A 72089-nucleotide genomic window follows, 5' to 3' on the forward strand; every position below is an offset into this window, starting at 1 on the left:
CTGCTTAAGTTTTAAGTACAGTTCCTGGGCAACGCTTCTCTATACACTAAGTTGGGACCCCAATTTTTAATGAATGCATGTAAAAAATAATCAGGTGGATATGGGTGTGTAGTTTAGTGGTGCAACAGTACTTACCTGGCATTTGCCAAGCTCTGGTTAGATGTCCCAGCAGAAAAACATACACCAATAAACAAAACCAAATATATATATATATATCCTCAATTTGAGGAAACAGAGCAGAAACCATTCAACTATGGAGCTGAGGTTCTAGAAGGTCACCCCACAACAATCCTCTGAACACAGGTATTCTCAGTGCTAGTCAGAAAAACCATTTCCATTCTGTCAGTCCCAAGTCCCCAGGAAATGCTGGAATGGGTAGGTTACCAACCCTAAGAACAACAACAATTATGTCTCCATTCCTGCCAAGCCCTCACATGTGCGACGGCTTGCTATCCCACACTCGAGCTGTCTTAGTTATTCAATCCTAGTTAAAAATAGGAAGGGTAGCAGGAAGAAAAACTAACCCAACACCTCCACCTTCTCTTAAAGACAACTCAGACCATGAGGGTTATAAAGCAGCATTGGACTAAGCGGGGGTGGGTTGAGGTGCACAGAAAGGGGACTGAATGTTTAGCTTGAATGAAATATACAATTTACAAAACGGCAGAAGCTTAAGATATCAAGCTCCAGAACAGTAATAAGCTGCCCAATGTAAATTTCTTATGTTAACTTCTAAGCAAGTAGTATTAATGAACCGAAACCTTGATTAAGCAACAATCTGGAAAAGGAAATTAAAGCCCTGGGATATTAAAGATAACTGCTTTAAAATGGCTTGAAAGATAGCGCAAAAAAAAAAAAAAAAACCACCAAAACATCAGAACAAGTAAAATAAAATGAAGACATGATGCAAAGAACTCAACAGTTGGGGAGCCAACAGAAGATCCAAACAGAACAGAAGTTTCGGGAAGAACTAAGAACATAATCATCACTCCTGGAACACCCTCTCCCAAAAGGACATTTTAAACACACACAGTAGGTAGCTCCTGGAATTAAAAGGCCTACTCATCACTATAAATTAGAAAAATTGTTTGGGAAAATTAGAGCCTCCTAGGCAAACTATGATTTAAAAAGGATAATACATTGTAAACAATTGCTCAAATTATTATCCATATTTAGGGCAAGTTTGTTTTTGGAATAGTTTTGAAAATTTTCCATTTGGCCCCAAGAATTATAATCTTTCTCACCTCAGATACAGATAGAAGTCATAAAACTGGGGGGAAAGTGAAGGTTACCAAGATTGTTAATTGGCCCACCTTGTGGACATTTTCATAGGTACAACATAAATACTGGCTACTGTTTTAATTTTAGAATCAACCAACAGATTCAAGGGAGATCATGGTTATGGAACAGAGTGCAAACATCTAGAAATGTAAATATCCAGCTAGCCTGCTATGTAAAAAAGACAGGCAAGAGGAGAGGGTGCCTTTAATATTACCCCACAAAATAAACTATCAGGATGAGTTAAAGAGAAATGGATTATATTCTACTTCCAAAATTAGCAGATGTCTAAACATTTATCACTATATAAAGGCAGCAGCTAGAAAAGGTTAAAGGCAGTTGAACATGGAATGGAGGAGGGGATTTGAGAAAGGAAGAATGCTGCTATTATAAACACTTCTTATAGAAGTTTCTTTCCCAATTATAGAAAAATTAAGGAAATTATTCAACCTATACCTAGAGATGAGAGAGTTAACTGAACATAGGAAGATTCACAGTTTGTGATGTTTGTAGATTATGTATGCTTTTCAGCTTTATTTTGACTCAAAGAAGCCATTTATACTAATTTTACAAATAAAGCAAAATCAGAAACTTTGGAAGCAATCACAACAGCTATGACTGAGTAAATGAAAAATAAACTGAGGCAAGCATTTACTATAAATGCTCTTTGCAAATACATGTTACAAAATTAAAAAAAAAGATGTTAAAAATAATGCAAGCATCTTCATTCATTTAGTCTTTCCCAGAAGTGAGATTATAAAGTAAACGTTTTCCAGATTTTAGTTTAAGTGCCCTACTTGAGCTGCCCATGTATGGTATTGTGTTTCTATATATCCACACATAACGACCCAGTCACTGATAATCAAGTGGTCACAGTTAATAGAATTCCCTGTCTACTTTTCATTCTTTTTCTATAGGCTCAACATATTTTTAGCCAATCTATTCCTTCTTTGTAATTTCTGTCATTGGAGTTTCAAGCCAACTTTAATTCTCAATCAAAAGATTTTTTGAAATTCTGTATTTTGTAGTCTGAGCTATTTTAAATTAGCATACAGGTACTAGATATCTTCATGGTATTTTTGAAAGTGTATGTGGAATTATTTTTTAATATGACATGGGGTAGGTAAATTCAAGATACATAATGACTGAACATGACAGGGTTCTGTCTGTTACCAACTTTAAAACATGAATAAAAAAATTACGATGAAACTAAAGCACTGTATTTGTTCATAAGTGGGTTAGATTCCAAGACTGATTTTCATTACAACATCTTGGTATTAATGGATGTTACACATTAATATTTATTTAAAACTTCTTGCTCACTGCATTGCTTCAAGAAACAGATTTTCCAATCATGAGAGCTAGAAACTGTAATATGCCACAAGAACAATTAAAAACACTGTTGGAAGACTTAGGGGGAAATGTGTTTCATCTTTTATTTCCAAGGAAAATCTGTATATTATAAAAGCAAACATTTGTCATACCACCAAGTACAGAGCTCACATTGCAAACTGAACCATTTTCATTACATGTCTGATATAAAAATCAAATAACTCTGAAAGGCTTCAGTCTCTGTTTCATGAAAATCATATTATCACATTGAACCAACACACTGTTCTTTTAAAGGATCAAGTAGAAATTAAGACCCAATAATTAACCAAAAGTACCTCAGATCCTACTGCTCGTTTTATAGGATCATAAACACTATACTAAGACTTGGCACTTAGACATGAAACATGTCTTAACTTTCTGAAGAATATACTAGAAATAAGAAACATTTAGAATGCTTTAATATTTCCAGGTAATACCATTTGTATCAGTAACAGCAATGTTGTAACTTCCAGTTTCTCACATACCTAGCCAATGTAGTTGGTATTTTTTAAGGGTTGGGAGTAAGAACAGAAGAACAGGAGATATAAGAATATCAGGTTTCACACTTCTGTTAAAATTTCAAAAATAAAAACTGTTTTCTTCTCTGCATCAAAACTATCAGACTTGAAGTATGTTTGTTTGCTTTAATCCCATGACTCATCATCGACTGGATTGGGAGCTTGTGAAGAAGAAATTCCTGCTGTATTCAAAGTATTCTTGCCCTGGAAATTCTTTAAAAGAAAGAAAAATGAAAGACACAAGTTATGACACCTTAATGTTACGTTATTTTGTCTGGACTGATAGCAGAGATTCACACTTTCTATCTTGACTATCCCAAGCATGCAATGACTTTCCTGTATAATGGTTCTCTTGAAAAAAGGTCCACACAAACCTGTAAAGTTTAAACTGCACAAAATAACTAGAAAGAATGATTTTTCTCAAATCACTAAGTTTTAGAGAACAGAAAAATTGACATTAAACTTAACATTAAACTTCAAGAAAGCACAAATGTTTATTAAGAACTCTCTGCTAAGCTGAGCAGCAGTGGTGCACTCAAGAGGTAGAGGCAGGGAGATCTCTTCTCTGAGTTCAAGGCCAGCCTGCTTTACAGAGCAAGTTCCAGGACAGCCAAGACGACACAAGAAGCCCCGTCTTGAAAAAACAAATAAAGAAACAGAAACACTCCTCTATTCCAAGATTTACTGCAAAAAATCAAACCAAAACAAAACAAAAAACCCAAAAACCCAACCTGGAATGTCATTAACACTTGTACTCCATAACTCTAGCATTTTGTTTTAATAATGTGGTCAAAATGAAAGAATTATCTAGAAAGGTCAGAAAATCCCACCAAATACCAGCAAAAAGGAACTGGGTGTTCAACTATAAACCTCAAATACATCCATACATACATTTGTAATATGTAATATATATTTATAAAATGTAATTAAAATGATAGCTTTAAATAATTGCTGAATAGTAATTACCTCATGAATCAAGCATATTTTCAAACAGCAATTAGAAATCCATTTCTTAATGTTTCTCAACTAACCTTCCTAGTGTCAACAGATGCAAACACAGTTCCTCTTGTGCTACTATTGAAGCCAGGAGGTACATATGTACTAAAGGCAATTTCTTCTAGCCATGCAGGAACATCCTGTTGAGCCTTGAGAAAATAAAAACTTCTTATGTAACATGAAGTCTCAAAAATTGTAGAAGATGTCTCAACAACAAAGAATTATTCTATTTTAAATATTTAAAGTTAAAAAAAAACTTGTTTAACTTACGTCTGACAGTACTTTAACTAGAGGTTGTGCTAAATGATTATCAGATTCAGTATCAAAAAAAGAAATTGCTCTGCCAGTATTTCCACAACGCCCAGTACGCCCAATTCGATGGACATATTCATCAATGGTAGAAGGAAGGTCGAAGTTGATAACATGTTGAACATTTTCAATGTCAAGCCCTCTGGCAGCCACTGAAGTAGCAACAAGAACTGGGCACTTTCCACAGCGGAAGTCTCCAAGAGCCTGCTCTCTCTCCCTCTGTTCCCGGTCACTTTACAAAGAGAAGCTTGTGTCAGAGCCACTTTTGAGAAGTTATTAAAATCCATAAGGCGGTATATTTCAAAAGTAAGAATGGCAACACATAATACTCAAGCCCCCTATGTGCACATGGACTATAATAACCCATCCTCAGCCACCAATTTATGCTCATTCTTTAGTTGGAACCACCACCCCTATTAGGAGATGGAATGCAACACAGCTACAGGACCAGAATACAAATCCCAGTAACAGAAGAGTAATTTCTAGTCTAAGCAAAAGAATATAGCTCTACTTGATTACAATTACTGCTCAAAAAATGTTCTTAAAGTACAATTCCAGAATTCTACATATTCAAAAATTATTTTAGCTCTTCTAATAAAGTACCAATAAAGTGATATTATAGTGCCTTTTTTGGGGGGCATTCTAACTTCAAAAAAAATGCAGGCATCAGAAAGATTAGATTCAGGTAGGAAGCATTTACATCTAAGAGCCAGAGACCTTGGACTACTCTTGACAGGTCCCCATTAATGAAGAGTTTAAGGCAGACTTTTAGCTTGCCTGTCCCTGCTTAGTTCCTATAAAAACAAAGAATGAAGGGCTAGGGAATCAGCCAGTAAAGATGCTTGTCTCCAAGCCTAACCAATTGAATTCTATCTCTGAAACTCATACAAAAGAGAGAACCAATTCCAAAAAGTTGTCCTCTGACCTGCACATGTACACAGTGCTGAACACACACACACAAGAACCAATACTAAAATAATACAATTTAAAAAAAGAATGAAGAATATGTACCCACCCATGAATACTTGTAGTTGATATTTTTTCTTGACAAAGAAAAGTTGCAATGAAATCTGCTTTTTTCTTGGTTTCAACAAAAACCATAGTTCTTTCGTCACCTATAAAACAACAAAATTATTAATATCCCAACTACAACAACAAAATTATTAATATCCCAACTACAAATGAGGCAAAAGAGAAGGAGGCAAGCACAACTGTCCTGTTAGTAGCCGGTATGGAGAGAATTAGTGTTTCCTCAGTGAATGGATGTTAAGGAAAGAGACAACTGTTTTCCTGTTAAAGGGATTTAAAAAAAAAAAAAAAAAGATAACTGTGCCTTCTTTTCTTAAGCAAATATAATTGCCTGCCACCTCTTAATAATTTCAAATTTGTCTCAGTCTCTTTGGCCTCTCCATTTCCTACTCTATAAATGCCTGTTATTTCCAAAAATAATCCAAAAATAACCTTTCATTCTGCCCAGACGAGTGAAGGCATTTACACTAATGACATCTAACCCTGGACTGCTAAGAGATGATGCCAGCATCACCTCTTAATTCAAACCCTTTCATTCTCAGAACATGATATAAAGTTAAATGCTGGCTTTATCCGAAAGCTTAACTCATTAATCACTATCTGCTTGTAAGATTACAGTAAGTAACTGGCATAGATTATTCTACACAGGAGATAACTATAAAATACTGATAAAGAAAAGATGGCAAGATTATCTATACCCATAATAGAAGAATTTTTGCTGTTCGTGATTACTATACCTACATTCCTTGTCAGCTAACTTCATCAGTGACAAATATTTAGTGGCTGCCGGTCACTATTCTAGATAACGAAAATAAAAACTAAAGCCCCTGGTCTCATTGTGGGGAAGCTTGTACTACATAGTAAGTGCTAAATCCAACAGCAAAAATAATAAGATCTAGAGTTTACTTCTGCTTTTATCTCTGTTCTATTGTGGCCAAGGCAACACCTAGAGAAGATCTGGTTCGAGGCTTGCTTACACGTTTCTGAGGTTAGTGCATGGCCCACCTCCACCCTGCAGCAGGAGCTGAGAGCTACGTCATGATTGGCAGGCAGAGAGAGGCTGGGCCTGGCATGGGCATTTGAAACACAGTAACACACTTCTTCCAACAAGGCCACACCTCCTACTTCTTCTCCAATAGTGCCCCTCCCTGGTGAGCAACAGTTCAAATATATGAGTCTGTGGCATCCAATCTTACTTAAGCCACCACAGAACAGATGGTATCTGAGCAAGGATAGTACTAATAGTGAACTATACAGATGCTTGGAGAAAGATTATAAAACAGAGGGGAAAGTAAGTATCAAGGCTCTGAAACACTGTTGTTCTCATGGTACAAAAAAAAAAAATAAAACTATAACAAAATCAAAGAAGGGCTGCAGAGATGCTTCAGTGGGTAAAAGCACATGCTGGTTTGTTCCCAGCACCCAAAGTAGATCACAACCATCCCAAACTCCAGTTCCAGGGCATCAACAAACATCAAGGCATACACATAATAGTACACATAATACATGCAGGCAAAGCACTCACAAGCATATAATTAATCCTAGGGAGAAAAACAGGCAACCGGCCCCACTGTGTCCCGGACATTCAGAGCAGAGGTAACAGCAAGTACAAAGCAGTGAGGCAAACTGTGCCTGTAAAAACGAGCAAAGCACGGCGGGAGGACAGCAGACAAGGAAAACAGATGTCAGAGAAGCGACGGAAGCCATCAGGCTTTGAGCAAATATATGCTGTGACCTCGAATTCGGTAGTTAAAGGAATACTTGCATGCATGCAGACACATTTGTGTTTGGTCATTAATACAGGACCTTCCTAGGTACCCCAGGCTAGCCTCAGCCCCTCAATCCTGTCTCAGGCACCTGAGTGCTGACATTACAAGCATATACACTACACCCAGATATGTATGATGGTAAAACCAAGAGGGTTCTGCTATAATATCACAAGTGTAATTAGGGAAGGAAATGAGAAAGAACTTTTGTGTCTAAGCAACTTGGAGAATAAAGTTACCATTAACTGATAAAACAAGACTAATTTTTAAATGTTTAAGGGGTTGGAAAGAGGTCTCAGTTGTTAAGTGCCAGCCATGCAAGCATGACATTTAAGAAAGCTGAGTTCAGATTCCCAGGATCCATGTAAAACACTAGCACAATAGTGCATACCTGTAACCCAACGCAGGGGAGATGAAGATAATGGCATGATTGCTTGGGATCCCTGGCCAGCCAGTCTAGCCAAAGGAGAGGCTCCAGGTTAAGTGAGGCCATCTCAAAAAATACATGTGGGATGGACAAGGGCATTTTACCAAATGAGCCATGTACTCAGATCACTAAAATGTATATTCTATGCTCTTAGCCTGTAGCTAAAGTAGCAAGACTGAAGACATAAGCTCTGTGTGCATTTCTAATTCAGAAAGGGCTTTATCATTGTGACATCACTATGTTAATACCCAATGGGAGTAGTAATACAAGTCTCCTAAAGAAGCTCTAGTTTGTTTATAAAGGTGAACAGAGTAGGAAAATGTCATTAAAAATAAATATTCCTAAAATTCCAAGGAAGTAAGAAATTAAGTTTCTAACACTTTTTTAAACTTAAGAAAAACCCATCCCAGGTAAGTTGTTAATATTTTGAGCTGAGCTCACAAAATCATGAGACTGATTTATTCATTTTGGTTTCTCAAAGAACTGCACTTTTCCTCTTAGCAAGATTAAATATTATATAAACATGTATCAAATAAGTTAAAACCATTCCTTCATGTTTTAGAGTTAATGACATATAACTTCATTAATCTACACCGAGTCATTATTCAACAGTATTTGTAAGTACACCATTTTGAAAATAATTCTAAAAAACTTTGAGCTAACCTAAAACAGTAGACAATGCTTGGGAGTACAGCATCCCTCAGGGACTACATGGTAGTCCAGCAGGTTAGCTATTTGCCACTGAGCCTGAGAGCTTGGGTTTCATCTGGAACACTGTGGAAGAAGGGAGCCAATTGCCGAAAGAAGTCCTCATACATTTGCCATGGCATATTATGCATACACACACGCACGCATGCACAAGCACATGTGCACATGTGAATAACTTTTAAAAATATTGCTAATTATTACAACCAATTTCTCATTCCTCTGTCTCAACACTGACATTCAAACTGAAATGGAATTACTAAACTAGAAGAATAAAGGTGGAGAGAAAGTATAGCACATAAGTAGACATCAAGATGATCATACCAATTATTTCTAGTCTCATATTAAAGCTACTTCAGGAAAACAAAACAAAAATACATTAAGAACAAAAATAATTTGGAGAATGGAAGAGAAAACATTTTCTCATGGGTATTATAAAGGACAGAATTTGATTCTCAAGCTCCCTCCAGCCTGAAACACTTTAAATGTTATGACTATGGGAAGAATCTTCAGTAGATAAGAAGTGAGAAACCAGAAATACGAAGTCAGCAAGAGTTCACGTTGTTTTCTATTTCAAGACTTGGGTCTGCTACTCGGCCAGGGTGGCCTCAAACTCACAAGCCACCTTCCCGAGCTTCACAAAAGCTGTCCTCTCATGCAGAGTGAAGAACTAGCTTTCAACACAGTTACAGTGATAAAAACATGGGTTACCTCTAAGCCTTTCTAGTTTTCTAAGAAAACAAAAATATATACACTTCTGCTGAAATACATTTTAGCCAAGTAGTATTAAACTAAGTCTCAAATACCTTCTATATTCAACTTTTATAAAGTATATAGAAATATTTTATACTAAGACTAAGTAATAGTCATCTATAAATTTACATAAAAAATCTATTAAAAGTTATACAAAATAATGGTAATTTTTTAAAAATTAGTGATATTTTCAAACTCAAAATTACAAAATGATTGTAATAAAATAAGTTACCTATGTTTCGTAGAATCTCAACAAGTTTTTCTCTTTTTGAATACTGGCCAACTTGAAGAATGGCCTGCTGAACATCTCTGCAAGCTCCTCCCACTTGTCCAACAGCAACAAACAAATAATTTGACTTTAAAAACTCTCCAGCCAACCTTAAAAAAGAAAATATTGCTTCTTAGCTTACCCTTGTCCACTTGTGCTCATGGTATTTCAGTTCTGTGAATGTAATTTCATATTAGCTAGACAGCAACACAAACAGTGGTAAGACTTATGCCACCCAAGTATTATTTTCAAAGATCAGGGTAAAACGGTAAGACTTAAAATATACAATTAGTAACAAAAACATTTGTGTCAAACTATGGACACAGGAAGTTCCAGTAACTTTCTGTTGATGCAAAATTATAAAAACAGGTACATAACAAAAAATGTGAACTACAATGCTGACTACTAACGAGAAGCTTTTAAAATTAAAACGGAACTGAAAAGGGACCTGGGGATATGGCTCAATTGGCAGAGTGCTCCTTTAGCGTTGCAAAGCCCTGGGTTTTGTTACCAGCACCACATATAAACCAGGTAGTGGTGGCTCATGCCTGTAATCTCAGCACTCTAGAGGTAGAGGCAGGGCAATATCTGGAAATTCAAGATTGCCCTGAGCTACACATCAAGCTTGAGGCCAGTGTGGGCTATACGAGACCCGGTCTCATGAGATGGAAAATAGGTACCATTTAGTGCACAGATATCAAACTCCAGGAAATGCACAATGCTTTCTCCAGTGTCTTCCACAACAGACACTGTAGAACACTGAAACTAGACACACATCTCTCACCTGAATGGAAATCAATTCAACACAAAGACCTAAATTCCACAACTACCAGAAGAAAGGCAAACAATTCAAGATACTGGTACAAGCAATAAAACAACTTCCAAAATATGACTCCAATATCCCAGGGAACACCACCAAGAGTTAGTGGATGATTGTAATTGCATTAAAGAGCTGCCGCACAGCAAAGGAGAATCAGCAGAACAAAGAGAGAACACACAGAGAGAAAAGTCTGCAGATATTCATTGGACAGAACCAATACTCAGAATTTAAAAGAACTCAAAATCTTAATACCTAACAACCTTAATGCCAAACAACATATGGGCAAGTCAGCAGGTTCTTCTGAGAGATAAAAACAGCTTTCTTTACAAGCTGCCTTGGCTAGTGTTTCATCACACCTATAGATGGCAACCAAGATAGAAGTGGGTACCAGAGAGTGCTCACTGCTTGTTGAGCAGAAAACAAGAGCACTTCCAGCAGTGTAGGTAGTGCAGGCCCAGTTCAAGAGATGTCAGACAACAGCAACTGTCCTAGACACAATTCCTGTGATACTTGGGCGAACAAAAAAAAAAGTGTTTGCTTTTTGCTCTTCTTCAAAATAATTGCTGGAGGCTTAACTGAAGAAACCTGGACTAATGTCATTGGTTGGCAGAGGAAATTTCAAGACAGCCATCCTGTGAAGGGTGTATTATCCTAATCTCTCAATTCATAAGACCACAGAGTATACAGGATGATTCTCAAGTATCTGTCAAGACCTGGTGTATATGAACTTTCTACCAAAGCCCAATTCTCCTCCTATGCAGTAGGGTTAAAATAAGGCACAGTGAGGGTAATTACATTCAGTAAACAATCATTGACTCCCGGTGACACACAAGGCCGGGGTTGTGATAATGCGGTCAGGAAAGGATTAAGAGTGGAAAAGATGAGAAAGTGGCAAGCTTTAAAGCACACACCTACTTTTGTAGTACGCAACTCAAGTAAAAAGCAACTCAAGTATCTGAAGCCAGAGTGTCTACATTGCTTCCATTTGGTATATAGCAATGTTACTCTGCATATGTGTACCCGCATGTGTGCTCACATGCATACTTATGTGTGTGCAATTGTGCATGCAGAGTCCAGAGGTCAACCTTCTTTTCTGAGACATGGTTTCTACTGAAATTTTGGGTCTGGCCAGTGAGCCCTAGGGATGTGCCTGTCTGCCTGCTCAGCACTGGAACAACACGCTTGCCACCATGCCCAGGTCTTCATACTTGTACCTACTCCTAAATTAAGTAATGTGGACACAGTCTCACTATGTTAACTGTGGCTGGTTTCCCGAGTGTTAGGACTAAAGGCATATACCACCCTGTGCACCTTTTAAGAAGGAACATTTACCTCTGGATTTCTTCTGGAAAAGTTGCACTGAATAAAAGGGTTTGGCGTTGTTCCTTTGATGGCATTCCCGGGCAAGAAATTAACTTCTTCATTTCTGGTCCAAAACCCATATCCAACATTCTATCAGCTTCATCCAAAACTAAGTACTTGACTTGTTTGAGACCAATCTTTAAGGATATTTTCAAAGACAAGAACAGAAAATGCATACTAACTTATTAAGTTAAAATACACTCCACAATTTCAAGTATTCTTAGGGGCTATGCAGGCTAGTTTTATATCAACTTGACACAAGCTAAAATCATTTGTGGTGGGAGCCTCAGTTTTAAGAAAACCAATGATCTGTGTGGGAAAGCCCAGCTCACAGTGTATGGTACGCCTCTGCTCTGGTGTCCTGGATTGCTATAAGGAAGCAGGGTGAGTAAGTCAAGAGGACAAGACAGCTCTGGTAAGCAGCATTACTCCACAGCCTCTGCTGTTTCCTGCCCCCTTGTTCCTGCAATGCCTTGAGTTCCTGCCCTGATTTCCTTCGATAGTAACTGTGATGTTGAACCTCTTAGTTGGTTTGATCATGGTGTTTTATCACAGCAACAGAAATATTATCTGGTACAGGGAAAATCAAGGCATGCAATGATAATTGTTAGTTTCATCACAGATAATAGATAATATGAATATATCGGATCTAAACTGCTTTTATTGTTTGTGTTTTTTTTTGAGCTCTGCCTCTGCCTCTCAAGTGCTAAAATTAAAGGCATGCACCACCTGCCCAGCCTGATCTAAACATTTATTAATCTGTAAAATATTTCACAAATTAAGTTTAAAAAACTAAAATATCTACACCAATATTTTACCCTACAACTTTCTGCAATTAACTGAATATTCTATTTTCTTCAATGTCTAACCTATTAGGCACAAGCCATATATATAGTTTGAAACATGACTAATTGTGAAATTATTTTTTTATTATTTTAAAACCTAAGTAGCAACATACAACTAGTAGTTATTTATACTGGACAACATGGATCCATACTGTATTATATAATGAAATCAAACTATTTAATGTAAGAAAATAAAATCTAACATGAAATAATGAAAATATATTAACATGAGATGGGGTCTCACTATGTAGCTCTGGCTGTCCTGGAACTACAAGTGACTTTGGTATTACCACAAAATGGTTAGTTAAGAATCTGTCATGGGTTTCCCTAATTACTTTTAATAAATACCCCTTTTAAAGGTATCTTTATTTAAAAAAAAAAAAGAATATGCTTTAGTTACCTCCTTTAGAGAATGCAAAATAATCAGTTCAGTAACATGAGCTTAAAGTACTAAGCAGATACAATAACTGTGTATGAGATTCCTAAATGAGTATCTAGCCATAAACATGTCTTCTTAAAACACCTGAAAATTAACGACTCACATTATTACCATTCACATGCTTTAACAGAAGACAAAATTATTGATGTCCCAAGGAACATGGCTTAGGAAAAAACTACTTCACAAAACACATATGAAACTATATACAAGTATTCAATGTATTTTCTTCCATATAACAAAGTATTACTGAATCAGACCCAGATTCTAAGCCTACCTCTATCATTTACTAGCACTAAAGGATTTTAAAATCAATTATTAACCTCACTGAGTTTGTTTTCCCAGGTATAAAATGGAAAATAATCCTGTTGGGATTATCTTGACAATTATGAAAATGACTTCATAGCCTCTATATAACAGAAACAAGCAGTGCTCTAGAAAATACATCTTTCCTATTCCCTTCCTTCCCTATAGAACACCCATCCGTCTACCACACTATTACCTTTCTGAAGCTTACCTTCTCTTTACCTATAATATCCATCAGCCTCCCTGGAGTAGCACACAGTATATTACAGCCTTGTACTATCTGTCGGATCGAATGCCCAAACTGGGTTCCTCCGTATATGACAACAGCTCTTACACAAGTCCTATAGATTAGACAAACATCATTTCCCAGTTACTTTTGGAAGTTACACACTTGTTTCTAACACTTTATGAAATAAGACCCACAAAGGAAAAAAAAAAAAAAACTCAACTATCTAAAACGTTAAATTCCACTGACAAAGGGAACTTTATGATGTAAAAAAAGCAAACAAAACATAAACAGTGGGAAATAACACGGTTGTCCTTTCTCTTCAATCACAAAAGAGCACAAGTGACTCGTGAGTTCTCTCTCAGTGCCTGTACAGCTGGCCAGCAGGGAGGAAGCTTCTCGTCAGTACCTACTTGGTTCCTCTACGGCCTGAAACCAAAGTGTGCAGCAATGATCGCACATTTTACTCTATGTAACTAGACCTCTACTGTAGGACATTTAGGTATTGTTCAGCCTTTTACCATAGCAATATGCCAATAAACATCCAAATACAAATATTCACTTTGGATCAGATATTATATAAATTTACCAAGCTCACTTTTGTTTTTGAAAAAATGTTTCTTTTTACTACATTAAAAATCAGATACCAAAAAAATACACTAAGGATTAGCAAGAAAGAAACCCTAATATAAGCAATTTACACCTAATTTTTGCAAAGGGCTAGAAAGTTTGACATAAAAGAAATTTAATCATTTTTAAATTTTATAAAAATAAAAGGCTAGGTTCATGCACAGGAAGCACTAAAAACCACTAAAATTCCAGTGGATAAATTGTATATTTAACAGATATTTCATGAAAAAACAAGCACTCAAAAAGTTCTACTTGATGATGATACCTATGATAGTCTTAAGCAATGACATCTTTTTTCCCCAACATAGTATTTTTATTAATTATTTGGGAATTTCATATAAGGCACCCATCACACTTGCTTCCCATTTCTCCCAGGTCCATCCTTCTATCTTTGCACCCTAACCGCCACCCACTGAAACAAAAAGCAAACAAATGAACAAAACCCACACCAAGTCCAATTTGTGTTGCCCATATACTCATTGGAGCGTGGTCAAACTCCCAGTGGCTGGCCCCTGAAAGATCGGAGTCCTTCCTCCCACAGCCCTGATCAGAAGCCATTAACTGTGGAGAGCTACAGTTATTAGGAGCGTGCTTCTACAGCTTCCTGTCTGGGCTGTTCCCTTGGGAAGGGAGTGTGTGTCTCCCCCTCTCAGTCATGACTCTACAGTCATCGTTGTCCATAGGGCAAGGCAGTGTGGCCCGTAGATTTCCACATGGTTTCAGGTGGCAGCACAGGCCGTGGTCTCCAGCATGGTCTCTGCAGCAGCACAAACCACAGACGTGGAGCACAGAGGTCTTCCAAGGAGACTTGATGCCATATCTTCCTGTTGTGTGAAGTCGGTGCGGTTGGGCAGCGTGTTCAGGGCAGGGCATTCTCAAGTGCAGGGTGCTGTACATCACCCACCCTCGCTACCAGCTTTGCTTGCAGCCAGACTGCATAGCCCGTCCTGACAGGAGACACTTCCTACACCGTAGCAGACTACAGTGTGCGCTTTCTGAAACTCTAATTTTGTAACTCCTGCAGCCTCCTATTAGAACTTAATCTAAAGCCACCTGCCATTCCCTAAGGAGAGCTAAGTATCTTTACGGGCAGTCCAATCTATCCACCAGACTACTGCAGACTTGGCTGATACCTCATAAGGGACAACATACCAGAAACACACAACAGAGCTGCTCCCCAATTCTTACCCATTACAATGTGACATGATACTGTTTTAACTATCTAGATCTTACAGTAATTTGTTAGGCATCAACACACCCATAACAGAATAAATACCAAATGTTCATAAGGGTAAAGTGAAACTCAATTTCTCATATGTAACTGATAAAAATGTACATTAGTGTGAGCTTTAAGATAAATTCTGGTCAAAATTAAAATCTATAACAAAAGTTACTCCACAGATACTTAAAAGAGAAAAAAACCTGGATAAAGTGGCACACATACATAGTCCCAGTTACTCAGAAGGCTGAGGGCTGAGGTAGCAAAATCACTTCAGCTAGGAGTTCAAATCCAGCTTGAACAAAAAGCAAAACTTCACTTCATAAAAATTAAAAAGCAAAAAAAAAAACTAAAAAGCATAAAAATCACACACATGGCGTGTGTGTGTGTGTATGTGTGTCCGTGTGCGCGTGCGCGTGTCCGTGTCCCTGTGTGTATATGTATGTGCGCGCGTGCATGTGTCCGTGTCCGTGTGGTGTGTGCGCATGCGTGCAGTGTCAGGGGAAGTCAGAAGACCCCCCCCTAGAACTGGTGTTACAGGTAGTTGTGAGCCACCATGTGGGTGCTGAGAACCAAAGATTTCTGCAAGAACAATAAGTAATCTTATAGTCTGAGTCATCTTTCCAGCTCATCCAAATTTTTTTTTAAATTTATTTATTTGTTTTTGGTTTTTTGAAACAGGATTTCTCTGTAGCTTTGGAGTCTGTCCTGGAACTCACTCTGCAGACCAGGCTGGCCTTGAACTCACAGAGATCCACCTGCCTCTGCCTCCCGAGTGCTGGAATTAAAGGTGCGTGGCACCACCAAAGACACCAAATTTTAAACATGTATTACAAACTACCAGAAGGGCCAGTGAGACAGCTCGGCAGAAAAAGGCGTTTGCCCTCAAAGGTGATGATCTAAATCTGATCCCTGGAACCCACACGGTGAAAGGAGAGAAAACAAGCACTTCCAAGTTGTCCCATGACCTCTGTGGCACACACGCAATAAATGTTCATAAATAAACGCAGAAATAACATTAACATATTTTAACTACCAAAAAAAAATCCAGGTTTGGTGACAGATACCTATAATCTGGCTACCTGGGAAACAGGGAGAATTTCAAATTGTGACTAGATTTGGTAACTTAGTAGATCCCATCTCAGAATTTAAAAACTGATGTAGCTTAGTGATGAAGTACTTTCCTAGCATGTGCAAGATACTTTATTCAATCCTTAATATCAGAAAAGACAAGCTACTGCGCAACAAAATGTGTGACATTTTCTTATTTTTACATGTTACATAATTTATTTCTTCTAAAACTAAACCAGATTTTATAAACAAGATTATAGAAAGTATGCTTTACTTAATTATAATAAAAATTACATGAGTACATTATTATTGAGCTCTCAACCAACTGAGAAAAATCTCAAAGGATATTTTAAGAGTAGCATTCCAGATGCACTTACCCAAAAGAAAATTTTCTGGCTTCCAAATAAATCTGGTTAATCAGTTCTCGAGTTGGCGCTACGATAATACACTCTGGTTCCTGCAGCTCTTTAAAGCGACTGGCAGTTATTCCGTCCCGCATCATGTGAGCCAAAATAGGCAGAAGAAAAGCTGCCTACAAGTTAAGTTCATTAATTTATACATATCATTTCTGTCCTTACCAAAAGTTAGTCCTATTATAGCCTTTAAGATAGCCTTCCATCTTGCTAGTAGAGTTAAAATGAAAAATTAATATAGCTTTTATTTCAAAGAGTTAACTGGATCCTCATAGCCATGTTATACAACATGTTTGATAAATTATACAGAGGAATAAAGACATAACCTCATGTTAATTATTATATTTATAAGTTATTCTACATGAGTCCTTGAGAGGTTAGTAATAAAGTTATCACAGGAAATAGTGACTTTCAAATACAAATTTGAAAATCATTACTTGGATTATACTCCTATTTTCTGAGGAGTATACACAAAAGCAGACAAGCAGTCATAGAAACAAAATCCATGTAGTGCTGTCACAAAAGCAGACATGTAAACCAATGTAATATAATAGAAAACAGAGATAAATCCACAGAGCTATACGGGATATACATCCTCAGACTCTAACAAAAATATTTAAGACATCTGTGTTTACTGCTACACTATTCACAACAACCAAGAAACAGGACCAGCCTAGCTATCCATCAATAGACAGAGAAAATGTGTTAATGTAAGAAATGTGATTTCAATCAACCATAGATAAAACTACGTCATGATACTTGCAGGAAGATGGGTTCTATTAGAGATAGTTATGTTAGGTGAAATCTCCAGAGTCAGAAAGGCAGATACCATATTTTACCCCCAAGTTTAATATAGATTTTACATATGAGTAGGACATGGAGAGAACAGAGACCATAACCGTGAGAGGAAGGGTGAGGTCTTAATGGGAGCAAGCAGGTCACAAGTGGGTAAAGGAACATGTGACGTGACGGCGTAAGAGGACTGTGGAGGGAGGAAGAGGGGGCGGCGAAGGGGAGGACAGGAGGAGGGAGACCCAGGAAAGGGTTCATAGAGCACAACATGCATGTAAGTGTGATGCTATAATAAAACCTATTACTCTGCAGTCTAACTTCCATTTTTAAAAATTGAAACCTTTTCTTTTACATGCTAACTTCCATTTTTAAATTAGCTTCTTCATGGCAGCTGTAACTACTATGACTGCGACTACTCCTCTCTTCAATCAAGAGTGATCCTTAGTGGTGACCCTTAGTGTCTCATGGCCCAACGGCCTTGCCTTTCTGCTTAGACAGGGCGACTTCTGTCTCTCTTGTTATGAAGCCTAATGTAAGCATGCATGAGTGTGGCTGAAGCATCTTGAGTTACATGAACCCAAGAGTATGATAAAAATGAACCTATGTAGACATACATATATATACACAGCAGTCAAGCTCAAAAAACAAAAAAGGAAGCAAGAAAGCAGAAGCACATAAACACTAGAAAACCCCAAATAAGAAGACCACAGAATCTTCTAACCAACAGAAGAGACTCAAACTACTTAGGAAACACCAAAGTTTAAAGAAGGGAAGTTTGATAAAGGGCTAGCTGTATTCGGAAAGACTTACAGTCTTCCCAGACCCCGTTTGAGCACAAGCCATCAGGTCTCGTCCTGCTAACACAATGGGGATGCTGTATTTCTGCACAGGAGTAAGCTTGGTATAGCCAGCTTTAGCAATGTTGTTATTCAGTGTCTGACAGAGATTAGCTTCTTCAAAAGTCTAAACAAAAAGACAGCAATGATTAAATGGTAAATCGTGTCCATCATATGCTCACCATTTCATAGTCATATTCCATTTAAGAGAACTTTAAAGTTTGATTTCACTTGACATACTAACCAATATACTCCACTATAAATAACAGCCTATTTTTATGACATAGTAGAAGTATTTCCCATAGACTTTGCTTATAAATACCTTTATCTCCCCTGAAACCTTATGAAATACAAAAAGTTCTGCTAAGTAACAACAGATCATTGTGAGGATAATTATTTACAGTGAACAGAGACTTCTGCCATTCTCTGTACAAAATCCACTTCCCAGGGTTAGAGAGATGGCTCACTGGCTGCTCTTCGAAAGGAACCTGAGTTCAATTCCCAGAACTCACATGCAGGCTTACAACCATCTGTGTAGCTCCAGTTACAGGAGCTCTGATGCCCTCTTCTGGCCATTGCAGCCATTAAGCAGCCATGGAAAGTACAGACAGATGTAGGCAAAACAGCCATACACATAAAATCCACTTCCCAAGACCTACTTTTCTCACATAATTAGGATGTGAACATTTTCATCTCTAGAAAACAGCAGCCTTTTTAATAAACTTAAACAAAATTCCTAATATACTACAGGAGTAGAAATGGATTCTCGCACTTTCTCTTTTGATAAAGCAATCCTACTGAGAACAGTAGGGTTTTCAATGCCTCTCAACTTTCAATCAAGGATCCTAGACACTAAAAGGTAACTTTTATATTGATAGCAATAATTATACCACATATTTATATTAATATAAAATAATACACTGACCAAAATTGCTGGTGGTGCATCATGTCCAGATACTTCTACAAGTATGGTATCATATTTATCAAAGTTTATGCCTGTTTGATAATGTGCAAAGATGGAGTCCTCATCCTCTGGTGGAGGAGGGGGTATATATGTGACTTTGGGACCTTGGAATAGGAATAAAAAATATAATTTACATACTAGAAGTACAAAAAAGAGGAAAATGACATAAACCAAATAGAAAATACTATGGAAATCACTACTATAATTTTCATCACTCCAGTGTTTTAACTTTAACCACACTTTTAAATATTTTTCACCTTAGTGAAATGCAACCTGTACTCAAATAATGCAAATGTCAATATACCTTGAATATCACTGCTTTCTCCTCCTTCCGCTTCTGACTTCCAGTCTTAAAGGGGATAAAACCAAAAAGGTAAATGTTAATTGAGGAGTGAAATGAACAGTACCACAAAGATCAAAACCTTTTCCAAAATAACACTTACTCTTTCCAGAGCCTGTAACGACTTCTTCATTCAAACCTTTGTAGCCACCTAGTAAAGAAATTCAGAGTGATCATCAATTAAGACACAAAGCTGTGCATGTCTTTACTCTCACCGTCTTAAGATAGCTACTTTAACTTCACTTCTTACAAATGGGTGTTTGGAACAGTCAGAGGCTCAGCTCAGTGCTAACAGTGTTCACTTAATGTGCCCAAGTCCCTGGGTTTGTTGACTCCCCAGCATGATAACAAAGGACAAAGAGGAGAGGAATAAGATGGGGAGGGAGGTAGCAAGAAAAGAATCTTACACATTTTAAGGTTGTCTGGTATTTGACATGATGCTTTTATGTAGATTATACACTGTGCTGCTGTTTTTGCTTAAGCCATGAGATCTTTTTCCTGGTCGGCAAGGAAATAATTTTCTAACTAGAACTAAAACTTAGGCCATCCCCCAGCATGGATGGTTTGCTGTGAGGACTCAGGTCATAGCCATATTTGAAGTGAAATATAGAGCACGCTCAACCAAGGAAAAAAGGAGCATGGGTAAAGTTTTCCAGAGTCTTCTCCTATTGGTAATTAGAGTTTTGACAACACAAGTATTTACCAGAGCAGTTCAGAGACTTATATAAACAAAATCCAAGAGCCTCACAGAAAATGGCAATTGCTTAGTATTAAATCACAGTGTGTGTGTGTGTGTGTGTGTGTGTGTGTGTGTGTGTGTGTGTGTGTGTGTTTTATACGAACAATTCGGGCACAATAAATTACTCTTATCAACAAGAAGAATGGGCACAGTTCCCAATTTCAAGTTCTCAGAAGTCAGCAAAGCCAGCTTAGCAATCAGCCTGACCAGATGGAGGGATGCAGTGTCTTGGTTTCTTTTTCTGATGTGACAAAAGACAACTTGAGGAAGAGAGGATTTGTTTTGGTGCCACCGTCATGTCATGGAAAGAAGCTGAGACAGCAGCAGCTGGAGGAAATGCTCACTGCATCCGCAGTGAGGAGTGGAGGGCAATGAGCACCAGCCGCGATGCTTTATGCGGTCCAGGACCCAGTCTACAGAATAGTCCTGCTCACAGTCACATGCCACCTGACACCAGAATAGTCCTGCTCACAGTCACATGCCACCTGACACCAGAACAGTCCTGCTCACAGTCACATGCCGCCTGACACCAGAACAGTCCTGCTCACAGTCACATGCCGCCTGACACCAGAACAGTCCTGCTCACAGTCACATGCCGCCTGACACCAGAATAGTCCTGCTCACAGTCACGTGCCACCTGACACCGCCTGGGTTTATTCCCAGGCTACAAAATCCCTCACAGACAGAGCACAGGTGTGCCTCACAGGTGACTGCAGAGCTGGTCAGGATGCCAATTAACAGTAACTACAATAAGTTCACTCCTTGTCAACTTGACATTTAAATGTATCACCTTTGAGAGACTGACTACCTTGTATCCCTTGTCCCCACAGATTCATGGCCAACTCACATTGCAAAATGCTCAGTCCCACCTCAAAAATCCCCATAGGCTCCGACAACTCCTGAATATTATTCCCAATCCCCCTTTAGACAAGCTACAAACAATCATCTGCGGACAATCTGATTAAACTCGATTTTAATATTTTTTTCGGTATTGGTGACTATAAGAAGCCAGGGGTAGATTGATAAATTTTTGAGTGCTTTCAGACTATACTCATCACCAAAACTCAAGTAAACTTTATTGATCTACGGATCTACAAAGTATCTTAAGCTTCATACAATACTTAGATATTTATGCTCTGAGGAAAAACAATTTTTTTAACGTTTTTTTTCCAGACAGGGTTTCTCTGTATTGCTTTGGAGCCTGTCCTGGAACTAGCTCTATAAACCTGGCTGGCCTCAAACTCAGAGATCTGCCTGCCTCTGCCTCCTGAATGCGGGATTAAAGGCATGTGCCACCAACGCCCGGCTGGAAAAAACTTTTTGAGAGGAAAATAGTCACATTTATTGAACTACTGTTCTCTTTCCTTTATTCTTAGATCATAAAAGAGAAAGTATATCTTAATAATTTGTAAAATATCTCAATATTTAATATCTGCATGGTATCCTATTCTATGGTTATATTAAATATTTATTTGTGAATTTTAGGTGGTTTTCAGATTTTACTTAATATAAAGGAAATGATATCCTTATACATATGTTTACAAATACTCTTATTGTATATAAATCTTACAATGGAACTGCTAGATCAGAAAGAAAATAACCTAAAAAAAAAAAAAAGGAACTCCAATAGGCCATGTGAAATTCATACTATCAGGGTATAAAAACAAGGACAGACAGCACAGCACATGCCCTGAGTCCCAGCACTTAGGAAGCAGAGACAGATGGGATCTCCGAGTTCGAGGCCAGCCTGGTCTACAAGAGCGAGTTCCAGGAGAGGCTCTAAGGCTACACAGGGAAACCCTGCCTCCAGAAAAACAAAAACAAACAAACACAGCATTTACTGTCACCCCAAAGAAGATAAATGTATGTCAGTCAGGTAAGAACTTACCTCGTCCACCCCCACTTCTGCTTTGGAAAGTGTCCCCATTGCCTGGAAGACATTACATCGCAACCTTAGAGAGAGCATGCCTCCACTTCCCTCCCCTCAGACACACAAGGGACAGATTGCATTCACTACCGAGTCATTACTTAGGAGTCTGCATCCCTTCCATTTTTTGTTTGTTTGTTTTTGTAGAATTTAATTAAACCTTACCCTTTTCCAGGCATTTTTCACTCGTGTGTGTGTTTTTCCATTTCACCTCAAACCATACACAGCATATTCCCCTACACCTCAGAAACTTACCTTTCAAACCAAAGCAAGCTTTATTTTTTTTCTTCCAATTAAAAGTATTTACTCACATCTCATACTGTCAGTCAACAAAGGAAAGAAATTCAGTGTACCGATTTTCTAAGGGAGGCAAAACTAACCGTGTGCTTTTGCCTATACAGTGAAGATTTGTGGGAAACTGTCAGCTCGCCACAGCGTGCTTCAGCCCTCTTGTTCAAAGCATACAGGAAGGAAGTGTCATTTCTCACCTGCATCACTAGCTGCTGGTTTTCTAGAACCAAAAAGGCCACCACCACGCTGTGTCCCCTGATCTTGGTCATATTCACTATCTTTATTTGAAAGAAACAGAATTTGATTATGCTACTTTTAATAAAGTTTTACAATCATTTAGCAAATAAACCCAAGCTATGGTATTATTAGCTAATAGATGTGTAAAATAGTATAGCAGAATCACAATGCATATTTTCCTAGGTGTCACAGAAATAATTTCCCTACAAATTACATACTTCAACTATAAATAACTTCCTCAAATATTAATATTTTATAAATAAGTTAGGGTCAATATTATACCTAAACAAAGGCCTCTCTCCACCCCCCCATAGTAATTTAATTGTGCCTAGAAAGCACATATCATTCCACTACTTGATCACAAAAATAGCCCCTGCCTCCATCATTGTAAGTCTAATGCTATCAGAGCTGCCGCCCTATGCAGACACTTCAGAGGCCTTCACCTTTTTATAGGGCAATTTGTTCAGTTTTATACATCTGTTTAATGAGTATTAGAAGTTTACCAATGTCATTAGCTTCCAAATTATTAATCTGTTATCTATTAAGAGACACATGCATTCCTACAGTGACTTCTGAAAGCACTATTTTCTAGAAAATGATGTCTGTAAGAATTTAAAGTAATATATTGGTGAAAGAATGTTATGAAGGAGAGACCAAAACACAATGCTTTATAAAGACTTGGTAACACAAACTTCTGAAACATGTGTTCCAATTTAATATTTAGTTAACTATGTTTCTGAAAATAATGATCCATGATATGGGTGATTAATTTGTGACTGCCATATAATCCTCATGGCAACTTTGTGCAATAGAGTTCTTTAAATCATTTCCTTCTTAACAACGAAGCACATCGTATGCAATCATCCACTACTAACTTGGTCTTCCTAGACCAAATCCTCCACGGCAACCTCGGAAACTACCTCTTCCACCTCTTCTGAATGGCCCTGGAGCTTCTGAGTCATTCCCATCTTGATAGCCTGTATTAAAACACACACAAAGAACAGCACAAGATAACAACAGAGAAATCTTGGGGACAGTAACTGAATTTAACCTTTGTATTATTTAAACAGCTCTAGTGAACATTTAAGGAATCAACAGTGTTAAATTTTCAAAAGTCACAATTGACCTATAAATGTCCTGCTTTACCAATATAGACATTTCTATGACCAGGAAAAAAAAAAAGGGCATTGTTTAAAGAATCAAAATGAGTAAAAGAAACATGTTGCTTGAATAGAATGCCAAGTTGCCACAATTGCACATCACTAGCAGAATTTTTACAATCTCTTATAGAATTAAATAAATCCAAGTTCTTATTTGTCCTCTATAGAAAAATAATAACCAGGCAGTGGTGGCACACACCTTTAATCCCAGCACTGGGGGGGGGGGGGCGCAGAGGCAGGCGGATGTCTGTGAGTTTGAGGCCAGCCTGGTCTATAGAGTGAGTTCCAGGCCAGGCTTCAAAGCTACAGAGAAACCCTGTCTCGAAAACCAAAAATAAAGTAAAATAAGTGAGCTAATTCAAAGTATGTTTTATCCTCAGTACATCCAAAATGACACACTGCTTAATCTGTCAATAATCTGCATGTTAACAGTTATAACCACTTAATAATTCTAAATTATTTGTGATTCTTTACATTTTAAGAAGCCTAGCAACTTTCTCACTTTTCATTTAAAAAATACTTTGGTTTCTTTCTTTAAAGACACAAAGTTCTTTCTACATAGGTCTTTCACTTGTTTGGTAAGCATTACCCCAAGATACATTATGTTGTTTGTGGCTATTGTAAAGGGTGCTTTGTGTCTTTTTAAAGAAAGAAATTAAAGAAGATACCAGAATATGGAAAGATCTCCCATGCTCTTGGATAGGTAGGATAAACATAGTAAAAATGGCAATCTTGCCAAAAGCAATCTACAGATTCAATGCAATTCCCATTAAAATCCCAGCACAATTCTTCACTGACCTTCAAAGGATAATAATCAACTTTAAATGGAAAAACAAAAGACCCAGGATAGCCAAAACAACCCTGTACAATAAAGGAACTTCAGGAGGCATCACCATCCCTGACTTTAAGCTCTACTACAGAGCTATAGTCCTGAAAACCACCTGGTACTGGCACAAAAATAGGTAGACCAATGAAATTGAATGGAAAATCCTGACATTAACCCACACACCTACGAACACCTGATTTTTCGACAAAACAGCTAAAAGTATGCAATGGGAGGAGAAAAGCATCTTCAACAAATGGTGCTGGCACAACTGGATGATGGTGTGTAGAAGACTGCAGATAGACCCATGTCTGTCGCCATGCACAAAACTCAAGTCCAAATGGATCAAGGACCTCAACATAAATCCAGCCACACTGAACCTCTTGGAAGAGAAAGTGGAAGGTACCCTTGAACAAATTGGTACAGGAGACCGCTTCCTGAACATAACCCTAGTAGCACAGACACTGAGATTGACAGTTAATAAATGGGACCTCCTCAAACTGAGAGGCTTCTATGAAGCAAAGGACACAATGGACAAGACCAAACGGCAGCCCACAGACTGGGAAAAGATCTTCACCAACCCCACACCAACCCCTCTGACAGAGGGCTGATCTCCAAAATACACAAAGAACTCAAACTAGTCACCAAAACACCAAATAACCCTATCAAAAAAAAAAAAAAAAAAAAAAAAAAAGGGTACAGAACTGAATGGGGAAATCTCAATAGAGGAAATCAAAAACGCTGAAAGACACTTAAGAAAGTGTTCAACATCCTTAGCTATTAGGGAAATGCAAATCAAAACAACTCTGAGACACCATCTTACTCCTGCCAGAATGGCTAAAATTAGAAACACCAAAGACTACTCATGCTGGGGAGGATGTGGAGACAGGGGAACACTCCTCCACTGCTGGTGGGAGTGCAAACTCGTACAGCCATTTTGGAGATCAGTATGGCGGTTCCTCAGGAAAATGGAAATCAGTTTACCACAGGACCCAGCAATCCCACTCTTAGGCATATACACAAATGGCCCACATCCATGCAACAAAGACATCTGTTCAACTATGTTCATAGCAGCATTATTTGTAATAGCAAGAACCTGGAAGCAACCTAGATGCCCCTCAACTGAAGAATGGATAAAGAAGATGTGGCAATTTACACAATGGAGTACTACTCCATGGGAAAAGAAAAATGGAATCTTCAAATTCGCAGGCAAATGGATGGAACTTGAAGAAACCATCCTGAATGAGGTAACCTAGTCACAAAAAGAGTACATGATATGTACTCACTCATATATGGATTTTAGACATAGAGCAAAGGCTCACCAGCCTATAATACACCCTGCCAGAGAGACTAGGATACAAGGAGGATTCTAAGAGATTCATGCAAGGTCCCTCACAGCAAGCTCTCCTGAGCATATTGGGAGTGTGGGGGGGGGAATGACAATGAGTAGAGAGGGAACTAGGAGAAAGGGAAGGGGAGAAGAGGAAAGCACGTAGGACTAGGCAGATTGAGTCAGGGGAGGAATAGATATGTGTGTGTGTGTGTGTGTGTGTGTGTGTGTGAGAGAGAGAGAGAGAGAGAGAGAGAGAGAGAGAGAGAGAGAGAGAGAGAGAGAGAGAGAGAGAGAGAGAGAGAGAGACCATAAAAGAGGGAGCCATTATAGGTTTAAAGCGAAAACTGACTCTAGAGAAATGTCCAGAGACCTACAAGGATGACCCCAACTAACTATTTGAGCAACAGTGGAAAGGCTACCTTAAATGCCCTTCCCTGATAATGATATTGATGACTAACTTATCCATCATAGAGCCCTCATCTAGTAGCTGACAGAAACAGAAGCAAACACCCACAGCTAAACACTGAGCAGAACTGGAATCCTGATGCAGAGGACAAGACCAGGCTACAGAAACACACAGAGCTGACCTGAACAAGGAGGAGCTAATGGGCCCCGAGACTGATAGCTGGGAAGCCAGCACTGGACTGATTCAGATCCCATGAATATGGGTCTCAGTTAGAAGGCCTGGGCAGTCTAAGGGACCTTGGACAGTGGAACCAGGATGTATCCCTGGTGCACAAATGGACTTTGGGAACACATTCCCCATGGAGGGAAACTCCCTTAGCCTAGAGACAGGAGGGAGGGCCTAGTCCCTACTCCAGTGACTTGACAGATTTAGATGACCCCCTCCTGGAAGGCATCACTTTTCATGTGGAGTGGGGGAAGATGGGAGGGGAGGGTGGTCAGGGGGCATGAGAGGGCAGGAGAGAGAAAGAGGGTGGGAGGGGAGGAGGGAGAGGGAACTGGGTTTGATATGTAAAATAAAAAAATAAAATAAAATCATACTCTGGACAGACATTAGAATCTGTATCTAGATTTGAAACAGTTGAAGACTATGGACCTGCCAGCCATCTTAAGACTAAGAGTTTCTTTTGCTTTGTTTCTCTCCTTAACCATCTCTCCCCCTCACTGACCCAACTAACAACACCTTTACTGTCTTACATTTCCCTGCACTTGTATTGCCATCTGTGCACATGCATGTAAGTGGCATGTTTAACCCTGTTGTGGAATCATAGAGAGGCCGTTCTACTTGTCTTTTATTTGGCTTTGTTGTTGTGTACTGTATTGCCATCTGTGCACATGCATGTAAGTGGCATGTTTAACCCTGTTGTGGAATCATAGAGAGGCCGTTCTACTTGCCTTTTATTTGGCTTTGTTGTTGTGTACTGTATTGCCATCTGTGCACATGCATGTAAGTGGCATGTTTAACCCTGTTGTGGAATCATAGAGAGGCCGTTCTACTTGTCTTTTATTTGGCTTTGTTGTTGTGTACTGTATTGCCATCTGTGCACATGCATGTAAGTGGCATGTTTAACCCTGTTGTGGAATCATAGAGAGGCCGTTCTACTTGCCTTTTATTTGGCTTTGTTGTTGTGTACTCCATCGCACAGGCTGTTGTGTCTGTACCTAGTATCTTCTTTCTACTGAGTTGTCTTCAGTAAGGAGCTTGTCTCTCTATCTTCCCACAAAACAAACTAGCTGGATCTCACACGTTACTGTCTATTTTATGTTGTAATAAACAGTTCACATTTCCCTTCTAGACTAGCCACAAACTGAGAAAATCAGTTTTAAACCACAAAGGTTAGACTCCCATTGCTGATTCCTGCTTTTGCAGTACTTTCATTTTTTATTTTATTGTACTTTAATCAGAAACTGACATAATTCTAAAACATTTTCTGAGTTTCTTCTGGTCTTACTAAATGATTAATCTGCATTTCATTTCAATACATGCTGAGAAAGCATATAGTTTATGATTTAAGCATCCATGGTTCCAAACAGAAATATAACATGAAGCTTGCCTCTCCCAAATGTCTAATGACCTTTTTCAGAAGCAAATACATTCTCAGCTCATCTAAACTGTGACTGATCAAGACACTAAAAATCCCTCTTTTGTAAATTATGGCACATTCTTGAGGTCCTAAGGGGGGAAAAACCAAATATCTAATGACATTAGAGTAAAGAGATAGACCTACAAATAGCTGCTCAAATATTAGGAGAAGGAAGCATATACCAACATCGTTTTCTTAAAAGTTCTCAGCCTTTTAAAGTTAGTTTTGTCTTACATACAAACTGTTCAAAGCATAGTCCTTACCGCCTCTCTTGGAAAACCCTCTGCTCCGAGTTTGATTGTCTTCACAGTCATTATTAGACTCTTGAATAGAAATGTAACATGTCAATAGCATCTAGGTAACTTTAATGGCAAAAGAGCTAAAGAACAGAATGTAACTTAAAAGGAATATTTTTCAAGCTGAAATATAAACACTGTGATTCTTATAATAATTTCCCTAGAAAGGTAAAGCTCAGAGTTGCTCAGAGTAAATTCCCTATATAGACTATCTATGTATGTTAATTTTTAATGTTAAGTATATGACTAAGTACCCAAATGTTTGCTTGTTGTTATACTAGACAGAAAAGACAAAAAGAAAAACTTACAGAAGTAATCAAATGGCTCTGAAAAGCAATTCATAGGCTACTAGAGACCCATGAATGTTCTACTTAAAATGCCATTTCTTTTTCTATAATTACCATTCTTACTAATGCTAGAGAGTGGTACTTTCTTAAATCTGTGCAAACTTTTCCCCATATTTTCCTAATTAAGTAACTCAATACTCAATGGCTTTTCTGCTTTAATGACAGTACAAGCACACTTTCAGAACTTCTCGGAAGAGTGTTATGAGGATCAATCAACACTCAAGGACACCCAAGTGAACTGCATGAAAATAAATTCTCAAGTTCCATTCTCAGAATTTATCTCCAAGTGCAGAGTGGCAGGGAATGAGCAGTTTTTCAAACTTCAAACATTTTATTTTATTAATATAACTCTAAGCTCTTCAAGTTCTAGCAAAGGCATATTTGGGGAATGCAGAGATAGTGTCAAGGTATCTTCTACATGTCATTAATGTCCAGCGTTCAAGGACTTTAAACAAACGGCACTGGTGGCAAGTGCTCAAACAGCTTACAGATCTAAAAGGTACCCATCTGTTAATATGTTGTGTTGATATTTTTAAAACATGATCCTGACACCTAGCTCAAGATCTTTACATGACTATTTGAGCTCAAATGCCTGTGTGTGTGTGTGTGTGTGCATGTGCGCGTGCATACACACATACACACACACACACACACACACACACACACACACACACACACACAGAGTGCACACACGTTAGTGTTTCAAGATGGAGGTTTCTGTGTGCCTGGAACTCGATTTTTAAACCAGGCTGGCCTTGAACTCACAGAGCTCCATCTGCCTCTGCCTCCCAAGTGCTAAGATTAAAGGCATGCACCACCACTGCCCAGCAAGGATATTTTCTTAAAGAATTATGGAGCACAACTTTCTCAAAAAGAAGATTTAATAAATAATTGGGAAAGAAAGGACTTTTAGAGAGAAGACTGACTGAGATGATGAGGTGAGACCTAACACACTTGCCTTGGAGTAAAACACCCTATAGATCACTTTAGGATACAGCAAAGAGACGAGGGTCTTATATTATCTTTTTCTATTATTCCCCTAAAACAAACCTGTATTTATTTTGGTCACTTTAAGAAGTAAAATAGAATAATGGCATTAGGAGAACTTGGATAAAAACCAATTCTATACTACTTTTCTAACTTCTTGTGAATCTAACCATTTATGAATATGAGTAAGTTTAAAATAAAAAGTAACCTTTGTGGATATCGAAGATAAAGTCACACACAAATGAAAATTAAATAGTTGCGACCTATTACTTGCATGGTATAAAAATGATGTCATGTATAACTTATGCACCTGGATAATTCATTAATGCATTCCATCTTTTCTGTTCTCCTTTCTCTCTGCTGGAAATAGAGTCTCACTACTTTTGCAAGGTTAATCTTAACCTATTGGGCGTGAGTAATATTCCTACCTTTTTGTATTATTTTGCTATGTAGTGGTTTTTAAAATGGGGTTTCTCTTTATAGCCCTAACTGTCCTGGAACACTCTATGTGGACCAGGCTGACCTTGAACAAACAGATACCCACCTACCTCTTCTTCCTAAATGCTGAATTACAGGGATGAGTCACCATGCCTAGCCTGATATTCCCATCTTACTGTCCCCAGAGCTAGGACTAGAGGTACATGCCATCACACCCAGTTTTATTTTGCTGGATTAATTTTAACCCTCACAAAAAACATGTCCAATGGTTATAATCCTCATCTTATAAACAGAAAAAGGGTTGTTTGTTTTTTTTTAAGTTAAATACCATTTTTTAGACAACACCAGGAGGATGATCAAAATTTGGGCATCCAACTCCAAAATCTCTGGTCCTTATCATTACATTATAACAAACTGGGCAAAGAGTCACAAACACTACATGTGTCACAAGCAAAAGGTGCTATGGTAAACCTAAACCCATGCCTGCATCCACCCAAAACTGTGAGACTGAAAGAATTTGATCAGTATGTGTCATTTTTCTTTTCTGGAATGAACTAAGAATGAAATCAGAAATAGACAAAAGCAAAAGCCATTTTGTAGAAAAGCCCTCTTCAGCATAATGAAAACTTGACGCATGCTCTGCTGTTATTTGACCTACCATTGCCATAAAGAACCAAGTTGGGAAAAGTAGAAATGTTGTGAGCAGATAGACATGAACCACAGCTCTGGCATGTCTGTGAGGATGTTTCCACAAGGGATTAAGAGATGAAGATCCACCCTGCAAGTGCAGGCGGCTATCAGTCCCTTGTGCTGAGTAAGAAGACGGGCTGGGCATCCCCAGCACCCCCCCCCCCAGCTTCCTCCTGTGTGCCAGTAAAAGCAGTCATCTCAACTAGCACCGCTACACTAGGACCCTAGGCTCCGGACTTCTTCAAACAAAGTCCCTTCTTAAGTGCTCGTCGCAGTAATGAGAAAACACAGCTAACACAGCTAGTACATAGGTTAAACATTACATTAAAACAGAAGTACTCAAAAGTAGAGAAATTTTAAGTGATTTTTTCCCTGCATGAACATTAATTCTATGTTTTCTTTTGAATGGGACAGGGTTAAAAGCAATGGTTGGAAGAAACCGTCTTATTTAATACACTACCATCCAATCTTAAACGAGGTACGGCAGCTCATATCTCAAGTCCCAGCACTGCGTCCAGGAAGCCTGGCAAGAGGTTGCCACAAGTTTAATGCCAGCCTGGGCTACAAAAGCAACAATTACCCAGTCTCAAATTTTAAAGCGGTTTAGTGCTTTTGTCTAGTCTTGGTTTTGACTTTGCAAATCAAATTATACAATAAAACAAGCCTTCCCCTATGCCCATTCTTCTTCCTCCAACGCAGGGGATAGCACCAGGGTCTTGTACATACAAACTACCACTATGCTCCATCCCAAGGTCAAACCTTGAAGAAATTGCATTTATTATTTACCACAGAATATGTTAGTATTGTGCTTTGTTCTTTTACTAACAGCCTAAATAGCCCATATAATGGACAGCCTACAGTCTACTGAGAAATAAACACAGACTCAGAATGAATACTTTTAGTATCACTCAACTAGCAGGTAATGAGGGTTGAGAAGTGAGTTACACTCTGGAACCCAATGGCATGAAGATCCCATGCATCCGCAGTTCAAACAAAAAGCACGTCAGAGTCACCAGAGATGCTTTTCATACACAAGACCCCACACAAACCTTGCCTACCAGACTCGAGGAAGCTTCACTGACTCCCACATTCTATTTCCCCAGGGTGTCAGTGCCTTAGGCATGGCTGTACTTCCAACAGAGATCCACACTTTAGCCATCTTCCTCTTAGACTTACTTGAGTTTAAACAGCTCCAGTACGTATTTACATGGGGAAGGAGGAAATGTATGTTTTTATTTTGAAAGGAGGGGTCCTGGAAGTCACTGTGTAGACCCACCTGCCTCTGCCTGCCTCCCAAGTGCTGTGATTAAAGGTGAATCACTCTGTTAAATTACGTATTGTGTGTAGTATGTGGGGAGTGTGCATGCACAGGCACACTTGGGAGACAGAGGACAACGTTCTCAGTTACCCTCCCTCCACCACGTGGTCCTGGAGACTGAACTCAGGTCACAGGCTTGGTGGCAACTACATTGATCACACAGTGGACTTCTAATTCTTGATTCACTTTTTCTACCACCTACACCTTATTGTACAGAAATAACAATTTTCAGTGACTGGGCTTTATAGGTATAACTAAGGCAGGTGGCAAAGTACCAAATTAAAGATGCCTGAATTCTTTATCTACACCCTGGCCTAAAGCCCTTATAGCTGCTTCATGAAACTGAGCGTAATATAACTTAGCACTTGCCATGAGTAAAATTACCAATCTGAACCTCTCTATCTTGTTTTCAACATTAAAATTTTTAAGTTTCCACAAAAAAACACAACTTACCTTTCCAGAAACCAGAGCTATCACCTTCTTCAAATTTGTTATTTAAAAAACCTATACAAAATATAAAAGGAAACTTTAAATTTCTGAAAGAATTTCTTTTACCTCTACAGTTTAAAAAAAAAAAAAAAGTTTTTCAGAGCCATATAGCCCACATCCAGTAGCTGATGGAAGCAGAAGCAGACACCCACAGCTAAACACTGAGCCAAACTCCTGGAATCCAGTTGCAGAGAGGGAGGAGCGATATGAAAAGGGACCAAGACCAGGCTGGAGAAGCACACAGAGACAGCTGACCGGACTGATAGCTGGGAAACCAGCATGGGACTGACTCAGATCCCCTGAACATGGGTCTCAGTTAGAAGGCCTGGGCAGTCTAAGGGACCTCAGACAGTGGAACCAGGATGTATCCCTGGTGCACAAAAGGACTTTGGGAGCACATTCCCCATGGAGGGATACTGCCTTAATCTAGAGACAGGAGGGAGGGCCTAGTCCCTACTCCAAATGACTTGACTTTGATGATCCCTCATGGAAGGCCTCACCCTCCCTTGGAAGTGGATGGGGGATGGGATGGGGGAGATCTGCGGGGAGCAAGGGAGGGTGGGAGGGAGAGGGAACTGTTTTCAGTACTGGAGATGGCTCAGCAGTTAAGAGTGCTGATGTTCTGTCATAAGGGTGGGTAGGCAGGGTTTGGATCTAGCACTCCATCAGGGGCTCATAAATGCCTGTAACTCCAGCAGGAAGAGGTCTGATGCCCACTTCTAGCCTCCATGGCATGAGTACAGAAACACACAGAACATGCATATACACATAAAACCTGCTTTAGAAGTCTTTCAGGGACAACTAATTATGAAGACCCTTCAAAATGAGATAAGCTATATATTACTATGTACACAGAGACAGGATGAGACTAATTCAAAGTATTCTACAATCCCTGCCTTTATCGGATCATCAGATCTATTCTAAGCTTACAAAACATTTCGGTACATTTTATAATATCTCAAATATACTATACCAAAATTAAGGGTCCTCCCAGTAATAAAATGCCCTGGAAATTTAATACATAATTCACATATAAAAGCATGTACCCAAAGAATAAAAAAATTCTTTAGCAGGTACTTCTTTTCAAAATGTAGACATAATCCCTAAAACACATTATTTCTACAAAACACTAAGTTTTAAATTATTACTGTCACTTAAATACTGCAATGTACGAAGGTGCTCTAGAAAATGACTCTCTTCTACCACCCTCAACTGCTGCTTATTCCTCTCATCCCTGTGCCAAGAAGAGTGGGGGTAGAGTTTCTGGAAAGTTCTCTCACCTGAGTATCGCTGGTCTTCCTGTGCTCCGCTACAGAGGAGCACACGTGTTCCCCTATCCTTTCCTACTGAGGAATAAGGGAAATCTCCATGGGAACTACTTCCATCGAAGTACCAGAGGGAAAGAACTGAAGCTCGTGTGTAGAGTGAGCCAGTGGTACTAAAGCAAGCGGAGAGGGCAAGGTGGAGAAAAGGATAACAGTGCTTGTTGCAGCAGCCTGCTGACCTGAGTTCAAGCCCCGGAGCCCACACGGCAGGAGAGCGCCGATGCCTCCAAGTTGTCTTTTGTCCTCCACACATGTACTGTAGTACATGTCATGTGCATCCATACACACAGTAGTAATAAATCTTTTTAAAGACAAATAGAACACTGTGTATACCCAAAGCAGAATAAACTGCTGCTTTTATACTACACATTTATTACACCTAAATGAACATTTTGTTATTCTCATCATTTCTAGCATGGCACATACTTTCTGTGTTTTATTTTCTAAAAAGTAAAAATGCAAACCTTGGAGTCAACTAAAATTTTGGTTGTAAAATACTGCAAGAATAAATTACCTCTGTTTCCAAAACCCTTTCCTCTTCCAAAGCCTCCCGCTGTGGGTGTGTTCTCTCTTTTACCAGACTCGCCAATATCTGAAAAAAGCTTATAGTTAAACTTAACATGCAAAATTGGGTCATTAAAAATAGAGATGAACTCAGAGATAGTAAGAAAATAGAAAGGAGACTTAAAATAATATATTTGCAAGTATTTTTTAATTCTCACATAGTGATTCCAAAGTGAAAGTCACAAATGTACTAGAGGTAAAATGTACTCATTCTTTTCCCTTTAATGAGGGATTCACTTCATGATTTTCTATATACTGAATCTTCCTCACCTCAGTACACCAAGACATTACATCCAACCCACATGGTAACCCTCACTATTGAAAATTTTGTACTATGTTCTAATTTTTATCATTTTTTTTCTAATATCACTTCCAAAGTTCACACTTCAGAGACATTTTTCACACTGTTATTTTCTGTGTGAGCGTGCATTTGAAGGTCAAAGGATGGCATCTCACCTTCCACCACGTGGGTTCTGAGACCCCATCTCAGGTTATCAAGCTTAGCAGAGAGCACCTTGGGCTGAGCCACCCTGCTAGAATCCTATTTCTGTTCTCTTTCTGACACAGTCTGACAATGTGGTCCTGGCTGGCCATGAATTATGAGATAAACCAAGCTAGCCCCAAACTCGGAGGTCTGCCTCTTCTGCTTCTCTGTGCTGGGGTTAAGGGTGTGGACACCACATCTAGCTTTTTTGTTGTTTCTGTGTATGTGTGAGTGTAGTCTTACACATGTCGTGACACATATGTGAAAGGTCAGAAGATAACCTTTCAGTTTATCTTCTCTTCCCACCCTAGAACTGGAGGACTGAGCTTAGGCACCAGACCCATTAAGCAAATGGACATTTTCACACTGGACATCTAGTATTTTGTTCCTTTCTATATGTTACTCCTTTTGGCACGGTATTCCCGATTTCCTATTTTTCTTATTGAAGTTTCCATCCTTCAGAAGGCAATTCCTCTGTGACCTTTTATACTCTAAACATGCTCCCAACAGCAGGCTATTCTCTTCTCAGGAATATCCCATGTGTTCCTCCACCACTAAAAACCAGCTAGCGTGATAGGGCACATCTGTACCTGAGGCAGGAGACTCCCTTGAGCCCAGGAGTTTGGGACCAACCTGGACAACACTGCCAAAAATCTCATCTCATAAAAAGAAAATCTTAAGGTCAGAGATACCATGGCAAGGAGCATAGTTGGTTATTGTTTACAATATTTTCACAAATTCTTAACAGAATTTCATACAGCATACCTTTATTCTCATTCACACACACACACACACACACACACACACACGCATGCACGCACGCACGCACGCATGCACGCACGCACGCACACCCTCATGTTACCACCCTCTCTGCCTGGAACACAAAGGAACAACAGAGACATCCCAATCAGCATACACTGTATTCTAAATGACATTCTCTGTGATCCCTATAAACTATCTTACTTATCTGTACAGTATTCATATTTGGAAATGTTAAAGGAAATTTTCAAAACTCCTCAAAGCATGAGTTAATGACATGTGCCAACAACAGAATATTTTCATCATATCTTAAGGAGTGTATGTAGTGTATGTCCCATCATTTGAGGGGCATGAAAAGCTATTCAGTACATTACATTTTCATTCTAAAAATCAAATCAAAAGCACATCAACACACATTGCACTATACAGGTTCAAATAACACTGCCTAGATGAAACTCATAAAATGCTAGGAAAAGATCTTTTACTCATGAGTCTGTGAACGCCTGAGTTCACAGATTACAAAGATGATTTTTAAAGTTATTGGCATTCAACCAATAAGGATTTGGATTTTGTTTGAGACTGGTCTCACTGTGCAGCTCTGGTATTGAACCCACACACTGCTAAGCTTCTTACTGCTGGAGCCACAGACGTTCAGCACTACACTAGCTCATAGAGTTCCAAGTTTAAAAAAATCATGTATTTCAACCTAAAACATGTGAAAATAACTTGTGACAAAGTCTGTTACATTGGTCATTTTCTCCCTGAAAAGTTCTCCTGAGGTCAGGCACAGCACCATGCCTTTAATCCCACTACTAAAAAAAGAAGAAGATCCCTGAACGCATCTACTCACACAAGCTATGTAACAATTATCTCCTAAATATAATACTGAGATATTAACTACTTCTACTGTTAGTAGGAGCTAGAAAAACAAGCACTTTAGTCTCTTAGATCACCAAATTACATACGTGATCTAGCTGGGTGTGGTGGGACATAAACATAAGCCTACACTTTGAGGCAGAGGCAAGATCACTGAAGTTCAAAGCCAGTCTGGTTTACACAGCAAGTCCATGGTAGGTAAGGTACAAAGTAAAAGTATGTCTTTTAAATGAAAAAAAAAATCAATTACATGATCCAAATCAACAATGTAACAATATGTAGACATTTAAAAACAGAATGTGCATTAATACTTGAAAAACAGATTATGTTAGCAAGTGGTAGAAAGAATATACTCAAATATAAAATTCAAATTTGTATTTGTATATAAATAAAAAATAAGGTTTTCCAGATATCAAATGAAATTCCTTAATTATGATAGCAACTGAAAAAGTCAAAGTTTTACAAAGGACAACAAATTTAAGGGTGAGTGTTAGGTGTTTAAAAATTACCAAATAATCCTTGTAGCTATGCTATGCCTTGGAAGATAAAAGGCTCATGCAGGTTAAAGTTAACAAGGAATTTTAATAATATGTTAGTGAACTATAATCATTTTACAAAATGTTTTCAATTACTTTAATATAAATTCTATTAATTATAAACCCAAGTGTTTCTAGTTTGTTTGTTTGTTCATTTTTTTGTTTTAAGACAGGGTTTTGCATGCAGTCCAAGGTAGCCTTAAACTCAAAATCCTCCTGCCTCAGCCTGCCAAGTGCTGGAATTACAGGATCCACCACACATGGCAAGTATTGATAGCTCTAAAAATGCAATTTTAAAATCCAACCTGGCTAGATATAGTAACACATGCCTATAATTGCATCATTTTGGAGGTGGAGATAGGAATTTAAGGTTAGTCTCAGCTACACAGCAAATTCAAAGCCAATTTGGGCTACAAAAGACCCAGTCTCAAAATAAGTAAAATAACACCTTAAACTCGACACTGTTAATCCAACAGAAATATCTCCTATGCAGCTTTTCATTAGGAAAACACGCAAGGAGTTCCTTTTACTCTACCCTCCAAAGATTTTACAACACTCACATCAGTTCCTAGAAACAGAAGTCTGGGATTAAGCAGCAGCTGTGGACAAGCTATCCCAAGGAAGTAAAACAGCATTAAAGCACACAGGCTTCAGCTGGTGTGCTAGCACAGGCCTGGCTGCTAGCACCAGGCTGTGGAAAGGAGGGTCACCAGTTTAAACACCGTCTGTACCATATCACATGGAGAGTTTATGGCTGGTGTGGGTTTAAGGCCAGCATGGATTATATAGTGTTTAAAGCTAACTGGGCACGCCTGTCTTTTGTTTCTCTGCACCTCCCCCCAACATACCACTGACATTAAATAAAACTTAACTCCTATTATACCAACAAAACATACCATCCACTGAGTTACAGCACACTTAACTTTGCCTTAAACTGCCAGTCAAAGCCCCTATGTCATTAGTCAGCAGTTCAGATTACAGAAGACCATGTTTACCTCTATTTCCCAAATTTCTTCCAGAGGGAAATCCACTTCTCATGAAATGATCTCTTCCAGAAGGTCCATCTTCCATTTCTAAAGCAAGTAAAATTTCAAACAAAGACAAATGATGTGGATCTCATTCTGTAAATACGTTTTTTTGTACTGATTAATGAATAAAGCACTGTTGGCCAATAGGAAAGCAAGACAGGCGGGACTAGGAGATGAGGAGGAGACAGGAAGTAGAGATTCAACATGTAGGACCAAGAAAGCACAACTCCCGACCCTCTCTCTGGTAAGACCACGTGGAAACACTTAGATTAATAGAAATGGGTTAATATTCAAGACAGAGCTAGCCAATAAGAAATGCTAGTAACAGGCCAACAGAATTATATCTAATACAGCGTCTCTGTGTGTTATTTGGGGCTGGCATGGCTGAGGGACCAGACCGGCAGGAAAAACTGCTCGTAACAGACAAATAAAAATATATATCTAAACATACACATTTAAAGTTTTTTAATGTGCCACACACACAACAGAGGGATTTTATTTGCTAAAAAGAAAAGTGACAGAGCCAAGCTACCTGGGAGGCTGAGGCAGAAAAGTAAATTCACAGACTATCTTTGTTATAAGTTCTAGGCCAGTATTAGCAACTTATGCAATACTTTATCAAAACAAAATTAAATCAGCATGTTAAAAATAGGGCTGGAGGTGTAACTCAGTGTTGGAATACTTGTTTAGGATTCATGAGGCCTTAGGCTGAGTCTCTAGTACAAGAAAAGTGGTAACAAAAAGCCTAAGTGAAAAGTGAGTTGTAAGTAGAAGAATATCCTATGCTCTACTAGCTTCTAGAGACCCATTCACCTCCTAGAGCTGATAGCAGCTACCATTTCAATTAGCAATCAACAAAACGCCCCACAGACATATCCACAGGCCACTCTGATTGAGGAAATTCTCCAATTAAGCATCTCTCCCTAAGCAAGTCTAGGATGTATCAAGTCAACATGAAAAACTAACCAGGTCACTATCATTGATTAAAAGTAAGACACAGAATAATATGATCCCATTGCTGGGAAAATGAAAAACAACCAGATCAGCTGTAATATCAACAGAATTAAATATATATATAAAACCAAGGACAGATAAAGAAATTCGATGTCTCAATAAAAATAGGTAAATATGCATTCATAAAATAAAAAATAGGATCTGGTACAATTGTGTCAGAATATATAGAGAGATCTAAAGAGAATCAGTCACTATCAGTGAGGTCAAAACTTGGCGGCCAAGATTTTGGATAATTTAATTTCTTCATTTCTATTTAAATTGTTGATAAGAATTATTTAGGTATTAGTTTAGTTTACACTCACTTGACTAAAATATACTGCAATAAGAAAATAAACTTTCATCCAGGTGGTAATGGCACACACCTTTCTTTAGTCCTAGCACTCAGGAGGCAGAGGCAGGTGGATCTCTGTGAGTTTGAGGCCAGCTTGATCTACAAAGCTACACAGAGAAACCCTGTCTGAAAACATTAAAAAAAAAGAAAGAAAGAAAGAAAGAAAGAAAGAAAGAAAGAAAGAAAGAAAGGAAGAAACTTCCTAGGTCTTAAAGGCTGTGTTTTCAGTCATAAAACAGGAGCAACACAATGATCAGTAAAGACACTTACAGCAAGCCTGACGACCTGATTCAAGTCCCAGAACCCACATGGTTAAAGGACAGAAAGGACTCCTGAGCTACCGTGTGTTGCAGCATGGCCCCCAACACAATGAATGTTACTAGAATTCTAAATTACTGTTTTGAAAATTATTTTAATTGAAAACTATAAAACTACAAGTACAGAAAAAGGTACTTGTTATCCAGAGAAGCAATTATTTCTCATGTGATTTCTTTCATTTATCCTATATCTATGGCTTTTAGTTGGTAGTCATTTCGATCTTTTTTAAAATTCCATGACAATATAGCATTATGTTTTCACAGATATAGGCCTGCCGATTTCCTTCCTTTACTAAAACTACCCTTTGTTGATACCACAAAGAACCAGGTTTATACTGGTTATACATCAAGAAGTATACTTTTACACATCTGCCTTTTTTATTTTTAAAAGGTCTCAGCATTCATATAGAGGAGGAAGGAAAATGTTGTTACTTGCAGCAGCCAGTAACCCCAAATGCTTTTGAAAATCGGATCATATTACACCAACACATTTAAATGTTTGCGAAAAGTGCTCCTTGACAATAGCAAAGGTTTACAAACTTTAATAAACACATTTACCTGGAACTTTAAACAGCCATAGGAATTAAATTTGCTTTATCCCCTCTTTCTACAAACAACCTTGGCAATTCTAAGTTCCTTCACTTTAAGCCAAAAGCTTTCTTGACAATAAAACACTTTGACCTCATCCTTAAATTTTAAAAGCAGAGAGAAATTATAAACTGAATATGCCCCTCAGCCTTGCCATCTGTATGGCTTCAAATGAGCAGTAACTCAAATGCATGGAGAGCAACTTGGACTCACTGCAAGAACAGAAGTCTGGTTGCCAGGGGCTAGAGATAGGAGTAGCAGCTATTATTTAATGGGAGCAGAGTTTCAGTTTGCAAAGATGAAAGTAATGTGAGTGTGCTGAGTGCCAGCCTACTGCACACTAATGATTGTGGAGATAAAAAAATAAAAAACTAAACATTGAGTTGGGGCAGAGGAGCCATGTTTGGTTCCCAGCATCCATGTGCCCTGAGAATCTATCACCTTCTTCTGGCCTCTTCAGCACCAGGCATGTCCATGGTGCACTACACATGTGCTGGCAAAACACTCATACACATAAACAATAAGTCAATCTTTTCTAACTTTTAATGGCAAAGATCAGGGCTGGCAAGATCATTCAGCAACTTGCTGTACAGGCCTGATCCTTTGAGTTCCAGGCCCTAAGGGTTCAAACCTACAAGCAGAAGGATAACCAACGCCATCCACACCATTGTCTTTTGACCTGCATACGCATGCCATAGCATACACATGCGCGTGCGCGCGCGCGCACACACACACACACACACACTGCACCACTCACACAGCTCACACAGCACACTACACCACTCGCACACTGCATCGCACACACACTGCACACGCACGCACACACGCATGCATGCACAGCACATGCACACACACGCACAGCACACACGCACACATACAGCACACACATACTGCACCACAATGCACACACTCCACACACACACAGCACACGCACGCACACGCACTGCACCCGCACACAGCACACGCACTGCACCCGCACACAGCACACACTCCACACACAGCACACCACTCGCACACACGCACGCACACGCACTGCCCCGCACACAGCCACACACTGCACCCCACACAGCACACCCCCACACAGCACACGCACGCGCCACACACGCACAGCACATGCACACATACTGCACCCGCCCACAGCACACACACTGCGCACACACACTGCACACACACACCCCGCACGCCGCACACACACAGCACACACACTGTGCATACACACTGGCGCGCACACACACACACACACACACACACACACACACACACACACACTGCCCACAATAGTAAAAATATTAATGGTGAAGACGAAAATCTTTCACCGGAAAGCAGCAGTCATATTTCAGTCTGTTTCAACAAAGCCTAAGACTACTGCCAGGATTTAATTTCTCACCATATCCTGCTCTGTTGTATCAGGAGACCTGACAATGCTTTAGAAATCTGAAACCAAATATGCAACCCTCAGGTTGGGAAAAGTTTTACAGCAACTCACTAAATTAAATAATATGGTCTCTAACACTATGTCTCCTTTAGATATGTTTCCCTATCCAAAATATCCAAACTAGAATGAATAGCCACTAGAAAATTAAAAAAAAAAAAAAAACCTCTATGTCTGTCAGAGTCAACTCCTTACGTATTATCCAAATGCTTACCCTGAAAAGAGAAGCCATCTTGCTCTCACACATACCTGATGAAGCTGAAGTCCTGTTAAAAGTGTCTCCATTCGCCCCAGAAGAGTGTTTATCCTGTAGTAAAGAGAACCAAGCTTTCAGCTCTAAATAAGAATGTGTCATCTATTTCACAAGTAGAAAAGTACAGGTTTCCTTCCTTTTTCATGAGAAATTCATCCTAAGACCCTCAGTACCTGAAACCGTGAGTAATAGCTCCATTCTTTCATACTGTCTTTCTCTCCATCACCTCCCTCCCTCTCCTCCCTCTTCCATACACACAAAATACAGGAGATACCTTTTCTTATACATATGTACTATGATAGAGGTTATGAATTTGGCACAGTAAGAAAGTACAGCAATTACAGCAACACCACTCTTGTGGGAGGTGAATGATAAACATAGTGTAGGAGTAGCCGCCAGTGAGCGCTGACAATGTCAGGAGACTGAAGCGGCCTGCCCGAGTGACCATGGCCATAGCCCATAACGTCAGATAGACAGTGTACACACACAGCATGGGCAAGACAAAAGGAGATGGTGGGAGGTTCCAGCATGCTACTCAGAACGACATGCAATTTAAAACACCAATTATTTACTCTGAAATTTCCCACCTAATAGTTTTACACCACAGTTACCTATTGGTAACTGAAATCATGAAAAGCCAACAGCAGATAAGAAAGACACTACTATATAACTGCATGCAAAACAATGGTAAACAGTAAGAGTGTCTAGGTACTATTGTAGTCAAATGACTGCATTGAAATCAGTCTTCCTTCAGATTAAGTTCCCGCAAGTGAGTGCCAAAGTTGGAAAGAGCACCAAGGTGCCTACCTTCAGAACACTTCTCAATTTTCTCTCAAAGACAGTAAGGTGACTTTCAAAAATGTTACACAGCTCAGCAATCATCCAGATATTTTCCAAAGTTGTCATTAAGAGCAAAAACACAACAGTGTCACTGAAATGCCCTAGAAAACTGCTGTAATAAAAAAGCCTGAATTTATAGCTACCAGATACCACAACAATCATCCAACCAGCCTTATCAATGGGCAGGAAGCTAACAGTCAAATAGCAAAAAACTTACTGGATTAATGTGTCTAAACCAACAAACGGTAACGACACATTCCTGCATTTAAAAAACTGAACATTTTATTACAACATGATGCCTCAAGCTAAGGAATTTAATATTCACGTGTATTTAACTTACAAACTGCAAGGCAAGTTGTGAAACAGGTACATGTTTACAGTAGGTAAAAATGCCCTATGTCCTTTGTACTAATTCACGCATGTGTTAAGTTTGATGTCTCCCTTGTTTAAAAGGAAACCTTTTAACTTTCTAATTCGCTTCAATTACCTTCCTCTGCCTCACTTGGGACACATCTCTGCTGCTGCGGCCTCCACCACATGTATCCCTGGTTTCCTTCAAGCTTCTCGAAACCCAACTTTACGTTCACCTCTAACCCAAAAATGCTTTTTAATAGGAGAAGCAACTATGCATAAAGTCACTACCATGCATCTCTACCAAAGGTACAGCAGTATTTCACAGGGCCTTTACCTCTGGCATGTGTGTTTCGCTTGAGAAAGATCTATATATTACAGCATGTGTCGATTATGAGCTGGTGACCCTCCTGACTCAGCTTCCCAGGAGTGTGTAAGCCAGGATGCAGTGAAACCACCCAACCCGACAACTCCGTGTCGGGGAAGAAGGTTACTGCAAATATAAAACTGCTAAAAGTGGTGCTCGCTCTCCCCTCCCTCCCTCCCCCCCTCTCCCTCCCTCCCTCTCCCTGTCTCTCAGTAGAGAGAAAATACCCAGAGGTATTTGGGGAGTCCAGAGCTCCCACACTACCTCTTGGGAATACAGAGTAGCAACAAGGGTGGAAACCCTTGCCAGTTACAGGAGAGAAGCCGGAGAGTTTAAGGTAGCGGGGAGGGTGGCTTTGCTATGAGTCACAGGTTCTGCTACTAGGTACCTAAAGAGCCATAAAGTTAGCGTGGGGCTTAGATATGTGTGGCAGCCATGTGCTAACAGGGAGCTAGATGGCCCATTTGTCAGAGACAAGGGTGGCTCTTCTGGCAGGCAGAAACCCCATTCACAGGCTTCTGGGAATGCTGAATGTTAACGCTCCTCCATCCATCCTCACTGTCAAGAGTCCAGCCTGAGCTGAGCCCAGACTGTCATTTTGGACACTGTCAGTAGCGCTGCCATTTTGAGGGTTTAGGGGTTGGGACCCAACAGTGTGCAACTCCACATCTGGTCTCCATCACATTCTTACTCTACCTGATTTTGCCGAAGCTCTAATACACAGATAATTATTAAGTTTTTAAAGTATGGGCCTAATTCTTCTAAGGATCACATACACTCCCTCCCTCCCCCATCCTCTCCCTCCCTCTCTCCATGCTCTCCACCCTCTCCCCCTCCCTCTCCCCCTCCCTCCACCCTCTCCCCCTCCCTCTCCCCCTCCCTCCACCCTCTCCCCCTCCCTTCTCCTGCCTCCATCTCTCGGCTGCCATCCTTAAGGGTCTAAGTCTACATAGGCATAGAAGGCATTCACATAGAAATAACAGACATCTAATTTTTCCTTCTCAAACTTGGTCACCCTCCATAGAGGCTCCATTTTAGGCAACGGCAATTCACCAACTGAGTTATAAAACCTAGTCATCATTCTTAGGAAACAGCAATCCACCGACTGAGTAGTTCCAGTTATAAAACTGGCCCATCATCCTTAAGCCCTTCCCTTCATTACCCAAACCCGTCCCGCTCAGTGCTCCCAAGTGTATGGCCTAATCACTTTCAGCCCCTCTCTTCCTTTTCCTCGCTGTCTGACTGCAGTTTGGACCACTCTCTTAACTCACTGAGCTTTAGTCATGTGGATCTAAGCTGCATAATGGACACCCACAGACATCAAGTCCTAACCCTGAAATCCTATGTGGTTTTTATGGTTTGACAATTGCATACATGCCTACAATGTATGACCAAACCCAATTCCCATCCCCTCCCCCTCAATTCCTCTCGTCAGCACACCACCACCATTTTCCCCTCCCAACTTCATGTGACTTTTACAAAGCCCCAAGTCCACTCACTTAAGTGTCACCAGTATATACATGACTAGTCAGTCTCTCAAGGGTCGCATGCCTGAAAAACACTGACCCTCCCTCCCCTAGCAGCCACCAACTGCCAACAGCTTCTTAAAGCTAGGCTGTGCCCATCCTGTATGTGCTAATAACCCTTGGAATAAATACTGTGAGAGAGGATCATAATAACATAATTAGGATTTGATACAGAATGTTCATCTGAGTCCTAATTTGTTATCTCGGCTGTCATTAAGAGAGGTAAAATAAAAACACACATGCACACACACATACACATGGAGAGAAGTGGCAGGGGCTGGGCGGGTGACACAAACCACAAGCCAAGAATTATCTACATATGCAACAGATGCTAGAAGCTACAAAGATTCTTTCTTAGAACCCAAAGAGAGGACAGACCTGTAAATACTTTGATCTCCAACCCCTGGTTTCAAGGAGTTTCAAGGACAGTAAGAGAGCAGACTTCTGTTGTTTCCTATTGCTCATTTACAGAGACTTGTTACAGCAGCTATCTGAAACTAATACTCCCCCCTTCCCAATGTCCTAACATGCTGTTTGTCCCCTTCTGAGACCTTTTCCCCTGGTGTCCTGTTGAGACTCCTTCAGAAATTCGGTTCCCAAGTTAGGGCCTCCAGGAAGCCATCCCTCTCCACTAGATCTAAACCCACCCAAACCTAACTAACAGACTCACACCTTTTTTTTTTTTTTCTTGTCTTACATACCGATCCCAGTCCCCTCTCCCTCCCTCCCTCCATGTTCCCCAACCATCCTCCCATCTCATTCCCGCAATACCTCTCTATTTTTAAGGCTCTGTGTACCATGTAGTTGTTTCTCAAATGTGCTTATTCTGTCTCCTCAAATACAATGCCTTTGACAGAAAGTATTTTATAATGTTCAACATTATTTATAGCACACAGGATTAAGTAAAAATATATTGAATAAGTCACAGATCATGTTATCCATTTGCTTTTACAACAACTTAAAAAAAAAAAACAAAAAACCACTGGTTGTCTCTTAAGCCACCCAAACACACTGATATAGAAATTTCAAAATATTTAACCCATAAATATTCTCTCAATGTAGCAACAAAATAACTTTGGATAAATACATATCTGTTTACCTATATTCTGACTGTTAATTCTGAGATGTCATCTACAAATTTATTTTCTTATTTCATCAACTATTACTAATTGCTACTACTATTTAATAACATTACAATTATAGAGAGTAACTCAATTTATTTCCAATTTAAGGAAGCTATTTCATCCTAAAATATACCCAAAAGACAAACAGGTCTTACACAGAAATGATCACTACTTAAAATTAATAAAAATATCAAACTAAATATCTAATACACTCATCCCAATAAGCCAACAAGAAACAAATGTGTAACAATTGTGATTTCTGGACTATATTGCTAACCAGTTTTTTCTAATCTCACATCTTTTATTCTATCCTTATGTGGCACTTTTTTTTTTTTTTTTTTTTTTACAAATCTAGATTTGAGAAGTTCTAATAGCTATCAGAACATTGCCCTAATATTTCAAAGTATATAAGCATATATTAGTATACCCCAAAGAATGGTAATTAAAAATCTGATCACAGGTACTGTTTAAGATGATATTAGCATAAGACTATTTTAAAACCACTATTAAATTCAAAATAGAATGAAAACCCATTGGGAACACCCAAAATGTGTCTTTAAACATTCTAATTAAAAAGCCTTAGATTTTCCTCCATAAGAATGTTATTTATCTTTGGCATCTGCACTTTTTCCTCAACAAGGAAGGTCAACAAAGCCATGGGTTATATCACATTCCTTCAGATCAAGTAAGCCAAGTTACTAATTGCAAAACCACCACTAAGCATCAAGTTTGAAGACAAGAATAAGAAACTTACTACAAAGTGACTCTATACAATGATATTATATCATAACAATTACCAATTTAGTATTCTCCAAGTCAAGATACATGGTTATATTAAAGTACAGAGATTCCCAAAAAGTACATTTGGAAGATCTAACAACTTGCCAGATTTGATGGCCCATGCCTGTAATCCCCAAAGTTAGAGGTTAAAGGAGAAGAAAGGATGGGAGGAGGTGTAACAACTGTCTAACTTCAGTTCTGGGTGGGGGGGCAACACCCTCACACAGACAAACCTTCAAAGACCTACAGAATATGGCATTTAAAATGGTTTAGGGTTTTCTTGACAATGAGGCACAACTGCTCCTGGCAACACCACCTGGGTCAGAAAGGAAGATGGACATTGAAGAAACTCATTATGGAGTTTGCCTCCAATATGGCAAGACTAGCCATTTGGACAGGATACTGCTCTTGTCTGGACTGTTTGACTTTATGCTGTATAAAATGGACATGCAGGACCCACAGGAAAGTGACTGCTGATTCAAGATGGACATTGCTGTAGGGTTCCTGCTTCATGTAAGAGTCTGCCAGACAGTCTGCAGGACACAGAGAAAAGTGACTGACAAACTGCCAATACAAGAAGACAGTTTAAAGTTTCCTGCTTTACTGAGGAGTCTGCCAGGCACACTATGGCCTATGGGCTGAAGATGGAAGATTATAAAAGAACTTCAGGTGACTGACAAAGGCAAGATGTCTCTGTCATTTCTAGAGTTTATACATTATCCTTCTGTGGTCTTTGATGGAGTTGAAGACAAATAATTATGTTTATAGTTTTCCTTAGGATGAAAGATAAGTTACATATAGGACTTTAGACTCACAAAGATGAAATAGATAATAAAATAATTTCTTAATAATAATAAATGTTAATGGGCTAAATAATGTTAACTGTGATTCTTATTTGATAACTGTTGTATTATATATTTTGCTATGCTAAGATTAAAACCCTTCTTTTTATTTTAGACAGAAAAGAGGAGATGATGGGAGATGTCATTCTGTATATGTTTCTCATACTGGTTAATAAATAAAGCACTGTTGACCAATAGGAAAGGAAGACAGGAGGGACTAGGAGACAAGGAGGAAAGAGGAAGTCGAAAGGAGGGGTCAAGATGGAGAGCCTGGAGAGAACAGAACCGCCATTCCTCCGCTCTCGGTAAGACCACGTGGAAATACATAGAAATTGGTTAATAATTAAGACAGAGCTAGCCAATAAGAAACTAGCACCTGGCCAACAGCATTGTATCAAATACAGAGGCTTTGTGTGTTAATTGGGGCTGGCGCGGCGGCAGGACAAGACCAGGCGGCGGGTGGAAAAACCGTACTTTTTACACATGCCTTCAGTTCTGGGGGCCCAACACCCTCCCAGACATACATGACTTCAGTTCTGGGGGCCAACACCCTCACACAGACATACATGCCTTCAGTTCTGGGGGCCAACACCCTCACACAGACATACATGCAGGTAAAACACAAATGCACAGAGAATCAAATTATTTTAAACAAACAAATAATAAGCTGGTCAGTGTTGGCACACCTTAATTATGATACTTGGAAGGCAGAGGCAAGCAGATCTCTGAGTTCAAGCGCAACCTGGTCCACAGAGCTAGTTCTAGGGAAGCCAAGGCTACAGAGAAACCCTGTCTCAAAACAAAACATACATATATATATATATATATATAATCACTAAAGGTGCTAGTGCTGCAAAACGAATTATATATTCAGATTATTTAGGGTATTTTAATTCATATATCAATCAACCACAACTAAATCAAAACACTAATATTTTATTTTTGTATAAAATAAGTATTTCCACAAAAGCATCACTTAAAATTAGAACTGACATACATACAAAATGGAATTTCTGAATGTGAGGGAACTTCTGCAAAAAAGGTTTTTATGTTTTGTATTGGGTTTTGGTTTTTCAAGACAGGATTTCTCTACCCTGGCTGTCCTGGAACTAACTCTGCAGGACAGGCTGGACTCAAGCTCAGAGATTCGCCTGCTTCTGCCTACAAAGTGCTGGAATTTAAGGTGCACACCACCAGAGCCTGGCCAAAAACAGTATCTTATGAGGTACATTCCAGTCATAATGATAGTAAGTTAATTATATATGTGGACATATATAAAACTAAAACCCAAAGTTGCTTCTGAGTTACAATTTTAACTCCCCAATGCCATTCAGAAAAAAACAATCTAACATTTTATAGACTACTATATTCTCGTTGAGTGCCTTACTTTTCAATCAAATCATTACTCTTTTTTTTCTATACAAGTCATCTGTCAAGACTTCCCAGGCACATTTGTCCAAGCTCACGTTTCACCTGTAAGTCCTAAAGCAGTGAGATCTGAATTACGTTGGTAGAATTACAGCTTTTGCTTGTTATTACCAAGTCACCACATAGACGTTATTCAATTTGAAGCTTCCTCATTCCCCGTAAAATAGTTAATAAAGATCACATGCCGAGAAATACTAAACAGGCTAGAATAACTTAGAACTTCCTCACCAGTTTGGTTTCCAACTGATAAAAACCCACATTTGATGACTCTGCTACACGGTCTTATTACCTTCTCAAATACGGGGACGTAGGAAGACACGTGAGGTTTGAGGATTTCTGCCTCCCAATCTTCATCTCCCATGGTAGCTACAGGTTCCTTCAAAAATAAAACAAAACACACGCAAAGAATGCACTTTTCCGTCACTGTCACATCAGAAGAGTTTATCTTCCCATGCCGGGGCTGCGGTGTGAAGGCCAGAGGCCGCGCAGACGAAGCACAAGGGGTCAAGCACCATAAAATAAGCAGGTACCAGTGATTAGCATCACTCACATTTAATTGTGCCTGCGCACCAGTTGCAAGCACTACCGGCATCACCTGGCTCCCCGCACCCTTCCCTGCCCGGAGCCCACAGTGACACTGAGAGCGGGGCTCGCCCGCCCGGGGCGGCGGGGCGGAGGCCGGAGGGGGCGGCGGGGCGGAGGGGGCGGCCCCCGCCGCGTCTCCCGGGGCGTCGAGCTGCCCCGGGCGGCTCCGGGCCTCGGGTGCCCGGGCGCCCCCGCCCCGCAGGCCGCAGTCCCCACCCCGGGCGGCCCTGCAGTCAGCGCGGCATGCCGGAAGGCGTGGGCCCCGCGGGCGTCGGTGGGCCGCGCCTCGGGCTCCCGCTCCCGCTCCGGGCCGGGCCCCACGGCCAGCGGGCCGCCACGCCGGCCACGGCCGGCCCCGGAGCGAGGGCCCCGGCCCACTCACCGCTCCGCCCCAGGCTTCCCGGGCTCCTCGCGGCCGCCGACGCGGCTTAAACGGCTGCACGTGCCGTGCCGTGCGGTGGGCGCGTGCGTGCGGACGCCCGGACGCCGACTGCGTTGAGTGCGCGGGGCGCGACAACAAATAGCACCAGGCGACGGGCCCGCCAGCCAATCAGCGCCCGCGGCGCGCGGCTGCCCGCCCGGCCCAGGCAGGGGCTGCACGTGCCCGGCCCCGAGGACGCCCGGGCGGGCGGGCGGGCGGGGAGCGGGGCGGGCGGGGGAGCGGGAGAGGGGGCGGGCGGGGAGCGGGAGAGCGGGGGGCGGGCGGGGAGCGGGAGAGCGGGGCGGGGGCGGGGGAGCGGGAGAGCGGGGCGGGCGGGGGCGGGGAGCGGGAGAGCGGGGAGCGGGGCGGGCGGGGAGCGGGGAGGGCGGGGAGCGGGCGGGCGGGGGAGCGGGGAGAGCGGGGGAGAGCGGGGGGGGGGGGCGGGCGGGCGGGAGAGCGGGGAGCGGGGCGGGCGGGGAGCGGGAGAGCGGGGAGCGGGGGGGGCGGGGAGCGGGAGAGCGGGAGAGCGGGGAGCGGGGCGGGCGGGGAGCGGGGAGGGCGGGGAGCGGGAGAGCGGGAGAGCGGGGAGCGGGGAGCGGGGCGGGCGGGGAGCGGGAGAGCGGGAGAGAGGGGGAGCGGGAGGGCGGGGAGCGGGGCGGGCGGGGAGCGGGAGAGCGGGGAGCGGGGGGGCGGGGGGCGGGAGAGCGGGGAGCGGGAGAGCGGGGAGCGGGAGAGCGGGGAGCGGGGCGGGCGGGGAGCGGGAGAGCGGGGGAGCGGGGCGGGGAGCGGGAGAGCGGGGAGCGGGGGCGGGCGGAGGCGGGAGAGCGTCACCCCCCCCCCCGCAGCCCCGCAGCCCCGCAGCCCCGTCCCTCCCTCCCTGGCGCAGCCATGCAAGCGCCCCTCCCCTTGCTCCTCGCGCCTTCTCTTGACCTCCGGGCTAAACAAGACTCAAAAATCCGTCCGACAGACACACGTCCCTCGGCCGAGTGGAAGCGGGCACCGTAAAGTTAATTAATTAATTAATGACAAATAAATAAATGGTGAGGATGAATAAATAAGTAAGTAAATAAATAAATGGCGAGGATGAATAAATAAGTAAGTAAGTAAATGGCAAGGGTGGATGGATGGATGGATGGATGGATGGATGGATGGATAGATAGATAAATAAATGGCGAGGATGAATAAATAAGTAAGTAAATAAATGGCAAGGGTGGATAGATGGATGGATGGATGGATGGATAAATAAATGGCGAGGATGGCCTTCCATCTTGGAGTTGTCGAGATGCGGGTCTGTGCGGAGCAGGCAGCCCCTCAAGCTACGGATGGGGAAGCAAGGCCTTGTCTGCCGAGGAAGGCCTGCATTTGTCGTTCACCTGTTCCCATGCATGAGGCCAGGGCCACTCAGTAGCTAACGCGCTCATCCACTACATAGTCTGATTCTGTCCGCTCCTCTATAGAAGGAAAATCCTGAAATGCTTTTCCCAACCCCCTCCCCCCAAAAGCGTGACAAACAAATGTGCGTAGAGCACAGTTCTGCTTTTTTTTTAATGTTATTTCCATCACTTTCCTTTCTCTGAATCTTTGAAGAAATTTCTAGATATCTGTCAGAAACAAGATGACAGCTGTAAAAGAAAGTTACTCCAGCTTAAGCTCGCTCTAAACTTTAATTGTAGAATCTGGTTCTGCACTGAAAACATGTCAGCATTTATCGAGTGGGCACTACAGCACTTCCCAGCACTCTCCAGGCAGAGGCAGGCAGATATCTGTGAGTTCAAGGCCAGCCTGGTCTACAGAGCTACATAGAGAAACTGTCTCAAAAAAATAAGAAAAAAGGAAGGAAAGGAAAGAAAGGGCTTTATTGTGAAAAAGAAATATGGAAGTCCTAGCTTTTAAAAAGTGATTTTGATGAGAGCTGAGATGCAGTTTTGAGCTCCAGATGAAAATATAACTCACAACTGAGCCTAAGCAGATACAGAGCAAGCATTACCCACTAAACATTTGCTCCTTGTGTGCCCATCCCCCACCCCACGCTCCCCTTTGTGGACAAAGGGAGAAGCCAGTGTGTTCTGTTTTCTGGTTCCCTCTGACAGGGCGGCAGAGATACACTGCAATAGGGGAAAGGCAAGTGTTCACTTGTTAAAGATTTAAACTAGCATGTGCGTATGCCAGGGATCATGCTAGGTACTACGAGCAGAACTAGACTTTCTAGGTGGTGAGAAGAGGCGAGTAGAATTTAAAGTTCTAAGTCTCCTCTAAGATTCATTAGAAAGCTAAGTAGAGGAAAACCCTCGACCGTAAATACCTTCTCTAAATTCTCCAAATTTCATATAATAAAGCAGAAGACTGGCTTCCTCGACTCTTATTTAACTTTCCATTTCGGTTTGAAGTGTAAATATTTCAAAGCAAGGCTTTTAGGTAAGACCTCCATGCTTTAGAAAGAGGCACTAAGTTCTCCAAGTTAGTATGAATGACAGGACCCCCACATTTTGGCAAATTTATGATCTCAGTATTATCTCCATGCTATCTTAGTAATGGTATGTTCTCAGTATTATCTCTATGCTATCTTAGTAATGTTTTTTGTTGTTGATGTGTACTGCGTGTGGCTTAGCAGCCTAACAAAACTGCTTTCTTTTAATACACATAGTAGGCCAAAACTGGGCCACCTCAAATAGAGAAGAGATGTGCATCCTCAGGTGCTATAAAATTGGGAATTTCAAACCCTCTACATAGACCTAAGTTAAATATCAAGTATTACAACTATGTAGGATCACAAAATGAAGGTGCATCTGCCAGAAACCATCTCGTTAGCAGAACATCAGATAAAGAGTACAACGGACAGGCTGTCCATACAACAAGCAGGACTTTCAAAGATGAAATTTCTAGCCATGTGTGATAGTTCATGGTTAGAATCCCACTGCATTGGAGAGTAAGGCCGGGGTCCCCCCAGGCCTGTGGGTCATCTGGGCTACATAGTGAGCTCTAGACCATCCTGGACTACAGAGGGACCCTTGTCTCAAAAAAGGATGAATTGGTAGGAGACAATGTCTACCAGACTGTGGTGTACACCACTCACAATCATTAGGCAATTCACTTTTTACTCTGGTAGTCATTTTTGTGCTTAAATTTATTATTTGTTATGTATTTAAAACTATATTTCACACACAAAGAGTGCTTTGAGGAATGTAAACGCTTGGAATACAGCTCAATTAATGTATTCTTTTAAAATTTTTACCCAGCGGAGGAAAAACTTAGATGAATAATACTAGGGAAACAGTAAAGCAACAGGAAGATGATATCAGGTAGCTGAAGCTTGGGAAACACTGGTGTGGATGAGGCCTCTGGATCTGGGGGCTGCTCACTGGCAGGTGTTTCCACCATAAAGACATCTCATCAACACCTGTTCCCATCCTGGGCTTGCTTAGCAACTTCCCAAGTCCCCATTTAACTGGCCAAGTATTCCATATGGATGAGACTTAATGGCACTACCTGCCCCCTACTGTAGCTCAGAAGCAGGGTCTCGTTTGAGTAGTGTTCCAGGCCCTCCTCCGAGATGTTAGTAGCCTTTGCGCTGTTACAAAACTCATGAAAGCTAAAGTTGAATGTAAAAGAAAAGCCAAATTCTGGGTCAGAGCCTCTTGGAAAATTTCCTCACAACAGCCATTGCTGGCCCTTTCCCACAAAACGGAGGTCACTGAACTGTGCCATTTGGTGAACAAGCGATAGGAAACACAGAATACCAGGGCATCGGCCTTTCCATGCCCACTGAATATCACCTGCCTCAAAGAACAAGAAAGTAGCTTCCTCTGTGTCCCGAGCAGCAATGGAAAGAGGATTGGTAGATAATTATCTGTATTTGTTTAAAAAGCATTTCAGCTTAAGAGCAGCAATGTGTTAACAAACAGATCTTGTCTGTGAGCCTGGATCAGAAATGAATTTTTTTGTCTGCCCACCAAGACTGAAGAATTGTCACTGCTAGGTTCAGTGCCACATTTCTGTAACCCTTACTTGGGAGGTACAGGCAAGAGGATCAGGAGCATAGTTGTCATGGCTAGTTCAAGGCCAACCTGTACAAGGTAACATCCAGCCTCAAAAACCAAAACTAAATATTAATAAAGCAGAGGCCAGTAGGATGTACCTGGCAAGCTGCAGACTTAGGATGGATCCCTGGGATCTACATGCAAGAAGGAGGAAACTGACGTCCACACGAGCACCATGGCCTGAACACACACACACACACACACACACACACACACACACACACACACGCCAGAATAAATGCAATAACAAAATGTTTAAATAAGATAAATACTAAAAGATTGAAGCTTTTGAACAGAGGAGACACCACTAGAATTTGGCTGAGAATTGAGCATTAGGGGAAAGTTGGGGGTGAACGGTAAGTCTCTAAGGTGTGTAACATATTTTTTTTTAACCGAAATATAAGAAGAAATTGGGAACTATGAGATGAGGAACCCTGGGAAACACTACCTTAACTACATGACCAGAATTCACTCTTCTTGTTACATTTTACTACTTTACAAACTGTCGGAAAATGTGTTGGATTACAAAGATGTTCTTCATGGTATGTACTCACTCATATATGGATTTTAGACATAGTGCAAAGGATTACCAGTCTACAATTCACCCCACCAGAGACACTAGGTTACAAGGAGGATCCTAAGAGATTCATGCCAGGTCCCCCACAGAAGGGGAAAGGGAGAAGATCTCCTGAGCATATGGGGAGTGGGGGGGCAGTGAGTGGAGAGGGAACTAGGAGAAAGAAACGGAGAGAAAAGGAGGGTAGAGGAGGACATGAGGGACCGGAAGATTGAGTCAGGGGATGAATATATGAGAGCAAGAAAAGAGATGCCACAATAGAGGGGAGCCATTATAGGTTTGAAGAGAAAACTGACTCTAGAGAAATCTCCAGAGACCTACAAGGATGACCCCAACTAACAATCTAAGCAATAGTGGAAAGGCTACCTTAAATGCCCTTCCCTGATACTGAGATTGATGACTAACTTATCCACCATCATGGAGCCCTCATCTAGTAGCTGATGGAAACAGAAGCAGACACCCACAGCTAAACACTGAGCAGAACTGAAATCCAGAAGCAGAGAGGGAGGACAAGACCAGGCTACAGAAACCCACAGAGACAGCTGACCTGAACAAGGAGGAGCTAAGGGCCCCCAGAATGACAGCTTGGGATCCAGCATGGGACTGACTCAGACCCCCTGAACATGGGTCTCAGTTAGAAGGCCTGGGCAGTCTAAGGGACCTCAGACAGTGGAACCAGGATGTATCCCTGGTGCACAAATGGACTTTGAGAGCACATTCCCCATGGAGGGACACTCCCTTAGCCTAGAGACAGAAGGGAGGGCCTAGTCCCTACTCCGATGACTTGACAGATTTTGATGATCCCTCCTGGAAGGCATCACCCTCCCTCTGGAGTGGGTAGGGAACGGGATAGGAGGGGATTCGGGGGACATGGGAGGATGGGAGGGTGAAGGATCTGGGATAGATATATAAAAGAAGAAAAAAAATAATAAAATAGTAAAAACTAAAGAACAAAAAACGAAGATGTTCTCACCCTAACCCTAACCCTAACCCTAGCCATGGTTGTGTGGGTTGAGAGGGCTCAGCATGCCATCTCACATGATTATGTTCAAATGGTGATTGGAACTTGGATCATGTAGTGAGATATTCACTTTGTCCGCACCTGTGGCACAGACCACACCCATTGGGGGTGGGGACAGGGGCGGATGTTACCTGGGGGAACTAAGTGTGAGGAAGGGGCCCTGGAGTGCTCTTGCTTATATCACGGGAACAGGAGAGCATCCGTTGGCATCCTTGGGACCAGGAACCTGCTGGTGTTCATTTGTCTATGTTGTAAGTTATTTCTCCCTGAATAAACATCTATTCTGTCTATTTGTTTCTCCTGATCCTTATTAAACCTCAATATCTGGTGTCAGAAGTGGGATCTGGATTTTCACAGGACCTGGGACCTGGGTTTTACCCAGGCGGCAGACGCTGCTCCCTTCCCCCACCTTCCCGGAAAAGGCAGGGTCCCTGCCTCACCAGGGGGACATGCCACAGCTTGTGGGACATTTGCCTCTGCTCTACAACACCTTTATCTCCACAGCGGCTGCGGCACTCACCGCTGCTCACCTTCTGCCCACCCCCCCACGTTGCATTAGAGCAGAGCCCCACAGCACCCACCCAGCTTGTGTGGTCCCATGGCCTGTCAGCGCCAGTCCGTGCAGGTCCTAACAATTTGCACAAGGATCCTTTCTTTCCTTCATGTAACAAAATTTTGCTGCCTTAGTTTGTTAAGAGTTTTTTTTTACAGGGACTGGGATGAGAAGGATCCTCTGCTGCCAGACGCTATTTGGTGGCACACCTCCAGGTGTAACTACCACAAGTTGAGATCTGCAACTAAAAACATCAAAGTTCCAGGACAGAGGAATTACACCTAAGGTAATTGCAACATCCTTTGCAATTTAAGCTGATATAATATTTGAGATCAATTGTTCCATACCAATGGTGAATAATCTTACAATGCAGGACTTTAGGAATATCTTTACTTCATATGTGGAAGGAATTTTAGCAGAAGAAAATCATGGCTTAACCAATATATACATTCTTTTTTGTAATAGCAATGGGTTTCATCATTATTATTATATTCTTAAAGAAATGGTTTGAGATTAGAGCAAACAATAAGGAACTTATACAAACCATAGGAGACTTAGTAACAAGGACTAAAAACATTGAAGATGGCAATAGAGAGCTGATAGGTAGAATACAAAGCATGGAACATAAAAATGACCAAACCAAAACAGAAACAATGCAATGTATTAACACGCTAGCAGAAACAGCTCATTCCTGGTCGGACGAAGCTACTAATGAGGTTAAAAAGCTGGAACATCAGATGGAAAGACTAGCAGATAGAATCTGTTCCATGTCTGAGCATAATGGAAAGCTAGCGGATAGAACGTTGTTTCAGGAAGGCAGTTTACATGCTACTCAGATATTATCTAAGAATGAGAATATTAAAAACATGGAATCATTTGTAATTGGAGAAAGCAAGAAACTGACTGATTCAATGAAGTCTCTAGAAAATTATATGATTTCAAGAAGTTCAGACACTCAAAGAAGCAATGGTGAATAGATTTCAGGCTTTAGAAGACCTTCAGTCTGACACATCAGAAGAACTACAGGTAACAGGGCATGAAAAAGACTTAAAATTTTCCACACCATTTAGGGTCAGAGGAGCTTTCCCAGTATCTATTAATAAAAAACCAGTGATGAGAAAGTGTCGTTGCATATCAGTGGGAACCAATACGTATGAAAGATTTAAAAGGTATAAAGGAAGCAGTAGTCTCTTATGGCATGCACTCACCTTATGTGAAGCAACTAATAGAATCCTGGGCAAGGAATAACAAGGTAACCCCTAAGGATTGGGATCAATTAATATCAGCTGTCCTTGAACACTCCTCTCAATTAGAATGGAGGTCTTTATGGAGAGAGGAAGCAAAAGCTCTTGAACTTCAGGGCTTAAAGAAAGGTTATAAAGCTCCCCAATATACAATCCTTGGTGAGGGTCCTTATGCTGACCCAGAAACTCAAGCTGCCTATGATGAGCACATCTTGTCTCTATGCAGTACAGCAGCCTTGAATGCTAGGGGAGGGGATAGAATTCTGTACCAAGATAAGGCAAGGACAGAGAGAACACTTTAGTGTATTCCTAGAAAGGTTGTCTAGGGCAGTACAATTAGAGGTAGCAGACAGATTCTAGGCGAATATTCATAGAATCATTAGCTTATGAGAATGTGAATCCACAATGCAAACAAATGCTTTGGCCTTTAAAAATCAGATTGGCACCCCTGGATGAATGGGTCCTATATAGAGCCAACATTGAGTATAATGACAATAACACTGAAGCTTGGGTAGGAGAAGCCATATCTAAAGGTCTGAGAAGACATCAAGATAACAGAGGTCTTAACTGTGGTGACATGGAAGTTTGAGTAGAAGAAGCCATCTCCAAAGGTTTGAAAAGATATCAAAATGCCAGATGTTATAACTGTGGTAAGATAGGACACCTAAAAAGAAATTGTAGGCAAAGCATTTTTAGAAATAACACTCCCAGGAATGAATCAAACAGAAGGCCTCAGCCTTCTGGGTTATGTAGAAGGTGTGGCAAAGGCCGACACTGGACCAATGAATGTAGATTGACCAGAGGCAAGCAAGGAAACCCTTTACCATTGGGAAACTCCTTGGGGGGGGGGTCTCTCGAAGGCCCCCACGTCAAAGGTGGTCCGAACATTCCCAGTTACAGTGGAGGACAATCTCCCACAGGACAATTAGAAAATTGTGTGCCTATTGTAAAAACTCATACCACTCTGGATGATAAACTAGTGACGGAAATCAAATCAAACATGACAGAAGGAAATAAAAAAACATATATTTTGGCAAACTTCAATATACAAAGGCTTAGATTGATAGTTAAGATGAATAATAGACTGTTTGATGGTTTACTGGACACAGGGGCGGATGTAACTATCATAACTAATAAATCTTGGCTTGAAGATGGCCACTGCACGAGGTAAATGTTCAATTCTTAGGTATTGGAACCCTGTCTCAGGTAAAACAGAGCACGAGATGGATTGAATGTATAGGACCAGAAGGCCAGAGAGGAAGGTTGAGACCATATGTGGCTGATATAGCAATAAATTTATGGGGTTGTGATCTATTACAGCAATGGAATACACAGATTAACATTCCTCCAGTGTCAGATAGGAACCATAAACTACCTCATGATTGTGGAAAAAAATATTATAAAGTACTATACAAGACAGATACCAAATATCCAGGCTGTACAAAAACAGAATACATGTGCTGACAAACAGAGGAACCTAAAGCCCTACCTTTAAAATGGCTAACAGAGGAACCTGTCTGGGTAGGGCAATGGTCTATGATCTCTTTGAAGTTAGAGGCTTTAGAAAATCTGATTCAAGAACAGCTAAATGCTGGACATATTGAGGAATCTACCAGCCCTTGGAATTCTCCTGTATTTGTTATCAAAAAGAAATCTGGTAAATGGAGAATGCTTATAGACCTGAGAGCCATCACTAAAGTTATCCAGCCAATGGGCTCTCTACAGCCTGGAATGTCCTTGCCTTCTTTGATACCCAAAGAATGGCCTATTATAGTTAAATAGAACTCCAGTCAAGCATTTCCTGCCACAGAGTTACTCGCTACGTATGTCACAGCCAGTTCTCTTGAGAAATTTGGTTGCTAAAAATTTTCTTCCTAAATGATCCCATGGAGCAATCATCATCCCAGTTCAGCAGGAAGTAACCTTAAGATAAAACGATGCCCCCTTTCCCTACTCCTGGCATTTAAAGGATAATTTTTATCTTCTTAGGGTTGTTTTTAGTTACTTAGGGTTGGGTATGGAAGGTGATGCTTAGACTTGGGCATCTCTTTTAGACAGGGATAGGGTATTGTTGGGAAAGATATCTTTCGGAATGGATATAGGTAGATTAGCCTATCTTCTTGTGAATTATTTTAGTAATAGTGAGATATTAGTATTATATAGCTTACATTGTTATAGATTCTTATATGGTAACCTATGTTAATTTAAGTTTATATAGGAAGAATTGTATATTATATTATGTAATATTGTGAAAAATCCTTCCATTTATGATGTTTTATGCACATTATCCTTACCATATTTTATGTATGTATACTTTTACTTATGTTAAAGACATTTTGAATTTTGATATAATTTAAGGTATTTTTATCATGCTGCAATTTATAGTTATACCTCTGGTCTAGACATTTCTACCCTACCTGTGTCTTAGGGATTTACACACACACACACAAACACACACACACACACACACATATGTACATATATATATATATATATATATATATATATATATATATATTTATATTGCTTAGATATTTGTCCCTGCTTTACTCAGGGAAGTTTCAATCGGTGTTATAGCAAGGTTCCTGAGTATTACATATTATCTTCACCCATGTTTCCTATACTTATGAGATTAGTCAGAAATAAATGCTTAATCTTCAAACACTTCATCGACCTACAGAACATGGCATTTAAATGTTTTAATATTAGTACTCCGTTGACATGAGACACTGTTGCTCCTGACAGCACCGTGCACTTTCCCGAAAATATGTTGGACACTGTTGTTGCTCCTTCTGGAATTCATCCTTGCTTCATCTATGGCCTCTTGGACAAAGAACTGACCCCCACCTTGACCACTGATTTGGACATGCAGTCCTATGTGCTTGCAGGAGACAAACATAGAAGACTGCTGAACCCTGCCAAGTCAGGGTAAGACAGCCTTTCTACCTCCCTGCTGTTGTTATGGTATGTCAGGTACTCTTGGCCTTAGCCAAAACTGGGTGTACCAACGTTGCTGTGAGACCTTGGATGACTGTTCAGGTAGCCTGCTGTTTCTGTCCTTGCTGCACCTTTTGGAAGTTGCCCATCCACACTTCCTGTTTACCCTAGTATAGTTATTTTCCTTCTCAGGTCTTTGATGAGGTTGAAGATTAAACTATCACAACTATTATTCTCTCTTCCTAGTTAGATATATTAGGTACTAGACTTAAGCTTTCTAGCTTAGGACAACTCTATTGTAAACTCTGTTTTGACTTCACCCTAGGACTAGATATGTAGGTCATTTTGTTCTCAATTTTCCTTTTCTTAGAGCACACTTGTTATTCACTGTTTTGTATATAGTTTTGTATTAAGCCTAAATCTTTTCTTTAGACTAAAAAGGGAATTGTAGTGAGATAGTCCTTCTGTGGCACTGACCACGCCCATTGGGAGTGGAGACAGGGGTGGATGTTACCTGGGGGAACTAAGTCTGAGGAGGGGGTCCCGGAGCTCTCTTGCTTGCAGCACAGGGACAGAGAGCATCCAGAGGCATCCTTGGGACCAGAAACCTGCTGGTGTTCATCTGTCTATGTTGTAAGTTATTTCTCCCTGAATAAACATCTATTCGGCCTATCTGTTTCTCCTGATCCTTATTAAACATCAATAGGATCATCTTAAAGTTTAATATTAATTTCTTTCTTTTTTTTTTTTTTTTTTTTTTTTTTTTTTTTTTTTTGACAGTGCCAGAGTTTGAACCTAGATAACTGAGCATTCCAGGCAGGCTCTCTGCCAATGAGATATATCCCCAGTGCCTGATATCAATTTGTTTAAACATCCACGGTGACTTTTTTTTTTTTAACTCTAGCATTTGAGGACTGGCATGACCAGAACATACTTCTCTACAAATGGCTGCCTTGGGTTTCTTTGAAGGTTGTTGGACAATCTCAGTCAGACTCTACAAGGTCGTTGCTCACCTCCAATGCCACATTTCAACTGGACAGACGTATGACACGGTAATTGACCAGGGTAATTGTTCTTCAGATCCAGGGTAAGAAGTTAAACAATCATATTCACAACATTCAGTTGATTGGTATGAGAAAGGCACATGGCTAGTCCAGATTCATGGAGGTGGGCCTCTCTAATATTGGTCATGAAAACTGGAGATGCAGTCCACTGAAGAGCCTGTGCTGTAGTTGCTTCAGTGAACTCCGTTGGTGTTCTCAAGTCCCTTCCTGATCCCCAGCAACCTTTTAATGTTGTCCCAACGTTGTCTTGTGTAATTTATCCCCTTCATTTTTTTTCTCTTCTGTATATTTTCAAATAGCCTGTCTCGGAGTTCACTCATTCTGTCTTCTCTTTGATTTTCTCAATCATCAATGCTTTCTTAATGCATTTTCATTTTGTTTAGCGTAACTTCGTGCTCAGAGATCTCAACGTTTTAAAAGTTCCCTCCACACCTCTTTCAATTTTATCTACTGAAGAATTGAATTATTTCTCTATTTTCTATTGAAACTCAGTAAGTTTCCTTCAACTCTGTCTGTTGGTTTGTCTGCTTTTAATTATCTGTGGTAATTTGGATGAGAAATGCTCCCCGAAGACCCAGGGATTTGAACCCTTGGGGACTCGCTGGTTGTGCTGCTCAGGGAGGTGTGCGTTAGTGGGGGTGGACCTTGGGAATACGTAGCCTCACTCCCAGTTCACGCTCTGTGTTGCATGCTTTCCATTGAGGGTGTGAGCTCTCAGCTTCCTGCTCCAGCCATCCATCACACCGTGCTGGCCACCATGATTCCTTGCCACGAGGACTCTTTTCACTCTGAAACCGCAAGCCAAAATAAACGCCTCCTCCCATCAGTCAGTTTCCGGTCATGGCATTTTATCACATCAACAGCGAAGTAACTAACGCGTTACCTGTATGGGCATGCACCTGTACTGGTTAGGATCCGGACAGTTTCTGGCATTTTACTTTTACTGTTAGACGAGGCCATGGTTCCTTGAACATCCTTGATGCTGACTGATTTATGATGTCATCTGAGGACAAACAGATTAGGCATTTATCCCAGTCTTCACAATTTGGCTTGTTTGGGTTTTGTTTGTCTTCAAGAGGTTAAGGTCAGCAAGCTTATTTTTCCAGCCTACTAACTACCTGGCGCCACTAGATGGCACTAAAGTTCAGGTTGCCTGTTGTAGTCCTAAAGACAATGCTAGTAGTTTGGGGTTATCCTAATCTCAACTGGTGAGTTTGTTTCAGACTCAATTAGGGGACGCTTATAAAAGGTAGCCCACCCACACAAACCTCTGCACAGGCCTACATGTGCCTTCCAAGTCATCAGCCTGTGGTCTAGAGAGAATCAGAGGGACCAGCCCTGAGTTCCTGCTCCAGAACTGTGGCTATAAATGCCACACTGCTGAGCCCACAATACAGCAGGACCAACAGAGCACTGCCGTGAGACCAAGTCCTGCATCGCAGTGGGCTGCCAACCGATGCTGGGAACTCAGCCCTGACTGGAACCGAAGATTGCTAGACTAGGACAGCAAGTCTTCCCCCGGCACTGTAGCTCTTCAGAAACCCGGTCTTCAAGAAGGACTCTAAATGGGGACTGTTAGATTCTGCCCCGTGTGGAGTCGCAGAATCCCAGCACTAAGTCCCGGGGCAAAATCCTGTGCTTTTACCCCATTCCACCTGATGGATGGAGGCGGAGTCCAGGTGGTACTGCCCAAGGTTTGAATAGTGTTGATGAAGTAAGTCCTTTGTACACCCAACATGACACACAGCCGACATGACACTAACCTGCGTCATATCTGGCTTTCACAGGCACAGTTTACCTACACAGACTCTGTGGGGGGGAGGGGAGGAAGGCGGTTATCCGGAGTTCATTGCAGAGCTGACGGTAATTAAGGCGATCAAGGTAAGTTTAAAACTGTGTCAGGTGTCAAGGTCTTGAACTCCATTTTCGAATACTGGCCCAGGATACGTGTGCTGCTGGAGGTTGGGGATGGGCGATGGCAACAATTCCTTAGGGCAGTAGTTTTCAACCTTCCTAATGCTGTGACCCTTTAACACAGTTCTTCATTTTATGGTGACCCCGCCCTCCCCACAACCATGAAGTTATTTTCATTGCTACTTCATAACTGATTTTGCTGCTGTTGTGGATTGTAATGTAAATATCATTTTCAAATGGTCTTAGGTGACCCCTGTGAAAGGGTCATTTGACCTCCAAGGAGGTCAAAACCCACAGATTGAGAACCACTCTCTTAAGGACTATTAAAGCTGGCACGGACCTCCAAGGCAGAGTCCTTGCTTTCGTGCTGTCCAGTAGGTGGAGCCCTGATTTCCATTCCGCTAGCTGAGGTTGCGGGAGAAGAGTCCTAAGCGCAGTCTTGGCCATCTGATATCACAGGTCCAGCAGCAGCATCTTCAGATGCAGGCGTTGGCCACAGGATGCACAGGCTGCACCAGCACTGAGGTCACTGTAATCTGTTCATACTGTTTCAAGTCTGGGGTCAGGATTTAACTCCTTCTCCATCCCCAAGGTGAAGGTATGACTCTCCATGAAGCTTGTGATTATGGGAGGGTCACAACTGGAGCCAGTATTATTTTCAGTGTGCCTTTTCCCTTTATACTAAATATGGGTGGTCTTCCACCTCCTCTTTAGTTAGCTCTTATGAAGGTAGTGTGGTACGTGAAAATCTGGGAGAGGCGTCCACCCTTATGACACTATGACATGGTGTTGTTATTGGGCCTTACCCACAGCTACGCTGGGATGCTGGATACCTTACGGCCACAGGCTGGATGGACACACCAGGTAGTGCAATGGCAAGGAGGTAAATGGAATACGATCGTACCTACCTGCCATCTTGCTCTGCCTCCTTACAGAGCACAGTATTTAAACCCTCTGGACAGCCTTTCTATCGAAAAACTAAGACCTCCAGGAACCACGTGCTGCCAGATGTATCTCGTGGGAAAGCACCACATGTAGAGGTGTGATCTCAAAATGCAACTTTAAATATAGTCAAACTTTTAGATTTAATTCCCAGTCCATGGCAAATATGGGAAATGGAGGATGTTATGTTTCACTACAGATGCAAAGTCAACAAAATACAAAATGTAGGAAATGTTACTGGAAAAAAGTATTTCTGGAGATAAGAGACAAAGAGACAAACCAAATATAATGTGAAGATCCAGACTCAAACCAACTATAAAACTTATAATGCAATTCAAGAAATTGGGCCAGGCATGGTAGCTCATGTCTTTAATCTAGCACTCAGGAGACAGAGGCAGGAAGATCTCTATGAGTTTGAGGCCAGTCTGCTCTACAGAGCGAGTTCCAAGTTCTAAGCCAGTCACGGTTACAAAGTGAGAACCTATCTCAAAAAAAAAAAAAAAAAAAAAAAATCACATCATTTTATGTGTTTGCATGCACATGCATATGTGCACACTTTTATGTGTGGGGGTGTGTGTCTATGGTTACATGCATGGAAGCTTTGAACCACCTCATGTGTTCTTCCTTGGGAGCTGCCCACCTTGCTTTCTGAGTCTCTTATAGATCTGGAGATTGACAAGATGGCTAGCTTGGCCAGCCAGTGAGCCCAGGGATCCACCTGTCTATGTATCTCCAGGATTAGGACTACAAATACATGCCATTATGGACCTGGACTTTTAAAAATGTGGTTTGGGGGGATTAAACTCAAGTCTGTGATTTTGTGGCAAGTACTTTACCAACTGAGCTATCTCCACAGCTTCAAGAAATGTATTAAGTGATTGGATACTAAGTGATACTAAGCAAATATCAATGTTTTAGATATGATGATATGAAGGTTATGACTTTTTTTGGTTTGTTTTTGTCTGTTTGTTTGAGACAGGGTTTCTCTGTATTGCTTTGGAGGTTGTCCTGGAACAAAGGTTATGACTTTTTAAAGCAGTCTTTATATTTTAGAAATACAATGATGTGGTTATAAATGAGACGAGACTTGGTTCTGTGTTTATTGTTTTTTTAATAATAGAAACATAGAGATTCACCATACTTCCTACTTCTGTATATAGCTAAAAGTTTCCACTAAAACAGATGAAAAGAATAGGTGTGGTGATTCATATTGTACTGCTAGTATTTAGGAGGCAGACGCTAGAGGACCATGCCATCCTGGGTCACAGAGCAAGTTCTGGGTCAATGTCAGATACAAAGTGAGACCTCTGTCAGTGTTCTAAAGTGTGAAGGGAAATTGGAGGAAGAGACACACCGAAGGATGTAATACGCTTAGCAAAAGCAGCAGGGTGAGTCAGCCTCTAATGGACTGACTGCAGAGCAGCTTTGCAGAAACACATTTATTAATTATTACACAAAAGGCCTTTAAGCAAGGCAATTTCTGCATACCCAAATCTTTTCTCTGATCTAGGAGTTGTCCAAAGGAACCATTACCTAAGCCAACACAGTCATTAGAAGAATTCCAGGGGGCTGGAGGAATGGCTCAGAGGCTAAGAGCACTGACTGCTCTTCCAGAGGACCTAAGTTCAATTTCCAGCAACCACTTGGTGGCTTCTAAGCTTCTATAATGAGATCTGGTGCCCTCTTCTGGTGTGCAGGCATACATGCAGGCAGAACACTATACATGATAAATGAAATAAAGTCTTTAGAAGAAGGAGGAGGAGGTTTGCCAGGAATATCTTAGGACCTCAGTCATGCTAAGGTTCTGAAATTCCCAAGAAAGAGCAACCTCAGAAATCTCAGGTAACAATCATTGCATATTTACCAGAGATTACTTCAAGGCCATCACTCCAGAGTAAAATGCCAGGTGTAATGGCTCTTCTAGTTTTTCCTTGACAGGCATTACCTAAAAGATAGACAAATAAATGAACATAAAAAACAAAATAGTCATGCAAAAGTGTACCCCCCTTCCCTTTTCCTGACTGTTCTTGTCTGCTTCTATGACCAATTCATTCGCAAACTTTTCTTTGGATGCCTCCTTCTCTACCTAGTCACTAAATGTCAGTGTATGTGCTGGTGTGTGCGGTGTGTAGGGCTTTTCTTAATCAGTGATTGACGGGAGTAGGTCCAGCCCACGGTGGGCGGGATCAGCCCTGAGCTGGTGGTTCTGGGTTCTATAAGAAAGCAGGTAGCACAAGCCATAGGGAGCAAGAAGCACTCTCCGTGATCTCTGCATCAGCTCCTGCCTCTGGGATCCCTGCCCCATTTGAGTTCCTGTCCTGACTTCCTCAGATGATGAACAGTGACACAGATGTGAAAAGTCAAATGAATCCTTTTCTTCCAAGCTTGATTTTTGGTCATGGTGTTTCATCACAGCAATAGAAATCCAAACTAAGATAGTGTGTATTAGTATTTGTTCTCACTAGGCAGTGGTGGTGCATGCATTTAATCCCAGAACTCGGGAGCAGAGGCAGGCAGATTTCTGTGAGTTCAAGGCCAGCTTGGTCTACAAAGAGAATTCTATGACCCCTCACCTACCCCCCCAAAATTTTTGTTCTCAACTGCTGGCTGTAAGAGTAGTTTTTCCAGCAGCCTGGAGCCACCGCCGCACCAGTCCCAAATAACACACAGAGACGCTGTATTAGAAATAATGCTGTTGGTCTGTTACTAGTTTCTTATTGGCTGGCTCTGTCTTAATTATTAACCCATTTCTACAAATCTAAGTATTTCCATGTGGTCTCATCTTACTGGAGAGTGGGCCAGGACCTGTGCTCTCTCTCCAGACTCTCCATGTTGACTCCTCCCTAGTACTTCCTCTTTCCTCTTGTCTCCTAGCCCCTCCTATCTTGCTTTCCTATTGGCCAACAGTGCTTTATTCATTAACTAGTATGAGAAACATATTTACAGAATGACATCTCCCATCAGCTGGCCTACTTTTATCCTCGGTAGTTTTAAAAATCTTATTCTATAGTACAGGAATGTATTAAGAATTTCTCAGTGGGAAACCTGGCACAATTCTAGTCTGTTTATTTCTTTTTTGGTCTTAGACCTTGCCCTTATACCTATGCTATGTGTTTAAATACTTTGGACGGACCCTGCTCTGGGAGCCAAGGTGAGGCCCATAAAACCAAGGCAAAACTTTGGGCTGAACACTCAGTTACAATTTCTTGAGAGTAAGATCTGAATTGGTTCCCTTGGTGCCAGTGGTCTGCACCTTCAAGATCACCACCTGACCAATCGCTTTCTCTTTACGTGTGGGATTTTTCAAGACAGGGCTTCTCTGTGTAACAGCCTGGCTGTCCCAGAACTCACTCTGTGGACCAGGCTGGCCTCCAACTTAGAGACCTGCCTATCTCTGCCTCCAGAGTGCTGGGATTAAAGGTGTGAGCCACTACTGCCCGGTATGACCAGCGCTTTCCTACCAATTTCAGCAATTTTGTTATTGTTGTTTTTAAATATTTTCCTGGCAGTTCTAAGGTATTTATTTGCTTTTTAATCTTACCTAAAATTATTTTCTCAGACTGGAATTTAGAGAAAGAAGAGATTTTTTTCCTATCAGGGAACAAGAAACCTATCAACGAAATTAATTTGTATCTCCCTTAAAGGCAACGTTCACTAAGTCACCTACTTGCAATTGCCAAGCCCTCGGTATCACAATGGATATTTAGAGGCATTTGAGAGCAGAGTTTGGAAGGCATTGGTTTGAATTCCAGATGTTTTGCCACCTGAAAGTTTGGTCTTGCCATGTCAGTTAACTTTTCTAAGACTGTTTCTTTGTAAAATAGGTAGAATGTGCAGTTGCAAAAAAACTTAAAAAAAGAGATAAATGTAAAATTTTTGGAACTCACTACTATTTGACAAATTTAGGTCTTAGGGTCATTTGTTTGTTTTTTGTCTTTCCAGACAGGGTTTCCTGGAACTCGCTCAGTATATCAGACTGGTCTCGAACTCACAGAGATCCTCCTGCCTCTGCCTCCCAAGAGGAATAAAGGCGTGCGCCACCACCGCCAGGAGCTTGATCACATTATAGTTCACTGCTTTCTAATGCTGGCTTCTTTACAGAGCCCTAGCCTGGGGCATGCCATAGGGGGCGTTTTTTAGGGACTCACCAGGAGCTGACTTCCTTACCAGAACACTTCGTGCAGACTGTGCTTGCATCGATGTGAGCCTAACCGCTGGGGAAGAAGGGAGTCCATATTCTCCGAAAACTTCTAATTAGTCAAAGCATTAAAAAAAACGAAACAAAACAACAAGCGAACAGGGAGGAATCATTGCAAGCTAACAATGCCCTCCCGGCCATCCTTCAGTAGTCACAGAACCGAAGCGCGTGACCACTGAGCTCAAACGAGCCAGGAAAGCCCGAGAAGAAAGCCAGCAGGGGCGCCAGGCACGTCACCTTCTCCTCACGTGGCCCGTGACGCTGAGAAACTCCGCAGAAGGTAGCAGCGCGGTACGGAGAAGAGCAGCGCCTGCCCGGCGACCCCGCCTCTGAAGCCGGAGGGCGGGGCTCGGGGGGGGCCGCTGGCCGCTGCATAGCCCTCTGGGAGTTGTAGTTTCCGCTGGCGGAGCTTTGACGGAGGCGGCGGGCTGAGTGCGCCTAGGACTCCATCCCCCGCCAGCCCCCGCGGCCGAAGCCGTTGCCTCTTCCTGTTTAGGGGACGAGTGGCCCGACGGCCGCCACCCGCGAGGTCTGCGGAGCGCTCTTCGCCTCCTGATCGGGGTTCCTTGGTGGAGGGACTGGCCTGCCGAGGTAGGGCACGCTCGCGCTCTTGGAGAACTCACCCTGAGAGGGAGCCCCGGCGTGGCGGGAAGGGGGCGAGCCGGGGTCTGGGTCCCTGCAGCCTCCGGGAGCAGGCGGGAAGGGGACAGCAGGTGAGCCCAGGTCAGCGCCCGGAGCTGGGGCGGCTGGACTGTGGGGCAATTGCCACAGAAGCGTCTCGGGCTACAGGGTCGACGAATGGAGTCAGCGTCCGCCGCGACACTTCTCCAGCCGCCCTCCCCGTGGATGGCGTGCTGTGTTTGTTGGCCGTCTTGCAATACTGGAGCTGGGAGGCGGCTAGGCAAATGCCTTCTCCTCACCTGACAATTCAGGGAAAAGACCTGCTTATCGTCCACCAGTTATTAACCAGCGTGCCCAGAACCCCAATCGTGTTGGTTCTTTGGCAGTGCCGTATATGTTGTTGAGATCAGTAGACGTGAGTGTCCTTTCCTTTTTTGATACCTTCAGATTTGCCAAAGAACTGGCATGCAGAGTAACAGGCAAAAAAGGAAAGAAAAAAAAAAAAAGGTTTTGTTTGTTCCTTAATTTATTTTTGGGTTTTGTTGTTTTCAGTAGCTCAGATGACACTTGTAAACTAAAAAGAAAGTTATGTGCCCTGTAAACAACTACTGCCAGCTAGATACAGGGCACGCCCGTAATCCCTGGACTCAGGAGGGTGAAGCAGGTGGAGTGGGTGTGAGATCTTCTCAAACCCGAAAGCCAGAGGTGGAGGGATGATTGGTCCTTACAGTGCTGACCTTGCAAACATGAAGACAGGAGTTCTATCCCCCAGCACCTTTGTAAAAGCCCAAACCAGGCACTCTGCAGCACGTAGTGACCCCAACACTGGAGAGATAAACAGCGCTTTCCTGGGGCTTGCTGGCCAACTAGTCCAGTGGAATCGGTGAGCGCCCAGTCCAGTGAGCGATGCATGGCGCAGACGAGAAAAATCAGCCACCTCCATGTTAACACAGATGTCACGGATCTAAGGAAACACATTTACCTTGCGTTCCCAGTTTTGCCTGGCAGAGCTTTGAGAACAACCAGATTTAAATTTCCCTCTCAAAATCTTAAGTAGTGTGTGCCAATTGTATATACAAAAATATCCTATTGTAGTTTTATAAGACTCTAAGGAGTTAACTGGGGTAGACTCAGGAAGACAGTACTGCTAACCTGAACTACAAATGAGAACAGCGTAGTTTTATAAAGGATCTATATTGGCGTAAAAGTGGAAGAAAGTCAGGTTAAAATTCTCTAGCAGGCCTGAATTTTTACAATACACTTAAACTTTAGTACTTTGCTAGTAGTTTTTCTTTATCCAGAACTGAAGAGAAGTTAGTGTTTCTGGTGTGGGAGGAGAGGTTCATCGGTGCCATGGTGTAGTTTTGGTGATTTATAAACTCCTTTGTGTCCAGCACTACCAGATTTTTAACATCCTTTAAAGCATTAGTCAACAATAGAAAAAATATTCTACCAGTGACACCAGAATTTTAGACTTAGAGCTATTAACACACTGGTAAATTATTCCTGAGGAAGGAATCTAGGTAAGTGTGTTAGTAGTCTCTAGGAGATTTATAGAGAAAAGAGATACTCATACAACAGCTTCTACCAGGCTGCCTTTTTAAATGACCTATTTCCCTTGCGTTAATACTATAGAGGTAGATGAAGTCTTAACAATTTTTTCCTGCTAATGACTATATTCTCCTTTTATAAAATGTTATTAGAGTCCAGCCATGCACACTCATTTCCATATTATCTAAAAGGCAGAGTTGAAATAATTGCAGATACTCAATAGCTGGATAAGCTTAAATAATTTCTTTCTGCTCCTTTGCAGGAAAAAAAAGTCATTCTATAGCCTAGAAAACTGAATACGAAGTATCTGAAATTGTATAACATATGTAAATGTATTAGATAACAATTAATATCAGCCTCTGGGAAAGAGCATAAACTCCTTGGATGCTTGTATCCAAAGTAGTATTTACCTTACCACAGCCTAGTCCATTCTGCAAGTTGGTACTAGCATCTTAGCATAGCTAAGGGTTTGCTTATGGATATTAATAAGGAGGGTGCTAGATCACCTAGCCCTTTCAGGTCATAGGCAGAGCACACTGAAGGTGAGCAATCTCAGTTGGTGGCCCTGGCTCTACCACCAACCACAACTAGCCCAGATGGAGTCAGCCATACCCTCCTTTCTAGTACCTCTGTGACATTTAGCATACCAAGTCACGTATGCAGGTCATAGACTAACGTACAGCCCCATCTCCTTCAGAGACCCGTAGGAGCAGGAGGTTAGCAGGTGGGGCTTTATTAAAGCCCTTCTTACAATTCATTTTGTTGCAATTTAGATGCAGGAAGAGGGGAGGCAGCAGTGCCTGGTATACCCTCGGGGTGGGGATCGGGCATGGAAGGAGCCAGACGGCCCTGCCAA

The 72089-nt window shown here is 41.2% G+C and overlaps 1 protein-coding gene across 1 annotated transcript; it reads right to left on the minus strand.

Moving 5' to 3' along the window:
• Positions 1–2345: 2345 nt before the first annotated feature.
• Ddx4 (DEAD-box helicase 4) lies at positions 2346–50660 on the minus strand. Its single transcript, XM_051183067.1, has 22 exons — positions 50536–50660; positions 49858–49944; positions 42307–42364; positions 38343–38420; positions 34643–34720; positions 32768–32818; positions 28502–28561; positions 23750–23851; positions 22835–22915; positions 22308–22349; positions 19784–19831; positions 19645–19689; positions 19302–19444; positions 18351–18503; positions 16713–16867; positions 13401–13530; positions 11573–11739; positions 9385–9530; positions 5488–5587; positions 4434–4704; positions 4199–4312; positions 2346–3380 (listed from the first exon to the last, which is right to left on the minus strand). Exons 2-22 carry the CDS (start codon positions 49927–49929, stop codon positions 3294–3296), a joined length of 2181 nt encoding a protein of 726 aa, XP_051039024.1. The 5' UTR covers positions 49930–49944; positions 50536–50660; the 3' UTR covers positions 2346–3293.
• Between the last annotated feature and the right edge of the window lie 21429 nt (positions 50661–72089).

Source organism: Phodopus roborovskii, unplaced genomic scaffold, assembly GCF_943737965.1.
Source record: "Phodopus roborovskii unplaced genomic scaffold, PHOROB, whole genome shotgun sequence".
In the NCBI taxonomy this organism is placed as follows: domain Eukaryota; kingdom Metazoa; phylum Chordata; class Mammalia; order Rodentia; family Cricetidae; genus Phodopus; species Phodopus roborovskii.

Coding starts and splice junctions, on each gene's coding strand:
- Ddx4 (XM_051183067.1), bottom strand. CDS start 49,929: ATGGGAGATGAAGATTGGGAGGCAGAAATCCTCAAACCTCACGTGTCT. Junction 22,350..22,834: donor ACCAGCAGCTAGTGATGCAG/GTGAGAAATGAC, acceptor AATGTCTTCCAG/GCAATGGGGACACTTTCCAA. Junction 11,740..13,400: donor ATATTATAGGTAAAGAGAAG/GTAAGCTTCAGA, acceptor ATATCCTTAAAG/ATTGGTCTCAAACAAGTCAA.